General features: G+C 34.3%; 1 protein-coding gene across 1 annotated transcript; it reads left to right on the plus strand.

The window, feature by feature from the left end:
- Positions 1–13,781: 13,781 nt before the first annotated feature.
- On the plus strand, positions 13,782–34,288 carry LOC146993825 (uncharacterized). The gene is made up of 4 exons (XM_085826555.1): positions 13,782–16,381; positions 24,307–24,571; positions 26,857–27,118; positions 27,916–34,288. Exon 1 carries the CDS (start codon positions 14,075–14,077, stop codon positions 15,203–15,205), a length of 1,131 nt encoding a protein of 376 aa, XP_085682681.1. The 5' UTR covers positions 13,782–14,074; the 3' UTR covers positions 15,206–16,381; positions 24,307–24,571; positions 26,857–27,118; positions 27,916–34,288.
- Positions 34,289–68,280: the final 33,992 nt, after the last annotated feature.

Consider the following 68,280-nt stretch of genomic DNA (forward strand, 5'->3'; position numbering starts at 1 on the left):
TGACAGCTAGCTTTTCAAACCACCATTATAGGTATACTATTTTATCATTGACAATCATGGAGGCTTTTGCACAGAGCAGGTATTAAATATTGTCGTACTGTGTTCCATATCTCTGATTGTTGTTTTTTAAGAGTTTAATTTGTGGCAACATTTCCACTTAAGGAATGGTCTCATCGAAATGGATATGTCTGTTACCGAACTTGCACTTGTTTATCATTCTTCTTTCCATCTTTTCAAATATTGTTGTTTGAAATGCCACATTAAGGGAACAAATAACTGAGTGTTCTGTAACACAATAATAAATGCTGAACCTCGCAAGGTACTGTCTATTAATTCACTGTTTCACTGCAGAAGAATGAACATCATTACTGAATGCTAACAAGGTACAGAGTAGATTCCACTATGAAGATATTGAAGGAGGTTTTAGAGGCAGAATTATATCTAAAGGCTATGAGCATCGAGATGTCTACTCCTTACCAGTCCAGATTATATTTTATGGAGATGTTTAACGCAAACACGGTTGATAAAAAATACTCACACCTTAAAAAGAATTGAAAATGAACATCATTGCAGCAAGTCAGAATATAACATAGGGAAAAATTTCATTTTGTCACTAAATATATTTAGATAGCTAAATGCACTAAATTGGGACAATATATTAGCATATAATGTGGCCCACCAGCAGCCAAGTGGTAAAGTCGTTGAACACTCGTAGTTTGACCTGGGTTCGAGTCAGACAAATGGGCTGGTTGCATCAGTGTTTTTGTGGTTTTTTTCCCATTTGTCACAGGCATACAAATCAGTTTCCCTTACAAAATCCTCCACAAAGGCATACCTTCCTTTAAGCAGACAGCCTTCAAGTGCTTTGTCGTAATTAAATAATCCAGTCAACATATGATGTATACAAACAAGGTATACTTAATAAATATGGGTGCTACTTTGGTAGACGGTTGCACGGATTTTTGGCGATTTACGTTGGCCGAATTGTTGGCGCGATTTTTACAAACGTCAGCCATCTTGAAAAACGCTGTTTTTATGCATAGTAAAGTATTCGAAACTTAAAAAATAAATAAATAAATAAATATCGTTAAAAGTAATGGATTAATTTTTTGTTGAAAATGTCGTTTTTTAGATGGCAGGCAAGTGTAAATAAATGCATTTACTATGAGTATAAAATACTAAAGTAAGGTTATTATTACTTTCATATAGCAAAGAAGAGAATAAAAACACCGCTATAAAAACATTGGGCCAACGTTTAATTAGATTAAAATATTACTGAAATTGAATATCGAATTAAAAACCACCATACCAACATTTAAAAGAATTAGAATATTATTAAATTCAAATACTTTAAAATACGTTATATAGAATATAATTAACATTAAAACATATGGACAATAATTATCTCAGCAATTTCTGAAAATAGTGTATTAATTTTTTTAACAAAAATTGAAGTATACAATTATAAAATAAAAGAAAAATATGTACTTACATTTTTTTGAGTGTTTAACCTGTTCTTTACTGATAAGTACCACAATAAAAAAATCAGAATCATAATTTAGATAACATCTTTGAAGACATCTTTGAAGGAATTCGAAGATATAAATTAAATTTTAAAACGGCGCGAAAATGCACAAATTGTCAGTAACCAATCAGGAAGCTGATTACAACTCGTTAATGCAGTAAATATTCTATAACCACTCAGAGAGCTGATTACATCACGGCTAGAATTAAAATTATTTAAAAATTCATACATAATAAAATCATTTTTTAAAAAAATGCAAAATTAAATTGTATTTTAATATTTAAGAGTCATAAATAATGTTTAAAACATTAGATTAAATTTATACATATTAAAACGAATTACTTTTAAAGTAAGGTGACGTCATTGATTACATCATCCACAACATAAAATTTCATAAAATATGATAAACAATAAAATTTTTATTTCAAATAAAAATGCAAAATTAAATTGATTTTTAATATTTAAAAGCCATAAATAATATTTTAAACACGGAATTTATGCACAATAAAACGCATTGTCTTTTAAATAAAATGGCAACAAAGTATCGGTTACCATAAATAACTTATCCAGCAATGGGTTTACCATAAGTTGTATTACTCGCCAAAGGAAAATCGCCAAACCATCGCCAAAATCCGTGCAACCGTCTACCGAAGTAGCACCTAAATATGCACACATAACCATTTTTATGAAAGGTCCACTTTTAAAATGGACACTTTGTATTATAAAAAATGAACAAATTTTAAATTGTGCAACAGGTATTGCACCTGTAAAGTTGTGCAACAGGTATTGCACATGTATGAATACAAGTCTTTCGTAAAATGGTGAAACTAGTTTTGGAATGATAATTTTAAAATATAATATCAATTCCAGAAACAGAAAGTAAATCCATAACTTTTTCATAAAAATTTTTTAAATGCAATACAAAAACTCAGTACACACCATAACTAAAATGTAGATGAAAATCAGAAAAAAATAGGTCAAACTATTAATAAAATTATTTTTGTCAGGAACAAAGCAACTTGTTGATCAAGAATTAATTTTACTGTTAAATATATTACGTGAATAACTGTATCATTTTTAAATGAGTAGTATGCCTTATTTCCTAAATTTATCAGCTAGTACAAACAAAAATACTAAACTATATTGCAAAACATCTAGATGATCTTATGGAACTTATAATTAACTTAGCATTCAATGAGTAGTGATTTTTAGCCTACCATCAGTATATATATATGTATGTATGTCAAAATTAATAGTCACAACTCTTAGTTATGATAATATATTGTATAAGTTATACTTTTCATAATACAGTGTGTTATGGAAACATAAAAAGAATGCACAAATACTGCTTTAATCATGGATGTTTAACAAAAAATGTTTGACATTCGAAGAATTGTTCAAATAAACTATTTTTAACAGCAATATATGCATCATGATGATGGCATACACTTTGAAAGACGCCTAGCATGTCACATACCTCAGCAGCACCAATGCTAATTCTAATGACAGGAGAGTCGATCTACATCTCGTAGATGAGATCCATTCTCTTTGTGATGCATATTGTTACGAATTTGGTATTTAAAAAGCTAATGTTAGTTCAATTATAAATTAAATGGTTTTATTTTTCGCGCAGTGCAGCGCGTGACGAATATTAGAAGAAAGCTAAGCCGGAAAATTGAAAATACAAGAGCGCGTGTATTAAATAAATAAATATCTCTTTTTGATGTCGAGAAAGTACTAGAAAATTCTAGCGCGTGATTTTAAAATCTTATAAAAGGAGGAAAACATCTCAGTTCGTAGTAGTTGCTTAGTTTGTTATTGTTTAGAAAACTGCTCTTGTTGATTGTAGCGAATTCGCGGATTAGCTTTCTTTAGCTGTTTTAGAATTACGTTCTATTGAACATTTAAGTAGTTAGAAGATAACTACTGTGAGATATCGTAATACTGCATGATAATTTGAGGAAATTTAAGCATTTTTGTTGTGATAATTTAAGCATTTTTGTTGTGATAATAATAAATTTTTGCTCATTTTTCATCGGACTTGTGCATTCATTTCATAACGAACCCGTACGCACGCAACAATTTTTGGTGTCAGGAGTGGGGTTTGAATGCCAATAACAAGAGGGATGGAAAAACAATTGAGACAGCTCATTACTGCTTTTGCTGCGTTCCAAAAAAAGATGGAAGCTGGCCAAACATCTTTTAAAGAAGAAATTAAAAAGAAAATGGATGCTGGTCAAATATCTGTACAGGAAAAGATTGAAGCGGGACAGGAAGAAATGAAAGCGGGACAAGAATCCGTTAAGGAAGAGATGAAGGCCATTCAAGCTGGTCAATTAACTTTTAAAGAAGAAATAAAAGTTGTTAAGGAATCTGTTAAAGCAGAAATAAAAGCTGTACAAGTCAAGATTGAAGAAAGTCAATACGAAATGAAAAGAGAAATTGCCTGCATAATAGAAACCAAATTCGATGCTATGGAATGCAGAATAGATGTGGTTGAAAATAAAGTGGGACAAATTAAGGAAAATGTTTCTTCTGTTAAAGAAGAAATAGAAGGAAGAGTTTGTTCCCTTCAAAAACAAATAGAACAACAAATTGATGACCGGGTTTCTGCGGTTGCCAAAGAACTGGAAACTTTAAAGAAATTCGTAGCGAAGACTGGGAGCAAGAGTGATGATTTTAAATTCTTACCGATGCCTGCTCGTCTATCTCTGAAGCTATCCGCATATGATGGGAAGACATCCTGGCATGTGTATAAGACCCAAGTTTTTTTATCGTTGTGGATGCGAATGGATGGGACTCCCAAGCTAAGGCCTGTCATCTCGCCGCTTCTCTGAGAGCAGACGCAGCGAATATCCTGCAGACGCTTCCCGAAAATCAAAGGCTAGATTTCAAAGCTCTATCCAGCGCTTTGGAGCTGCGCTTCTGCGAGAAATGTTTAAAAGACTACAGCAGGCTCCAATTAAAATCCTGCCAACAGAAGCTCACCGAAACACTTCAGGAGCTCGCCACGGATGTTGAAAGGCTGTCACATCACGCCTTTTCGGAGTGCCCGACAGAAACAAGGGAAATACTGTCCCTGCAATATTTCATCGATGGCATCCGGGACCCTGAAATACAGAAAGCCCTGCGAATGGCAGATGTGAAGGACATAAAAAGCGCTCTGTTGTACGCCATAAAAGTCGAGGCAGCCCAGCAAGCAACTCGTAGAAATCGCTACCCATTCAGAGCTATGCGAGTCCACGAGCCAGTGGATCAATTGATGGCTCGTTTAGAGGATTTATCCAGACAAGTTGATGCTTTGATACGGAGTAGCAGTGAGAACAAAATGGCTGTAAGGTGTTGGAGATGTGGTTCTGAAGGTCACATGCGACGCCATTGCAGGACACCCCAGGGCACGGATAATAAAACGAATGAGTTGACAAGACCAGTGAATGCTTTAAGACGGAATAGTGGTGAAAAGAAACCGACCCTAAAGTGCTGGAATTGCGGTGTTGAAGGCCACCTACGAAGGAACTTCAGAACTCCCCAGAGCACGGAAAATAAGGCATACGATTTAAACAGACAATTAAATGCCACGGGAAGGAAAAGGACTGACAAGAAACCAAAGTGCTGGAACTGTGGAGCTGAAGGCCACGTACGAAAGAATTGCAGAACACCCCAGGGTACGAAAATTGAGACCAGTTCACAGCAACAACACAGATTAGTGACCATATCAAGGAACTGAGGTTGCCACGGAATGAAAAACACCCTTTTAGAGCGCTCAAGATTTCAGCAGTGAGTGGAAACAGTAATGGACTATCCATCAATGGGCATATCGACGGAGTTCCTTGCAATATGATCATTGACACAGGAGCTAATGTTACAATGATTCGGAAAGATTTAGCTCAACAATTTAAAGATAAACTGATTTGGACGCCATCCTGTGTTACCCTCCAGACTGAGTCTGGCGAAGAAATCTCCATAGCTGGGAAGTTAAACGTGAGCATCACGTTTGGAAGTGCCGTCTACCATCATACGGCGTATGTGGCGGATATTACAGATCCATACATACTCGGATTGGACTTTTTAAGGAAATACGATTTTTCCTTAGACTTCAAAAACAACAAACTGCTTTCAGCATCTGAGGACATGACTATCCATCCTCAGAAGGGATCCTCACCTGGAAACGCCTACGCCTTGTCTGAAAGACCCAGCTCAGAAAGCTGCCGAAATCATACTAGGGTCGGCGAGAAACACCAGATTACCGGCTATTCTTCATCCGAGATGCTCTTCGGTCGAGGCCTTCATCTGCCTTGTGACTGCCTGTTTGATCGACATACGGATGCGCCTTCATCGCCTGATGAACACATACAAGATATCAAGGCCCGTTTTGAAGTGATGTACCGTTCCGCACGAAAGCGAGTGAACTTGGCGACGGAGAAATTGAAGTCCAGGTACAACACGAGAGCTACTGGACATAGATCCAACAAATTAGACAAGGTGTGGTTGTGGAACCCGATTCGACGAAAAGGAGTCAGGCCTAAATTACAGTCACCTTGCGATGGTCACCACACAGTCCTAAACAGTCTGAATGACGTCGTGGTTCAGATCCGTCGGAACTCTAAACCTAAAATCGTTCATTGCGACAGGTTAGCTAATTACTATGGCTATAGTACGTAATGTAAATAATTGTAAATAGTATAAGACCATGGTCCTTTTTGTTTTTAAATGAGTATTTGATTTGTATTTTGTATTTGTTTTGTATTTAGTATTTGATTTGTTTAAGTTAGTTATTGCATTTATTGTTCATGTTGTTCGATATTGTAATGTAATGTTTATGCCTCAGTTGCATTTATGCCTCAGTTATAAGTTTGACTTCTTGTCCAGGGATTGTACTGCCCGGGACGTGCAGTCCTTGGGAAGGGAGCAGTGTTACGAATTTGGAATTTAAAAGCTAATGTTAGTTCAATTATAAATTAAATGGTTTTATTTCTCGCGCAGTGCAGCGCGTGACGAATATTAAAAGAAAGCTAAGCCGAAAAATTGAAAATACAAGAGCGCGTGCATTAAATAAATAAATATCTCTTTTTGATTTCGAGAAAGTACTAGAAAATTCTAGCGCGTGATTTTAAAATCTTATAAAAGGAGGAAAACATCTCAGTTCGTAGTAGTTACTTAGTTTGTTGTTGTTTAGAAAACTGCTCTTGTTGATTGTAGCGAATTCGCGGATTAGCTTTCTTTAGCTGTTTTAGAATTACGTTCTATTGGACATTTGAGTGGTTAGAAGATAACTACTGTGAGATATTGTAATACGCATGATAATTTGAGGAAATTTAAGCATTTTTGTTGTGATAATAATAAATTTTTGTTCATTTTTCATCGGACTTGTGCATTCATTTTATAACGAACCCGTACGCACGCAACAATATATTGCAGCAGCTGGTCATCCATCTGAACAATTGTTTTAAATATAGGACACTATTTCTTGTAAATATCTGTGTCTAAAATTACTTCTCTTTTTCATATTTTTCATGCTCATTTTGCTTTTGCTCTCTGTTAGTTTGTTGTTACTGTCTGTTTGTTGTTTATACTGTTAGTTTGGCTGACATGCTAGCTTTGATAATGGACTATGTCAACCAATATCAACCTAAAAAATAACCTTAAAAAACTCTCTCTAACAGCAATCTTACCAGGAAGATAAGTTCTCATATGTCTTGCTGTAACCATAACCAACTACCAAGAATTTCAGCCAATTTAATCAAATTAAATCATATAAAATAAAATACAGAAGAATTTTTCTTTCCACATAGTTGTTTTGTTGTTTCACACATTGTAAATTAAAATGATTTATGCTCAGAATTAATTTTCATTGAACGAACAGTAACACATAATATGAAATATTATGAAGCTTGTCTACTTAATATGATATGAGATTAATATGATTCTTTGCTGTGGTGGCTGAGAGCAGACATACCACTGGAACGGTGAAAATGCTTTGGTGGTTGAGAGTAGATATATGATTGCAAAAGGTTAAAATAACACAATGAAACTATTTTAAGTTTATTATTAAAGCATATGAGTTTGCTCAGTATATCCTGACTATCCGCCTCCCCACCAAAAAGTGCATACTCATTCCCCCAACTAGAAAGAAACGATTGGTTGAGAATGCTTGCGTTTTTTACATTCTTCTTTTCCCATATGAGACATGCAAAGCTCTTGACCATTATTTCTGTTGTCATTGATAAAGCACCAATTGTAGCATTTCCTGCATACTTAAAAGAAAGTTAAATAGCTTACCTTCAGTATCTACAAAGCTTCCATTTTTTATCCTTAATTCCTCTAAGGCCTGGATCTGCAATTTTATCGCTCCTAGAACCGCGTCCATGTTCGCAAGATAGGAAAAATCCAGCGACCCCAAATAAAAGGAGACCTGCACCCCGGAACCGGGCTCGCTCGACGGCGTCTCGGCAGACAGATGTGCAGGCGAAGATACCTTAAGGCCCCTGACAGTCACCTGAAGCGAAAGCTTTGGGGTAAATATACGGGATATCACGACCAAAACCTAAGCGAAATAAGCAATGCACAGAAACAGCTAAAAATTTGTAAGTTAATAAAATACTTACCAAGAATGGTCTAAAATTATCCACGTAAAAGCAATATAGGCAAATAAATCACCAAACCAGCAATTATAGGCATAAGACCAAGCAACCAAACCAGCAATTATAGCAATTATAGGCAAACCAGCAATTATAGGCACCAAACCAGCAATTATAGCACAATGAAACTATTTTAAGTTTATTATTAAAGCATATGAGTTTGCTCAGTATATCCTGACTATCCGCATCCCCACCAAAAAGTGCATACTCATTCCCCCAACTAGAAAGAAACGATTGGTTGAGAATGCTTGCGTTTTTTACATTCTTCTTTTCCCATATGAGACATGCAAAGCTCTTGACCATTATTTCTGTTGTCATTGATAAAGCAGGACTGGAGAGAATTTTTCACAAAGATGGCTACTCCTCCATCCTTATGGCTCAGCCGGTCACGTCTGAAAGTCCTGAAGTTTCGGATGTTTAAACTCTTATTTGGCGTAGCATGCGTCTCAGTAAGTATTGCAACATCTATCTCATGTGTAACAAGGAAGCCCGTAAGTTCTTGAAGTTTATTTTGAACGCTTCTCGCGTTCCAAGTAATGAATTTAATGGGGCCTCCGATAGCATAGTTACTCCCTCTTATTAGTAATATTTGGAGTACTGGAGTTCTGCTTTGTTTCATTGAACTGTCTGACCTGTTGTGTCATATGAAACCCAGCGCTCTTGATCACAGAAACGAGCGCTGCAAGATATCCGAATACTTTTTGGCTTCTTTTATCACGTCAGAGTAGGCCCTCGCAGATAGGACTTGTGCATAAGATTTATTTTCAATAATTCTGATGCCAAAAATCTTCTCTTCCTCTGCTTTCTTTTTAGGAAACTTCTCACACCCCCTAAAGCTGGCAGTGTGAGGTTGTCTGTAGTTCGCATAAAGAAATGTCAGGTTTGCCTTTATACGGGCAGTTTTTAGACTCGTGGTTATTGCTCCATATGACACATCTGGGGGCGTATTTACATCCTGTCTGGGTGTGGCCAAAACCCTGACATCCGAAGCATTGAAGCGGACCTTGATGCCCCTTGCATTCTTGTATCCTGACTCTCATATCACACAGGTACCTTTCGTGATAAATTTTTAAGAGGCCTCAGTTCTGGGAAGGGAAACAATGAACAGTGGGAGTTTAGTAACCTCCCCATTTCTAAGACGAGACATTTGTTTGATGTCCTCAACTTTGAAGTTTAGACTTTCTAAGTCAATCCTAATATCGTCTAAGTCAGTATGTTCTGTGAGACCCTTAATTACTGCCTTAATGTGTCTCTCTTCTGGTAATATGTAAGAGTGATGTTCGATTTCCAATTTATTTAAAATTCTGACAATCTCCTTATAAGTTACCGGATTTTCTGTATATACCTTAATGGCACCCGGAATGCGGTGCCCTATGAATTAAAGTTTGTTTTGATGGAAGTGCTTTTTAATAGCTTCCCAGTGCATTTTACTCTCTTTGAGCGTGACTGGCGGTATCTTAGATTTACGTGCATTGTCTATGCTAGTCTGATTAATATTGGTATTTACGTCAATACTGACATTATCCTGCTTATTCGTATCCATGTCATGATTATCAATGTGCGTACTGTCAATTTGCTCGGCTAATTGAGTCACAGAATTTTCAGTGTTTACTAAAAGTACTAAAAGGTAGCATTAGTTGTGTTTCATTGCTAAATTAGCAGGCATTATTTGTGTTTCATTGCTAAATTTTATTTTCTTATAATGCGTGTGTTTACTTTTTCTTCTGATAGTCTGGTCCTCATTTCTCCTAAGGGGAGACTCGTCTTCAGAACTCGTAGCCTGATCGAGTGGTATTTCTTTTTCTGTTTCACTGGCAGAAAACTCTTGTAATTTAATTGGACTGCGTCTACGTTCATTATCCTCAATCGGTGAGAATATAACATTAGACTTATTCACTGTGCCTGATTTTTGTGAAATTTCAGTCCTTTTATCAATAGTGAATTGTTCATGTACCAATTGTAGCATTTCCCGCATACTTAAAAGAAAGTTAAATAGCTTACCTTCAGTATCTACAAAGCTTCCATTTTTTATCCTTAATTCCTCTAAGGCCTGGATCTGCAATTTTATCGCTCCTAGAACCGCGTCCATGTTCGCAAGATAGGAAAAATCCAGCGACCCCAAATAAAAGGAGACCTGCACCCCGGAACCGGGCTCGCTCGACGGCGTCTCGGCAGACAGATGTGCAGGCGAAGATACCTTAAGGCCCCTGACAGTCACCTGAAGCGAAAGCTTTGGGGTAAATAAATATACGGGATATCACGACCAAAACCTAAACGAAATAAGCAACGCACAGAAACAGCTAAAAATTTGTAAATTAATAAAATACTTACCAAAAATGGTCTAAAATTATCCACGTAAAAGCAATATAGGCAAATAAATCACCAAACCAGCAATTATAGGCATAAGACAAGCAATATAAGGCGGTCGCATAAGTTATCCAGGATGGCTAGGCACGAAGCACGAGGTAGTACGAGTTAGACTCCATTCCTTCTAGTACTTCTAGCTTCCAGTACCCCTCGATGACGGACGTACTCGAAAAACCGGTTTAGAGAGCGAAGAAAACACGACCTTCACTCACCACGGCCTTCCCTCGAATCCGAATCATTTTAGCACTAGACCAAAAATTACTCATTTATAAAGCCATGCTCGTTCCAATAATTACTTATGCCTGCCCAGTCTGGGGCTATGTCTGTAATTCTACACTGATAAGTTTCCAACGATTTCAAAACATCACATTTAGGCAAATCTCCAACAGCACGTATTACATAAGAAACGAAGCCTTGCATAGTGAAACAAATCCACCTCAATTAGTTGAGACTATGATTAAAATCGCAAAATGATTCCACGCAAACATTATTAAAGTAAACAATCCAACTATTCCCTCATTACAGTATAATGTTAATGATCAGTGCAACAGAAGGAGGCCAGGGGCCTTATTGAGAAATTATCACTAATTAAAAATTTATTTAAAATAATAATAATAATAATAATAATAATGGTATTGTCATTTAACTGAATTATGTATGCATAATCATTTATAATTTTGTCACCCATATGCACCTTTTAAATTAACGCTTAAAGCAAATTTTCAAAACAAAATGAAATTTAGCGATTGCCTAAAAACTCAATTATTTTTCTAAGTCCAGCAGGTTTACTCATATTCCTACCTCTCCCCCTCATTACTATTCGGCCTTCCCTCAAAATTTGTATGGACTAAAATGAGCCTTAGCCTCTTCCACCCCCCTAGCACACATTACTATCGCACTCCAATCAACCCTCTCCTCTTGGCTAAATTCGATGCTTTCCTGACTTCAATTCATTCAGCCTCCACCTGCCGCCACTGCTGCCTGCATGCTTCTCCGTTCGTCACTCTCCGGAAGTAATCATCCTACATTACCGCTCCCATTGCCAATATTGCTTATTCTTACTATATAGAATCGACTTGCATCTCAGGACTCTCTCTACAAAAAAAAAAAAAAAAAAAAAACCTTATGCCATTCTTTAATCTTATGCTTATCACGTCAATTATTCTTCAACTCCACGTTCGCCGACAATCAGAAACAGATCCAAGTGCTAGACGGGGATAAGGGTTTCTTACCCAGGCGCCCAAAATAACCTGAACTTACTCACGCAACGGGAGTCGTATGCATATTTTGGCTTATATACATCATCAATTAAATCACTTCTTAAAACTAAATTTTTTTGGTTCTATTTCAGTGTGCTATCGTCTAAAAAATTCACCAGAGTTTGTTCTTCAGCTTCTAGTACATTTTTTACAAAAAACATTATCTTTTAAAGTGGCGTTCCTATTAAAGTTAAACGGGCTGCTAAAAATGTATTTCATGTGGTTACAAATATATGTTAGCCAAAAAGATATATTTATAAACAGAGAAATACAAATTTAATAAAGGCTATCAAAAGGCTATCAAATTTAATTTAAACGTTTTTAGCAAGAAACATTTATACACAGTAATTAATTGTATTAATGTATTAAAATATTATATTATTATTAATAAATATATCTACTTATCTGTAATATATATTAAACTTTTAATTGTTTAAAAATTGTACTTTTTTAAAAACAATTATAAAAATATGTAAAATAAATAATACTTTTTTAACTAATTCTAGACCGTCGTATATTTGTCCGCTGACAAATTGACGCCGTATATTTGTTCGCTGACACAAATACATTTCCAAGTCCAATGCTAGTGTAATTAGGTAGTGATTATTCTTAATATATTTTAGAGTATTTTATGGCACATTCAGCATTTTATTATTTTTTGCATTATTTTCTTATTACAAATACATTCTATACATTATATTACTGTAAGTGTTCTTTTAGGGGAGCGCAAAAGGTATTTTCTCCCGATCGCCAGTTATACTAGCTACGCCGCTGCTGGCCCTCTGTTTCTAAAAGAAAATAGAAAGAGTTGGGTGTTAATATTCACTTGCGCAGTGTACAGAGCAGTACATTTTGAGTTAATTACAGCCGCTTCCACAGACTTGTTTAATGGCATTTAGAAGATTTATAGCTCGCAGAGGAAGATGTACTATTGTATACTGTGACAATGGATCTAATTTTGTCGGAGCAGCCAATTCATTAAAACAACTAGATTGGAATCGTGTACGGAAACATGGAGTCGTCAATTCGATTGACTGGAAGTTTAACCCACCAACTGCCGCATGGTGGGGCGGTTGGTGGAAGCGACTAATAAGAATATTGAAAGATCTCTTAAAAAGAGTGTAGGAAAGACTCATCTCAACTATGAAGAAATGGCAACTGCTCTGGCAGACTGTGAAAGTGTAATCAACTCAAGACCTCTGACTTATATCACTGAAGCAGATGTCATAAAGCCCATTTCTCCATCGATGTTTCTGCACTACATTCATGAATGCAGTGTTCCAGATATTGATGCTGTGGAACAAAATTCTTTGTCCAAGAGACTCAAATACAGACAAATCATACTTAAAGAATTGAGGAACCGATTTCGGTCGGAAAACTTAGGTGCTCTCATTCAACGAGGGAACAATAAAAAACTAAGACACCCAGTGGCTGTGGGTGATATTGTTCTAGTGGGAGCTGATAACAAAAAGAGAATTAACTGGCTTTTAGGGCGTATTACTGAGCTTGTTTCAGGTGAAGACAGTAATGTGAAAGGTAAAGACGGTAATGGCTTGTGAAAGTGCAGACTTTACACCAAGAACTTCTGCTTCCTATTCAGAGAATATATCCTCTTGGGATAACATCTCCTACTGACTGTCCTAAGCCTATGGAATCCAATAGTTTGACCAAGATCTCAAAGCAGCCTGTTAAACAGGATAATGGTTTGTTTGACAACAAGCCAAAATTCAGTAGGACTGCTAGAAAAATTAAGCTTCCAGAAAAATTGGACTTATAATTTAAATAAGTGCTTAAGAGAAATACATTTTTATTGGTTGAAATTATTATTTCTTATACTTGAGTGTGTTTCTGTTTTTTTATTTATTTAGCATATTTAATGGTAATTTTATGGTTTGATTATGGTTTATAATCAAAAGTGGAAGGACATCATTAATGACTAACGAATTTTGTTAGTATAATTTAGCTACTTGTGTATGGCAAGAGTAGGAGATATTCAAGTTTGAGAACGAGAACCATGTAACAACGCGAGGAGTGATATTGTTTCTTTCGTGATAATAAAATTTTGTTTTCGTTGACACTGATTCTATTGTTTAAATAATCACCGCAGTTATAGTGTTTTAATGATAGAGACTATTCTTAATTCTATGATGCGAGTCTTTAATTAAAGGCTACTTCGTCCTGAAGTTTGATTTTATGATTTTAAGTGCTGAAAGCTGAAAAAGTCGGTGATACTTTTTTCTTCTAAGCTTTAACAATTTACTCAAAAATCTATTTTAAACACGCATATGCGTATTGACAAAGGTGATAAAAATTGTATGTGTGAAGTATGTAAGAAGATGTTTAGTGAAGAAGTTTATTTAAACAGGCATCTGCGTATTCACACAGAAGAGAAACCTCATGTGTGTGAAGTACGTAAGAAATCCTTTAGTCACAAATTTACTCTAAACACCCATATGCTTATTTACACAGGAGAGAAACCTCATGTGTGTGAAGTATGTATGAAGTCATTTAAGAAAAAGGGATATTTAAGCAGGCATATGCTTAGTCACACAGGAGCAAAACTTTATATTTGTGAAGTATGTAAGAAACCATTTAATCAAAAATATAATTTAAACAAGCATATGCCTATTCACACAGGAGAGAAACACACAGGACAAAAACCTTATATGTGTGAAGTATGTAAGAAGATGTTTAGTGAAAAAGCTCATTTAAACGTGCATATGCGTATTCACACAGGAGAGAAACCTTATATGTGTGAAGTATGTAAGAAATCATTTAATCAAAAAGCTCATTTAAACGTGCATATGCGTATTCACACAGGTGAGAAACCTTATATTTGTGAAGTATGTAAGAAGACGTTTAGTAAAAAAGATTATTTAAACAGGCATCTGCTTATTCACACAGGAGAGAAACCTTATATGTGTGAAGTATGTAAGAAGACGTTTAGTGATAAAGGTTATTTAAACAGGCATCTGCTTATTCACACAGGAGAGAAACCTTATATGTGTGAAATATGTAAAAAATCATTTAATGTAAAAGGTCGTTTAAGCAGGCATATGCGTATTCACACAGAAGAGAAACCTTATATGTGTGAAATATGTAAGAAGACATTTAGTATAAAGCGGCATTTAAACAAGCATATGCATATTCACACAGGAGAAAAATTGTATATGTGTGAAGTATGTAAGAAGACCTTTAATGAAAAATATAATTTAAACAAGCATCTGCTTATTCACACAGGAGAGAAATCTTATATGTGTGAAATATGTAAGAAATCATTTAATCAGAAATCTACTTTAAACAGACATATGTATATTCACACAAGTGAGAAACCTTATATGTGTGAAGTATGTAAGAAGACGTTTTGTGAAAAGTTTAGTTTAAATAAGCATCTGCTTATTCACATACATAGGTGAGAAACCTTATGTGTGTGAAGTAAGAACTAGTTTAGTGAGAAGGGTATTTTAAATAAGCTTATTCACACATGGGAGAAACCTTATATGTATAATGTATGCAAGAAATCATTTCAACAAAATGGTCTTTAAACAGCCATATGCTTATTCACACAGGAAAGAAGATGTGTTAAGTATGTAAAAAAAGCGTTTAGTGTAAAGGATATTTTAAACAAACATTTACTTATTCAAACAGGAGAGAAACCTTATATGTGTGAAATCCATTTAATCAGAAAAGTCATTTAAACATGCATAGTGGTATGTACACAGGAGAGAAACTGTATATGCTTATTCACACTGGAGAGAAAATTTGTATGCGTGTTACGTAAATATTCATTCATTTTCATAAAGAGGTTTTAAATATGGGTATAAACATAAGACAAATGTTATAAGTTGCGTGTGTAACAAGCCATTTAGAGCGATGAAGAAAATGTATGTCCTATCTACACGGAAGAGATGCCTCCAGTGTTTTGAACATATGTTAGAAATAACTTTTACTTAGTTTTGCAGTAACCGCTTGCAGCTAGAAAACCTCATTTGAGGTCATGTCTGGATTTTTCTCAGCAGTTGAGAGAATTGAGGTGCAGCAAAATTCTTAGAATTTAAATATGCAAATCTGAATAGCATAAAACATACTGGTGATGCTGTAGGAGAAATGTAAATTCTCATTTGAAGAAAATAAATTATAAACCATTTATTTGTATCCATAAATGAAATATTTTTCAAGCTATTTTTACATGATAATAAATGCTTTTATCTGCTGGATAATGAAGTCTATAAGAACTTCAAAAACTGAAATTTTAAAAGGTGGCTAAATGTTTCATCCAATATGTATGTTGTAAATTATATGTGTTTTGCTTTAAACTGTTTTTGTATTTCATAAATTACAAATAACAACTCTGCCATTACAGATAGCAATACCATTGGTGCCTCTCATGAAAACTGTATTATTTATTTCCACTTGTTATGAACAAGTACTGAAGACCATTCTTATTCAGGTCTAGTATCAAATTTGTCAGTGTATAAAATTTACAAAATCGGTGCAGTGTTCCATAACAGTGTTAGAACGACAAAATGAAATCTCCGAGATTTTCCAAGTTCGTAATAAGAAGAAATTTGGGAAACATCATTTCTCTGCAAGTAAGAAATCTATCTATGCATAATAGATATTTATTTTGAAAACTTTTATTCTTTCTTCATCTGATAGTGAAAAAAGTATAAAATAATATAATTTTATTTTCTGCTATCATATTATAAGATGAAATTATTTTCCATTTTGGGAACTGAGGAATATTTTGGCTCTAAAAAATTTAAAAAAAAAAAAATACTAAATGCTATAAAGCACATATTTAAAAAAAAAAATAAGCAATTTTATAAATACCATACTTGGTAGCTTTGTGTTAGGTGCTTTGGAAAGTACGAAATTTCGGAAGTACTGAGCGAAAGCAAAAATGTTACTGTAATTATTTTAAGATCAGTTTCATTTCTCTTCTTTAATGTTTTTTATGATAATTATATCCTGTGAAATTGTCTTAGTTTTCTCTGTAAAATTCTGTTTACACTTCTGATTTCTTTTATTTATTTATTTTGAAAATCTTGTGTCTGTCTGCTCGCAGAAAGTTTGTAGTGATGTCTTTTCGATTTTAGAAATTTCATCCTCAGTATTTAGAGGCATGTGATTCCTAAAAAATGTGACAAAATGATAAAGTCTTCTTGGTGTTAGTGTTTAATGGACACATTTTGTGAGAAATTTTGATGAATATCTTACTTTTCGGAGGATTTTTGGAAGAACATTGGAAACAAAATTAGGAACAGGTTTAGTATTGGTCCTTTTGTCGATTTTTTGATTTGGCGACAAACTTCAGTCGCCAATGTATACCCGGCTTTCAAGATTGGAAAAAAATGGCGGATTGTCAACAAATCCGATCCAGACTAAATAATAATCCTAAAAAATAAGCTCTTGATCAGAATAAACAGTCTTTCTCTAATTTTCAACATTTCTAGTACAGCTATGATAAATTCTTGAAACACTACCGTAAATGAATTTATGGCAGTGATTATGTTATGAGTAATGAAATTTACAAAAGGTTAATATTTTAAATTACAAAAATAATATTAATGTATTAAACATTAATATTTTAAGTAGTTAGTTAATATTTATATTATATTAGTACTTAGCTAATATTTTAAATTTTCAAAAGGTTAATTTTTATGTTATGAATAATGAAATTTACAAGAGGTTTATAAATGCATTTCAAACTAGTAGTATATGTTACTTTAGTTTCCCCTTAGATTCTGTTATTAAAAGACAATAAAAAAATATTTCAAAGTGAAGGAAATCAAATTAAATTTTAATGAGCAAGTTTTGTAGCAGCATTGGAAGTACTTTTCTATGATTAAATTTTGTAAATGGTAAAAATATTAAGAAGTGTGTATTGTTTAATCCCTAAATTTATTACAAGTAATTTATGTTTATAATTTAAAAGCTAAAATTAAATTATCATAATGAGTAAATTTTGTACCAATGGTAATAATACAACAGTCATCATAAATGATGATTTCTGTGAAAAATTCGAACAGTCCTTGGAATCCACTAGTGTTAGAGTGATAAGCCACTGAACAGTGGGAGTTCAGGCTGGCTATATGGGAGTTTTCGTGGTTTTTCGTACATGTAATGTGAATCTGAGCCAGTTTCTCTTAAAACGTACTTTTTGAAGGCATCCTTTCTCTGCTAGCCAGCATATATATTTATTTTCTATTCATAATTCTCTCTTATTTTCTTATTTCTTAATTCTAAATCTTACTTCTGAAGTGAAGAAGTGTTGCATCTATAGGTCGAAAAATATGGTCAGTATGTTTGCAAAATCCTGTTTAGTTTTGGACAGCATTTAAATAAAATAAATAATTTGTATATGATGCAAACAAAAATGCATTACACTATTTCATGTAGTGAATAATTAATCAGGGCACAAAGTATAATGTAACATTCTTTATTTTGTAACCAGAGTTATTTTATGCTTGGGATCGTTACTATCAATTTCCTCCATCCATTTTCCCACCAGAATCTAAATGAAGTTTTTAGTTTGTAAAACAAACCGTGTTTTTCCTTTCGAGGCCACGTTACTAGGTTGCTAGATAAGATAAGATTTGTAGTCTTCAGTCTTGCATGGTAATTGCTGATAGTTGAATTCCATGCCGGTTAACTTTTTAACCAACTTTGCATTAAATTGATTTATTTGAATTTAAATTTTACATTTGAACTTAATTGTTATCATAAGTTATCTTGCCTCAACTGGTTGACTGAGTTGTAAGCACAAAGTGTGCCTTATGTTCTGTACATCTAAACTTTATAAGAGAATAAAAGTATATCTTAACTTAATAAGAATATATCTAAACTTTATAATAATAATATTTAAAGACATTGAAATCAGTATCTAAGTGCTTGACATGTAGTCAAATTTTTATATATAAATTGTACTCTTACTTTTATTATAGAGTTTTTATTACAAAAAATTCAGATTTCTGTTAGATAAAATTTTAAGTAATGTAGAAAATTGGCATAAAATTTAAAATAAAAAGTCGACTGTTATGTCAACATACTATTAATAAAAGTAATAACACTCAGTGAAGGTTATTCATATACAGCTGTTAGGTTGTAAGATTTACAAAATTTGAGAACTGTAAATTATAAGCAATATATTCCATAATCTAAGCAACATTATATTTTTTATAGTCAGTCAAATTATAAAAATGTTATAAAAGCAATAATTTTGGTCCTGATTTGAACCTATGAATTCATGCAATTACACATCCCTATAGTTCCAATATGAGGCAAAAAAGTATTTTTAGACCATGGTAATTTTGATCTCCTTAGCAAAGGAAACACAAAGAGTTTACCTTCTGCTACTGAAAATGTGTTTTTTTTTCTTGGGGGATTGAGTTTATAATAATATGCAGAGTTGACATATGAAAAAATGTCAAGACTCATGTGATGTAATATTAAAAGCATCAGTTTTAACTATCGAATTTTAAGCTAAAGGACCGCCAGATGCATCGTGTGTCCATTACTTTTTAATTGAATATTGTTTTAGTATCCTGACCTTCAGTTTGATCACATTCTGTGTAACATAGGTGTCGGGGGGAGGCGGGAAAGCAAAATGTAAACAAACAGAGCTTATGTCTTTTTAGATTTCAACGTTCGTGTTTCTGATATCCCTTTAAAACCTTTTTGCTACTATGTGGAGTCTTTTAGGGTTACTATGTAGGGTTCTATTATGCTTGGCATTGCTTTTATCTCTTGTATTTCACTTTAAGCAAGTATAGAAAAGTTAAGTCTAAAATTTTTTGGAAGACAAAAAAAAAACTGATATAGTTAAATGTTCATAGCTGCAAATGTCACGATCTCATGCGTTCATTCATGTATAGAAGTAGTAAGCATTCTTCTTATGTTTGTTATTTGCTGCTGTTTTTATGGTTTTTGACGCTACTTTTTCTGAATTTTTTATCAAGCAATAGATGGAGTTATTTTCAAATAACAAAGCATGTTGTCGGCAACAGGAATATTTGTCTGCGGATGTAAAACTACAATAGCAGATACAAAGTAGGAAGAGTAATTAAGTAGACATGGAATGAAAGGGAATGTTTCAATGAAAATGAAAGACATTTGCCTTGAAATATGTCCAGCAAATTACTGTTCAGTGGAGATGTTGACAGTGCTGATTAAGAACCACGAAGCGGTACAAGTAGTCTAACGTGGGCATACTCATTCTTAAACAGACATGGGTAGTATTTGCATTATATCATGATAAAAATATATTTACTGATGCCCATTGGCGATTTTCTGCAGTACACGGATACCGAACAGCACATAAATCACCGCTCCACAAAACGAAAATAACAAGTCAAAGATTTGCACAAAGTCGCTATCCATGTACACATCAACCTATTTTCACAACAAAAAAATATCAGAGAATTGTACAAATTTGGCATTGCGCACTCTGATTTTAACCATGTACACATTGACGTATTTTCACTTGAAAAAAACAATAGAAAATTGCACAAACTTGCCATTGCGAATTCCCTTGACTTTGTCCATATACACATCGATCAACATATTTCGATCAATATATGACATTTTTCGCTTAAAAAGTCAAATGTTATACAGTAGAGTCAAACAAAAAATGCATAATCTCAATACACTACATTTTAAATTAAACAATAAAATAACTTAAAAAAGGAAATTCATATGAAACAACTTCATAATAATACAAGGGGCACCCTTCAATCCACAACCCATGTCATTAATCATCCCGTAAGTTTTGTTAAATCCTGCAAATAGTGCACATACCCAATCTACTTAATGTGATGGCTTCTGAAATTAAAATTACAAAAAAAATAGTGACCAGCAAAATTTAGCTCATCACCTTCAGCATGAAGTTATTTAGAATGGCCATGATCCACTGAAAATTTTTTTTAACTGTGATTAAAGAGTTCTCTCCATTAGGGTAATATGTGTCTGACAATTTCCTTAATGACACCATCCCCACATTGGAAGAAGAGGCCCTTTTCAGGTCCATACAAGATCTGATAAAAAGTAAATAATATATTGCTATATGAAAGTATGCGAGTTGTTTTAAACAGTTTTATAATAGAATTAATTCGAAATCTATTGCAGTGTTAATGCTATAAGCTAATTTTTGATTACATCTGATTAATATTGGGCTTTTCTACTAGCCTGAATTTAATAGCAATAATTGTAATTTTTGATCTCCTGACTTTTGGGTAAATTTGACTTACACATTTACTTACGTATGTGTATCATGCCTTATCTGCTAAATTAACCACATACTACTGAAACCATTGCCCTTGGTGATGAAAAAATGCATTGGTTCCAAGCAATGAGATATATGCTGGTAGAGAGCGTATCGCAACTTCCAGCCGGTTCCAACATTAGTGTCATGTGACTGCTGGTCAAATTCCGAAAGTCCGGAAATTCTTTACATTGTTTTCTATGGGACGAAAGACTGCTGCTCTGCTTGGTCACATAAAATTTAAGAAAAAAAATGGTTATTCACTGCAGTGCCTGTGGATGTAAAGAAAGGAAGGAGGACTTGTAACCTTTCATAGGTAAGTTAAAACTGCATGATTTATTATTTTATTTCCAATATTTTGTCATTTTACTATCTCTGTTGAATTGGTTGGAAAGTTTCATCCATATTGTATAAGAAAATTGCCACTGTATATGACATTTTCAGCATGTATTATTAGCATCAAAGTGTATTAATGAGGCCCACCAGCGGCCGAGCGGTAAAGTCGCTGAACACTGGTAGTTCGGTCCAAGGTTCGAATCCCGCGAACGGGCTGGCTGCATGGGCGTTTTCGTGGTTTTCCCCGTGTGTAACGTGTATACGAGCCAGTTTCCCTTAGAAAGTCCTCAACGAAGGCATCCCTTCCCTTAGGCGGATAGCCCTCGAGGCTTTGCCATAATCACACACACACAAAGTGTATTAAATACTGTGATACTATTTACTGGAATCACCGTTTACAAATAATTGATTTTATATGTTTTTTCCATGTACTCTGTTGAAATAGAAAGCTGCGCCAATTGGCGTTAACCTTTTTACGCCAAGTCGTACGCGTTTTGATTTCGTAAACAATTACTGCCTGCGATAAAAAAAAAAGAAAAATGCTATTATTAGCATTAAATTATTGAGAAAAGATTGTACGATATGTTTACTTTGTTATAAAAAAAGCTGAAAATCTTGATTCATGCAATATTGAACGTAAACAGTTAAACAGCATTATTTAAAAAATCAGATTACTTTTATAAAGCTCAGTGCTTTATCATTATTTTCTATAAAATCAATTAAAATCAAAATAATCTGAATTATAATTCTGTCTCATCTACGATGCTGTTAGAAATTTATCGTAATTGAAAAGATATGATGTGAAAAATTTACCATATTTTAAATAGTATTTAAAAAAAAAAGGAGAGTGAGAGAATTTTTAACTATAATATCATTTTGATTCTAATGATAAATAAAGTCAAAAGTTGTTAATCCGGACTCGTCGGGGCTTCGGCGATTCTGGATTATCGATTTTTCCGGATTATAGATCATCAGTTTAAATCTCGTAAGATGGCATGCAGGGATTCTAAAATTAAAAATATGAAACCTTAATTTATGAAATAAAGAACAACTATGATCTAAAGGGTATCAAAATTTACAAAAAAAAAAAAAGAAAAAAGCTTAATATTTATTTGTTTACTTTATTAAACATTTTTTTCAATGTAAGTTGTTTAAGTTGCTTCATTTTATGTGATAATACTTTCTCTTTAATTCTATAAACAGACATAATTTCTTGTTCAGTTACTTGTTCTGATAAAAAGTAAATAATATATTGCTATATGAAAGTATGCGAGTTGTTTTAAACAGTTTTATAATAGAATTAATTCGAAATCTATTGCAGTGTTAATGCTATAAGCTAATTTTTAATTACATCTGATTAATATTGGGCTTTTCTACTAACCTGAATTTAATAGCAATAATTGTAATTTTTGATCTCCTGACTTTTGGGTAAATTTGACTTACACATTTACTTACGTATGTGTATCATGCCTTATCTGCTAACTTAACCACATACTACTGAAACCATTGCCCTTGGTGATGAAAAAATGCATTGGTTCCAAGCAATGAGATATATGCTGGTAGAGAGCGTATCGCAACCTCCAACACTGTTCAAGTTCCATTGTTCAAGTCCCTTTAATTGCTGTGCCGAGAATACCGACTAACTTGTCAATCGAAATTTTTTTCGTTTTCACTAACCTCTCTGTCACATTCTTCATGTCTTTATCCATTTTTTTTCAGCAATTCCACTTTTTGTTTGTTGGACATCGAAACATACTTTCATTTTGTAGATCCTTTGGAAGTTCCAGCATCGGAAATTCTATTTGACATAATCGAAATTTCAAGTTTACTTTTATAAAATTGTTCTTACAGTCTGCAAAAAATAGTAAGCGGGATCCAATTCGAAGATTAAGGAACAACGTAATCATTAACATTAACTGAAATAGATAATTAAATAATTTTAGCTGACACCATCTGTTATTCATTAAACGCGCAGGCGAAAACGTATTCTGCACTTGCGCACACGCATATGCGCAATAGTCAAGGTCTTACGCGCACGTGTAAAATGCCTGTGCTCATCGGCAAAAAGTTTTTAGCTTTGAGGTCCGAATTAACGAGTTTTGACTGTACTGAGTTGAAGTTTGTTACCGTTTGATACATATTCAATATAAAATATTTGTTATAGTTAATAAGATGTATTGGTCCCCCCATGACATACACGTGAGTGTGGAAATCAGTAATTAAGATTGCATTATTTTGTTCCAGTAATATAATCTCAAGAAAAGGGAGGTGGTGCTCATTTTAGAAGTTTAACCTACATGCAGTGAAATATAATTGAGTTTGTTAATAGATTTTTATGAAGAAAGAATTGTTGATGGCAAAATAAAGTAACTTTGATCAACATTGCCTTGAGCACAAATTTTTTCCCATCATTAAGAATCTAATTTGAAAGTTACTCATTTTCTTTTAAATTTCACTTTACTCTCTTTTCTCCAGAAGGCACCTTTTGACCTGTAACTTGATGTATTACAAATTGTGTTTTTGAATGTACGTACTATTGTAAAATAATTTTAAGAGAACTTTGAGGTGGTCCAAAAGGACCCTTTTGATTTCCATTCCAATACAGAATCACGAAATAAGAATTCTCATGTAATAAAAGGTTAAGGGGAAAAATGCCAGCCCCCATATACAGACAATTATATGATTGTTTTGACTCTAGTTTTAGGTATATTTACATTTTTTCCAATAAAAAATTACTACACTTTTAAAATTTCATAATATTTTCCAGCATGTACTTAAAGAATTCTTAAATGATTCTGAAAAATTACCATTCTTCTGCAGTATACCTGTATGACCTGGCATACATATATGTGTGTAATTTAATACTTCATTTGCTACTTTAGTACAATTAAGTTTTTTTGTTTTGTTTTTCATTTATAGTTTCCCTAAAGATCCAGAAAGGCAAAAACAATGGGAAGTACAACTGCGGCGGGAAAACTTTAGAGTTAACCAAGTATTCAAAGTTTCAAACATTTTACATCAGACTGCTCTGATAGAACAAAGTTTGGAGGCACCTGGTTAAAGGCCACAGCAATTCCAACATTTTTTAATTTCCCTTCTCACTTACAAAAAAAATTTTACAACCGAAAGTCACCAAAAACGCCACTTCACCCCAATCAAGAAGAGTCTATGCACTATTCAGAAAGTGAGTGATGTTCTATTTTCAATTTTAGTATCATGTACTTAACATATTTATTTACGTGTGTGACAGAGAGTCAAGGAAGAAATTGTACTTTGATTAAATGTTTACTTAATTACTTTGATTAAGTCTAACATAACATGCTGTGATTTAGTAGTTTTTTCTATGAATTCTATTAATTGTATTGGTTTCAATATGTTAAATAGCATTTTTAGAGAGAAAAATAGTTTTGTAAGTAGGTGAATTTTGTTGCATTCTAGACTTATATTCAGTTTAGAATTTCCAGAATGTTTATAATTTACTTGGTACTTTTCCGTTTTGCCGGCGCAAGCGATAAAGTCGCCAATAATGGTACAACCCATGCCAAACGAAATATTCTCGCTGGTAACCTTTTACGCCTCATTTTCAAAACAAGTCGCAGCTTTTTCTTATCAGATTGATTGTTTCTTTCAATACTGGCATATCATTACATATAATTTTTATCAGATAGTTCAGTTTTATGTTTAAGGCAATTTTCGGTAATTAAGTTAATTAGGATGCAATCACAGCACTTACCCGAAGCCGAAAAATATAGAAAAGGTAAAGTCAAGGGTTAAATTCATCAATTCTAATGAGAATGCATTAGCGAAGTAAAGCACTGCAGTTTTACATAATTTCTGAGTAAGCTATTTGTACGAATTGAAATATTTCTTGCATTTAAACTTGTGTTCCAAATTAAGATTTAACTTGAAATTAATGTGGATAATTACTAAGAGCATTAGATTTTTGTAGAGTAGTTTACGTGAGATGAGATTGCTTGGGGTCACGTGATATGAACCGGCGAATCAGGATGTTGAACCATGAAAGCATAGTAAATTCTTAATGTCTTTTTACAAATTTGTTGTCTTTATTTATTGGCTTTTTATAAAATTTTAAGCGACATTAAAAGGTTTATGCCTTCTTTTTTAAAAAGAATTCTTAGAACTAACATTTTTTTAATATTTTTTACGTGTATACTGTATGTTGTCGCCAATAAAGTCTGCTTGGCGAGATTTGCGCCGGCGAAACGGAAAAGTACCATTTACTTTTAGCCTACTTTTTTATTTATGTTTCAGTTTCATTTGTAAATTAAATTTAATGAACTTAGCTTGAAAATTTCATGCAATTGCTAATTAAAGCAACTAAAAACACTTGAACTATTACACGATAAAGTAATCTGAGATTATGGAACTTTTAAAACTTAGTTTATATCTACAACATCTTTCCTGAACTCTAATATTTTTCAAGGTATTTCAGTGCTAAGGATGAGGGGGGCTGAAAGTCTCTGTGCCCTGGACCCCCAAGAGTCCCTCATTCAAGCTACTGTAAAGCCACTGAACATGGTAGTTTGCTGAAGTGTGAAAGTCCGGGGTTCTGTTCTACCGCATAGTTATCAACCACCCAGTTGGAGTTTTTCAGAGTGTTCTACAGACGTCATGTAAATAGGTACTAGAGTGTAGCAAGGAGTACAGTCCTTGTCCTGATAAAAATAAAAATCATTTTTAAGAAGTGGTGAAAGGGTTTCACATTGTACTTTTAGTCAATTCATTGCAATCATAGCAGAAGTTATCAGGATGATTTCACCTCCAGCATGACATAAAATTAAACAGTAGATGACTGATTGGTATTAATAACTTACACACACATACTACAATGCATTTTTAAAAAGTCGGAGGGAAAGAATTTGATAGTTTAACAAAATTTAAACAATTTTGAAACACAGAATCAATGCACAGAATACTGAAAGTTTGACTCTCTGATCACAAAACAGGTACTGAGGGAAGATAATGATACACAACTACAGTGATAAAAGCAATAAAATTAAAAAAGTGTCAAAGCAGAAAATTTACTGAGACAAACATGAAGCATAGGGAATATTCAGCCCTCCTTCCCTGATTGGCTTCTAGCCAAAATCATTGAGCTATATATGGTGTTTGGTTTTGTGGATGTTTGAATATGTATAAAATAAGTGAAAAGCTTGTGAAGAAAAAAAACCCATTATTTATTTTTTACTAATTTAAGGTGGCAAATTACCCTCAGAATCTCCTTGCTTGCTATAAATATTCATGTTTTATAACTTTTAATTCTGTATCCTCTCAGAAAGACATTACGCAAATAAAATAATCATTTCCTCCAGACCAATCCAATTTTTATCAGCAATAAAATTACTGAAATGCGGTTATTAAGCTCCAGCTAAGTATGATTTATAAATAATAATAATTATTAATTATGTAACACTTATATTTAATATTTCGTCTTGAAATCTGTTTTAGGTTCAAGAACATCTGTAACTCCTGAAAGAAGGAAATGGCTTCATTACTTGGGAGATTTTAATGATGAGGATGTTACATCTCCAAGTAAAGCAAAAAAAGTTTTTGAACTAGCTCAGCAGCAAAATATCAGCATAAAAGAAAAATTAAATTGTTAGATAAACAGAACAAAAGACTGAAGAAGCGTGTGGCCTCATTAGACGAGCTGCTGACTGAGTTAAAAACTCAGAATTTAATATCTGATTCAGCGTCAACAATTTTAGGGGTAAGCTTAACAACTTTTTACAACATTCAGTTTTGTATCTCTCTTACAATTATTTTATCTATCATTTCCCAGAGAAATTGTGCTGTTATCAGTTGTTTTGTTTCTTAACTATAACTTAATTTAGGGATAATCCATAAATGATGTTGCACTTTTTCATAACATTTTTTATCCTCCTTCCCTTACCAAATGTCAGGCTATTACATAAACATATACTTCTGATTTAAAGCTGGGAAATGCTGATCTAAATCATTTAGTAAGGATCAGTAGAATTTTTATTAATGTCAGGAAAGTTGTTTTAGCCCCTATGGAAAGAAATACCCTCAATTTTTGTAATTTCAAAATTTAATCGGCTGAATTAAATGCTTTTTTTAACCAAAATGTGTGTGATGTCACACTTTTTATTACTCTTCTTCCCCCTTGTGACAATTGCACAAACCCCCTCTGCCCTCAGAGCATGACATCATTTTTGGATGGCCCCTTATTATGCACCATAAGATATAATGAATACTTGCTGAGAATTTTCAAAATGTAATAATCAGAAAAATATGTCTAATCAAGTAATTCTTTGATTAAGGAAATGACATGCAGGGTGCAATGTCACAGATTGTATTTCCATTAGTGTCATGAAAATATTCCATCTGTAGGTTTTTTTTTAAATATCTTTGAGGTGACCATTACATAAAAATGTTATAAGTTAATGCTAAAACTCATCTATGTTTGTTTTATTATGTTATATTTAAAATTTTTATGTTTAATATTATATTAAAATCTTAATTTTTTTTGCTCCCTTCCTCTAGTTGTCTGGAGCTGCAGGGGATATCATAGAGAACCTTGAATGTAGTAATTCAAGATCTGAATATTCAGAAGACCTCCGAACATTTGCCATGACTTTAAATTTTTATTCAGCAAAAGCATATACTTATGTCAGACAAACGTTCAACGACAGTCTTCCCCATCCTTCTACTTTAAGAAGGTGGTATAGTAAAATGAGTGGTTCTCCTGGATTTATGAAGGAAGCCCTACAATCATTGAAAATTAAAGCAGAAGAAGCTTTAAAGATAAACAAAACCATTTATGGAGCTCTTATTGTCGATGAAATGGCAATACGATAACATATTGAATGGGATAGAACTCATTTTACTGGATATGTTGACTTAGGTACTGACATAGATGATGATGAGCTGCCTCATGCAAAAGAGGCTTTAGTTTTCATGGTGAATGCCATTAATGGAAGCTAGAAGGTTCCAGTTTCGTATTTTTTGATAAATGGGTTAAATGCTCTAGAAAGAGCCAATCTTATTAATGAGGCCCTTCATTATCTTCATGAGACTGACATTTGATGGTTACAGTTGCAATATTGCTACTTTTAGCAATGCATTAGGTGCAAATTTACAAAGCAATAATTTGATCAAATATTTTCCACACCCTGTCACCGAAGACAAAGATATAATGATCCTTGCCATAATGGATCCTTGCCATATGTTGAAGCTTGTTAGAAATTGCTTGGCATCAAAAGGATCCATTGTGTATGGTGACAGTGGCTTCATTTTGTGAGAGCATATAACCAATTTAGAAAAATTTCAAAAGGAGCAAGGCCTTCATGCTGCAACAAAGTTATGGGCATGGCACATAGAATGGTATCGTGAAAAAATGAAGGTTAAACTTGCAGCCCAGGTTCTCAGTAATAGTGTTGATGCTCTTTTATATTTAGAAAACAATTTAAAACACCCACATTCATTGGCTGTGCTCCAACCATAAAATTTTTTAAAATATTCAATAGCCTTTTTGACATCTTAAACAGCAAAAACCTATTAAGTAAAGATTTTAAATCTCCAATTAAATCCCAAAATAAAGATACTATATTAAATTTCTTAAATACAGCACAGGAATACATAAAAAACTTAAGAACGAGTAAAATTGGAGAATACATATTGCATAGCAACAGGAAAACAGGATTTTTAGTTTGCATCAATAGTATTAAATCGCTATATATTGAGCTGTGTAAAATTTCACCTCACCCATTAAACTTTTTCCTCACATACAAATTATCACAGGACCACCTTGAGTTATTTTTCAGTGCTATATGCACAAAAGGTGGTCACAACAACAACCCTACTGCAAAACAATTTAAAGCAGCATATGTTCACCATTATATAATGACATCGGGTAGTGCAAATTGCATTGTTTTAGATGGTACAAATATTTTAAATGTGAGCATCCGAAAAAGAGCCCATGAAATTTCACAGTACAAAAATTTTTATCAATTATTATTTTTACTCTTTATTTCAAAGTGTATCAAAAAGTTATTCGGTATCGAGATAGCAAATTGAGTAGAATATAAAGTTGTATTGGTTTTCGAAATTGAGATTAAATATTAAATCATATTAGCGTACCACAAAATAACCAAAACAAATGTAACTACTTCTACCCAAGAAGTATGAACAAGTTACCATAAAATTAACAAGTGCGTATTTGTATACCAGTTTTGCCCAAAAATTGTGTTTGGAGATCGGAAAATGATGCCAAAAGTTCCTGGCGCAACGGTCCTCTCTGATTGGTTAAATTTCTCCATTTCCCGGCAGGTTTTAGCCGCCCGTGGAAGAACCTGCCTCTTGAAATCCTCGGGAAGCCGAAAGTTGAACAAGCGTCTAGCCCCTCAGACGTTTCCTCCCTGAACATCTGCGCAGATTACTGTGCATGTCATCATTTCCCTGAAGCCTATTCCTCTCCTCAAAGCTGTTATTCATTCTTGCTCTGTGCACTGCTCTAATTGAGTGTGATTGCTGAAACATTTCTCTTTCATATTTTACTTTGATTATCATGTCTTCTACACAAAATCAAGGAAAACAGCCCTTTTCAGGGCCAAATACTTCTCTTTACTCAGAAAGAATTTTGTTTCCTCAGGTGTGCGATAATTTCAATTATTCTGATTCTATTGTGAATGGTATGCACGATTGTGCAAATGATATTAGTGTGGCTGAGAGAAGTATTTTACAGCCAAATACTTCTGTTTCCTCAGAAGGAATTTTTGATTTTGAATGGAATCAAAATCTGGAAAGAGTAATCGTGTGGGAGAATTCCAATTCTAGTATATGTGATAATTCTGATTCTGTTGTGACTCATATGGTTAAGTGTGAAAATGAATTTAGTGTGGCTGAGAATGATTTTGTTTGCTCTGTTTGTTTAAAAGCTTTCAAATATAAATACAATTTAAAACGCCACGTATATAAATTTCATCATAGTAATACTACATTAATTGAATCTTTAAAAAATCAAAGTTCTGTTGTGTGTCATAAGGAAAGTTCTAGTAGTATGCTTGATCGTGCAAATGATTTTAGTGTGGCAGAGAGTAATTTTGTATGTCCTGAATGCTTGAAAACTTTCAGAAATAAATACAATTTGAAATGCCATGCAAATATATTACACTCTAATAATACTAGATTAATTGATTCTTTAAAAAGTGATCGATCACTAAGCTATAAATGTGAGGACTGCCATCTGAAATTTAGTGACCTAAAAAGTTTGAAATATCATCAAAATAAAATTCATAGTTTGAAAGTCAATCAAACGGGTAATTATGTGTGACCTCTATGTTAATGTTATGCTAATTTTGAAAAGCGAGAAATAATATTTCATGTCAAGAATGTTCATGATGTTGATATGAATCATACTGAGATAGAATTTAATTCATTTAATGATTTTTTGGCATGGAAGGCAGAAATTGAAAATAATACGAAGTCAAAATTTGTTTCTTATGGGAGTAAGCATAGTAATATACATGGTGTAAAATATTATAATTTCAGATGCCACCGTTCAGGAAATTTTATATCAGAAAGTAAGGGTCTGCGTCAGTTAAAAATCCTTGGTAGCAATAAAATAAATGCATATTGCCCAGCTGCATTAAAAGTAATAGAACATACAGATGGCAAATGTGTAGTGTCATATCAGAAAATACATATTGGGCATCAGAATGATTTAGGTCACTTATTTTTAACAACAGATGAAAGAAAAAATCTTGCGTCAAAGATAGCAGCAAAAATTCCTCTGAATAATATTTTAGATGAAATTAGAAATTCTATACCAGATACTGGGCTTGAGAGGGTTCATTTACTTATGAAAAAAAAAATTACATAACATTGAAAAATCTTTCAGTTTGTCTACTAATTCTGTGAAACATGAAAATGATAGAGGTCAGTGTCAGTGTAGGTCAGTGTAGATATGTGGGTACAAGAAATGCAAAATTCTGAAAATCCATGCATTTTATTTTATAAAACCCTGGGATCAACATGTGCGCAATATTCATTCCTGAAAGAAAATGATTTTGTTTTAATAATTATGACAGAAGCACGAGGAGAGATACTGAAAAAATTTAGTTCTGATTGTTAATGTATTGATGGTACACATGGGGTGAATGGATACGGATTTGAACTCATGACTTTACTTACAATAGATGATTTGCGCCAAGGATTCCCATGTGCTTTTTTAATTTCTAATCAATGTGACTAACCTGTGCTATCAAATTTTTTTTTTTTTTTTTTTTTTTTTTTTTTTTTTTTTTTTGTGTGTGTGTGTGTATTAAAGAAAAAGTTGGGCAAATACAACCACAAATATTTATGTCTGATATGGCTGAATCTTTTTTTAATGCTTGGAAGGCTGAAATGGGTTTACCATAGAAACATCTTTTTTGTGCATGGCATATTGATAGAGCCTGAAAAAATTTTTAAAAAATCAATGGTGCTGAAAAACAGGCAAAAACACATAAAATTATTAGATCTCTCTTAGAAGAACAAGACATTCATACTTTTCATATGCTGACAGAAGCAGCAGTAAAATTACTTAAAGAAGATCCTGACACTATTGAATTTGCAAATTACTTTGAAACATATTATTTACAAAATACATCCAGCTGGGCATAGTGTTACAGACTTCACAGTGGTATTAACACAAACATGCACATCGAACGAATGCCCCGAACATTAAAATATATCTATCTACATGGGGAAAATGTTAAGAGATTGGATAAGGCTATACATAGTATTATGAGATTTATTAGAGATAAAATGATTGATCGCTTAATTACAGCAAACAAAGGTAAATTGACAAGCAAGATACGAGATTTAAGAATCGGACATAAAACAAGTGAAACACTATCTTTACAAGTAATACAAAATGAGAATGGGTGGTCTGTGTCATCTACACAGAATACAGAAATATACACTATACAGGAAAAGAACAAAACATATACATGTGCACTGAGTGCAATATATGCATTCACCAATATCTATGCAGCTGTATTGATTCTTCAGTTAGGTGGAATATGTGCAAACATATACATTACTTACATCAATCAGCACACTACAAATACTGCTATTTATACGGATACTACAACGCATAATGAATCTCCACTTATTATAAATGACGAAAAGGAACTAATTTTGCATGAAGTAGCAAAAACAAAGTCACAGACCCTTTCACTGGAACATAGAAAGAATGAACTAAAATGTGCTTAGAATTAGTAGATTCAATAAAATCTGACAAACAGTGTGATGTGTTAAGCAGGATTTTAAAATCATCACCTCCACAATTAGAAGCTGTTAATATGTTAAATGCGCAAGAAATACATTTCCCAAATGCTAATAAAGATATTCCAGCTAATAAAAATTTAATACCCCAAAGATTCTCAAATACAAAAAAAAGAAAAGGAAACTGACCAAACTTGTACAGTAACTTCACACAATGAAGACACTAATACGATTCTAAGCATTATTTTAGATCACAAAAATTTTACCTGTAGTCCCACTGAAGAATCTTGACACATCTAATGAAAAATATATATTTTAACAATAGTCATTAGTACCTATTCACAATTCTTTTTGCCCATTTTTATCATCTAAACATCTTCCTTCAACTGCCCCTGTGTTTTATATTTTATTATGTGTCTGGTGATACTTTTATTTATATAATACTCTCTCTCTCATTCTTCAAAACTTCTCTTTAATAATAAGATAATTACTAAGGTGACCAATTTTTTTACAATGAAAATGAGAACAAAAAGTTTAAGAAAAAAGTAAATCTCAAATAAATGAAACGTTTCATTAATTTAAACAAAAATACAACAATTATGTTTACATCTCTTTTAATTATTTAATAAAAGGAATATTTTTCCATTGAATGAATTTTTTTTGTCAATAGATCATTTTCTAACAAAATACAAGAAATATCGAAGCAAGAAATAGTCTTCATATTGAATTTTACGGTAGGTGCTGCAGCTAAAGTATCAACATTCAATCTTGATTTCTCACTTGTCCAAAATCATGACCAATTGAAAAAACTCTTTCAACTGCTGCATTAGTTCCAGGGCAACAAAACAAATATTCATCAAGAATAACTAAATTTTCATATAAAATGTGTTCATTTTTAAAATGGTTAAAAATTTCCACCCATCTTTTATCAATTTCAATATGTTGATTTTCCCATTGTTGTAATTTATCAGTTCTTAAATATATTTTCAATCTTCTAATTTCTTCAAACAGATGATTGTCATCGATTTATATATCAATCATTTCTTTCAATAAAAACTCAAAACAATTTTCAAATATCTGCCCAGTTGACTTGTGCTGAAGTCAAAAAGCACCATTTAAAACTGTTATTTATTGTGATGATATTTTCTGACCATTCTTAGACATATTGAAAACACATTTCATAAAACTTTTGTGCTTCTTTGGTAAACGTTTCCATTATACCCAGATTTGATTCCTCGACAATTCCCTTTTTATTGTTAAAGGAATGAATTTTTCTTCAAATCGTGATTTATATTGTAGGATAAAATCGTTCAAAATAAGGCAGACTTCTGTAGCTGAAACACTTTCACATTCAATCTTTTGAATCGTTTTGTGGAAAACACATGCCTGATTATGGACAAAATACATTAAAAACTCCGATAATTCATTATTGAAAAAAGATTCCAGAATTTTTTGAAATTTGTCTAAACTTTAAAAAAAAATATGAACAGAGAGGCTGAAGTAATTGTAAAGCACGCTCTATAACAGGTGTTAAAGCAGGCTATCTAACTTTTGAATATCCTAAAAGTTTCTTGTATTCAACATTTGAAGCTTCACAAATTTTTTAAAAAATTCACACGAACTGTAAAATGACTAAAATACAAATAAATTGTCGTTATTATTACTTCTACAACAATTGGCATGGCAGATGACACTGTGTATATTGCATTTGAGAAAATATGTGCCTTACAACCTATGCCTAGTATTTTCTTTTGGAGTGAATCTGGTAATTTTACATAGACATTATTTACTCCTTTGCTTCTTCACCCACCAAAATTTGTGTTTGTATTATCTGCTGTTAGCGCGACAACTTTTTTTTTTTTTTTTTTAATATATATTTCAAATTGTTTTCATTTATTACTCTGTATAGGTGTTTCGCCAAAATTTCACAGCGTTTTCGCCCTCAATGGACTCTAAATTTAAAATTTTTGCGTGAACGTCCTGGTTAATATTATATCATCTTACTAGTATTGGATACAATTTTGTTTCATGATGATTTGATGCATCAGATAAAACCGTTACAAATGCTGCATTTTTCAAGTCTTCTGCAAGTATATTTTCACAGTAATTTTTGAATACTGATTTAATAATAGCCTACCTTTTGTTCTGGCACATGAAAATTTAGGATTGTGAGAGTTTTTCAATAATTTCGTTGTTTAATCCAGACTACAAAAACTTTGATTATGAATTATTGTATGAAATGAAAATGTTCCCTCCATTACAGCTAACTGTTTTTCTTCTTCGGAGTAATTAGAAGTTTAAAAAAAAATTGTTACTTTACTACTAGAAGCTGATGCATCTAATGATTGCTTATGTTTGTTGGTGTTTAGTTAGGGCTGCTTTGCCTCCAACTGCAATACAAAATTCTCCTCTGCAAATATTGCAGAAAACAATGGTGTCTTTCTTTGACACGAGAAATGGAAATTCAACCTTCAACTGATTGTTGAAATGGCACTTCCTTTTCTTTAATTTTTCTGTCCTTTAAATAAAATAGCTACACGAACAACGTAAGCACATTTTAATTAAATAAAACTAAATCTTTAATAACAAAAACTATAAAACTTTACTAAGTCTATATTTAAATTTTAAATTATTTTATACCTGTGTTGAAAACAGAGTTGTATAATAAAATTATACGAAGCACATCCAGAAAGTAAGTTTCAACCTTTAAAGTAAACGTAATTAGCCGTGTCAATTGCACGTGTGTAACAAATCTATGACATATCAATCATATGCCGGCCGGACAGCTCCCGTCTCGAGCCAGTAGCGTGGTTGCAGTGGTCCGAAATGGAAGCTCATTCCTTCCCCTGCCGACTGCGAGGTTGGGTCGGTGATAAAGTTCTTGAATGCACAAAGTATTGTGCCAATTAAAATTTATCGTCAGGTCTATGGGCCAAACATCATGAGTAAAGCAGATGATGCATACTTGGTGTCGGCAGTTTTCGGAAGGTCGTCAAAGTGTCCATAATGAAGATCGCAGTCGCCGGCAGTTCCTCATGAATGATGATCTTGTTGAGCTTGTGATGAAGAACCGTCGCTTCACGGTTACGAAGCTGAGCAGCCATTTTCTGCAGATATCGCAATCCTTAATGCAAGAGATTGTCACTAAGCACCTGCTGTTCCAGGTGGATGCTGAAAAGCCCGACACCTGAACACAAAATTGAATGCTTAGAAGCAGCACTGACATTTCTGCAACGGTATCACGATGACGGCAACAAGTTCTTCGACAGGATCGTCACGGGCAATCAGACTGAGATTTTGCACTTCACCCCGGAAACCAAGCAGCAGTCAATGCATTGGCGGCACAGTGGATCTCCAGTCAGAACGAAATTCAAATAGACGCTGTCGGTATGGAAAGTGATGTGCACGGTGTTCTGGGACAGGAAGGGCATTCTGCTCATTGAGTTCCTTCCATGTGGTGAAACAGTAAACGCTGACCGTTACTGTGTAACACTGTGGAAATTGTGACGCGCCATTTGAAACAAGAGGCGTGGAATGCTTACTGCAGGTTTTGTGCTCTGTAGTGGCCCAGTTAGTGCATGAGAAATAATTATTTTTTATTTCATATATTTATTTTATAAAATTAACTTTAATATTTTGTTAATATTCATATTTATATTTCCTTTACGCTGAATGGCAATAAGTAGTTCATATTTATATTTAAATTTCTTTATGCTGAATGGCAATAAGTAGTTCATATTTATATTTAAATTTCTTTATGCTGAATGGCTTCTAGTTCTGATTTATGATTGCTAGGTTTTGGTTTCAAAACGTTGCTCGTAGCGTCGCATTTCGACAGCCGGAAAATAAAATGCAATAACTTAGCTATTTGTTTATAATTCATGCTGTTCCTAGTCAAAAATTAATTTTAAACATTAGTAGCCAAGGCTACATCGTGGTGACCCGGACACCCCTCTTGTAATGGCAAAGTTGAGCGCCTTCATCGAACATTAAAAACAGCATTAAAAGCCCACAAACATTATATCTTGGACGGACACGTTACCAACAGTACTTTTGGGTTTGCGTACTGCTATTCAAGAAGATACCAATCATTCTATCGCGCAAGTAGTTTATGGCCAGAGTCTCAGACTTCCTGGAGAGTTTTTCAGCGAACCAAGTATCCAGACAGCATCGGAGACTTTTGCTAATAAACTCCAGAAACAGATGGAAGTTGTTGGACCGAGACTAATTCGTAAAAATTCATCTGAACAGATATTTGTACATAAAGACTTAAAAACTTGTTCTCATGTGTCTCAGCGAATAGATCGCGTAAAAAAACCTCTGGAACCTCCTTATGAAGGACCATTTCCTGTTATTGATCGCAAGGACAAATATTTTACTATTAGCATAAAAGGAAATCATGTTAATGTATCCCTGGATCGCTTGAAACCAGCATATATTTTAGCTGAGGAAAATTCTCAGTTGATACAACCTGACTACACTAATTTGCAGAGACCGGACTCAAATTCGGATGTGAATCAAAAACATTCTCGCACAGGCAGAACTATACGTTTACCTGTTAGATTCAAGGACTGACTAAATTATTTTGATAGTCGTTAACACTGCAATACTAGTTACTACCTATTTCTCCATCTTCGTAGCGTAACTTAGTTACTGGTGGGGGAGTAGTGTAGTGGCCCAGTTAGTGCATTAGAAATGATTATTTTTTATTTCATATATTTAATTATTTTATAAAATTAACTTTAATATTTTGTTAATATTCATATTTATATTTAAATTTCTTTATGCTGAATGGCAACTAGTTCTAGTTCTGATTCATGATTGCTAGGTTTTGGTTTCAAAACGTTGCTCGTAGCGTCGCATTTCGACAGCCGGAAAATAAAATGCAATAACTTAGCTATTTGTTTATAATTCATGCTGTTCCTAGTCATAAATTAATTTTAAACATTAGTAGCCAAGGCTACAGCTCCTCCATGACAATGCTCGTCCACATATGGCTCAACGTACAGCAGCGGTTTTGACGGAATATCTGAATAAAGTGTTACCTTTACAGAAAAGTAACACTTCATATATGCATTCAAATAAACTACAAACAATAAATAATTATATAAACAAAACAGTGGGTGATTCATAATTAGCCATTTAAAGATTTTTTAATTCCAGGTGCCTGGGCAAATATTTCCTCCATTATATATTTAATTTTTGCTTTTTTATCTTCATCAATAGTAATGACTTCAAATTAGCTTGTTTCATTGCACTCCTTAATCTACCTTTTACAATTTTTTATTTTGAAAATTTTCTTTAACATTCATGGTTATAGATAGGGCGAGTATAAACGTATAAGCAAAAAAGACATTGGCATACACAATGCTATATAAATTATATTTCAAGAGTAATTTACATGCACACAAGAAATTGAATTTGGCTTTGGATGAATGCTCATTAATAGATAGAGCTCTTTCTGACTCGATATTAGATTCAGAATAATGATTTTCAATGGAATTTATTATTTCACATTTAATTACTAGGTCCTGATATTCGTCCTTAAGAATTTTAACCAGCTGTTACTTCTGCATAATGCCCTAATAATATAGAAAAATAGTCGAAAGTGTTCAGCGACAATGGCTAAGTTTTGGAGATCGAGAAGTTATATGTCTTCATACAACTTCCTATGCCCTTTAAACTTACTTTTCTTTTTCCATGGATTCTCTTTGGTTTTCCTTCAGTTTTTTTCACCATCATTGATTATATGACTTGAAATATTGACATTCCAAATTCAGTTCCTTCCCATGAACATTGTTATATAAAAATTCGATATTTTCTCGCATGCTGTTTTAATTTCGCTCTCATCCAAATTGCAGGTATTTTCAAAAAAACCGAAACAGTTCAAATACCTCCTTGTATTTTTTACTGCATTTTTGTGTGTTGTAAATTAGACAGACAGTCTAATTTTCGGTCAACATTGTATCCAATGTTAGTTGGTTGACATGAATGGCATCTGGGTAAAATCAACAGTGACAGAGTAATACTTAGCTTTTTGGTATTTCAGTAGTGATAGTTGCCAGGACTTCTAGAATTGCTATACTTTCTGATATGTTCATCCAAAAATGGATCAAACTTACTTAGTTCCAAAATACCTAAATATTTTCCATAATGAACATCTGAATAATAATCGATTAAATGGCGAATAAATATAATAATCGATTAAATTGCGTTATTCAATATAAAATTAAAGACAATAACTTTGCATTGTTTGATAGAGCAATTGAAATTATAGTCGGCCGATTCTTCATCGTGTCATTTGTTTCACTTTTTTGTATCTTCTAACAGGTAGCTCTTCTTTTATAGTTATAGCACAACTCAGCCTTTCTAGTTTATTATTGCAATCCGTTGCAAACAATTTTGATGCATTAAATATTAAATTGCAGTTTCTAGAACTGCTTTTAAAGAGCTTGCAGCCTCCCTAACTATATTATATGCTAGGATATAATCTAATCCTTTAGTCTGCAAATATTTCATTACTGGCTCAGTATGTTGAAATATTTTCAAATATACGTGAGCAGACAAATTATTCTAAAAGTTGATATTTATCCAGAATAGATTTTGCCATTTGTCGTATCTGTGCATTTTGAATACCATTGGAAGTTATACTTTTCAGAGAAAGTATTAATTCTACGCACATACCCTCCCTCGCAGGGCTGTCTCGCCGAGTCATCTGTGTCAATTCGATTGTTTGAATTTCTTGATCAGCCCGAAACCGCACCGGCCTTATGCACCACTGAATCTTAGACCGATGCTATTCGCACCACCGACCTCAAACTATTCGCACCAACATAAACCACGCATGCGCATTGAGTTCTCAAAGACGGGTTTCTACCATGGAGGTAGGAAAGGGAGGAGGGGCCATTCCGCGCCAGAAGTGAAGCACTGCTTTGAAGCTTGAGTCACCAGGCGGGGTGTTCTTTGTTTACATTCAGAAGCTCCCTTGAAAAGATTCTGATAGTATTTCGACACACGACAGTTCCATAGAAATCGAAAAAGGGACACTCGCATGAAAGAAACATTCATAGTGTGATGGATAATAGCAATTTGTATAGTTTACTGACATTTACGCAAAAATCACATCTTGGTTATTTTTCGATAACTAACAACAGCGATTTTGATTATGAATTTGTTTTATAAAATTCTAAGCTGTTGCACTACAAAAATACAGATTTTAAGAAAATTGCTAAAAGAGATCTGCCAAAATTTATTTTCTAGAAGATTTGAAAAGTTTGAAACTTGATGGCTAAATGTAAATATAAAATTATGTATGTTAAAATATTTGTAATTAGGTACATAGGTCAGATTAAGTTTTTATTAAATAGAGTAACGCATGCAAGGGCTATCTGCCTAAAGAGAGAGATGCCATCGTGGAGGAATTTTGAAGAAAAACTGACCTTTGAGTGGGTATTAAAAATAATACTTATAATTTTCATTCAAAATATATTCATATATATTTTTTATGTAAAACTTTCGGGTGTATGCTAAATTAGTGTAAATTACTTTACACGAAAAATATAGTGAATGCTCAGAAATTAAAGATTTGCACATGCCGGAAATGATAAATAGGAAATATGTACGGGTATTTATGCATGTGCTTGCAAAAAGCATGTATCTGCCTTTGACAAAATACTTAAATATTCATTAAATTATTTATAAATGTATTTGAAATGAAGAATTTATTCACTTATAAACAACTGTGAAAGTACTGTGAAGAAATCTAATGATTAAATGTATCTAATTTATAATGATTATAAATGTTATCTAAATATATAATAACCTTAATATTGAATTGTAAACATAAATTGAAATCCTGTTGACAAATACGTTATAAAACTATTTAAGTAAGAATTGTTCGTATTGTAGAGCAATCTGTTAAAAGGTATTGTAAAGCAAATGCTATAAGATCCGCACTTAAGAACGTAATAAAGAGTTTTGGAATATGTATTGTTGAAATGAAGGGTAAAAAAAAATCTGATAAGTATAATTAAAAGAATTATTCCCTTTACATTTTATAATAACTCAGTTACAAGTTTTAAATAGTACTTAAAAAAAAACTTATTTTATTCCCTTTCAGAAATGTTCAGAGAAAGTCAAGTACTATTTAAAGTATTTCGCTAAATCCTAATAATTCTCTAATTTAAAATAAACCGAATAGAGCATTAATTATAAATTGACTTACATTTTTCGATTTAAAAGCAGCCAAAAAATCATGTCATATTTAAGAAAGTATTTTAGGAAGAAGCTCTATAAATAGAAAAGAAATAATGCATAATTTTAATATTAATAATACAATAAACTTTGATCTTAATTTTTGTACCTTAACCGAATAAAATCGAATTACCTTAATTTTTTTTCTAATGTAATTAACGAAAACTTGTGAAAATATTTCATTCAAATTAAACCATTCTGAGAAAACTGTCCTGTGAAAAGTATAACATTTAATTCCGTTCAGAATGAAATGTTTTTTAAAAATATGTTGTTTTCACATACTTAGGACTCTGAAGTGTTGTAGAAAAAGAAATATATACATTTATATGTATATTTGCGACGTAATTACAAAATATTTACACCCGAACGCGTCAAATCCCATAGAACTCAATGGTAAATGACCCAATGTTTTGGTCACCACGTAGGGATCGCCGGTGCTTCAGAGCAGGGTACGGAGAAACTTGTTTAGGGCGACTCCATCTTACTTTCTACCTCAGTGGAACGGTGCCTTGGTACACCAGGGTACCTGGGCCGAAGGCCCTACCCCATGTAGAATATGATTAGAATTTTCGACTTGCTGCTTTTTCATTAAGTTTTTACATATTAGTCTAATTTTTTTTTGAACATTTTTATGTATATTTTGAATTTTTTGATTTTTTGATTTTTTTTTTTTTTTTTTTTGTATATTTTAGGGTTTTTTTGTATATTACCAACTAAAGATCCTATTACCTGTATTACAGGTTACCTAGTGCTAGTGCTGTAAAGGACCAGAAGGCCAGAAAGCTGTCGAGTGATGAAAAATCCTGGAAGTGAAGATGTTAAACACAAGGCAGTGCCCAAAGTGATACCAGCCCTTGGCAAATAAATATATACATACATAAATGAGAGTGCAATGACAATAATAAAATAAATATACATAAGGAAGGTGTTGCGAAAAAGACAAAATTATATAAAGCAGAAAAACATTACTATGCTATGCCATTACATAATCCATTCATTTAATATGGCCAAGGGCCTGTATTTGTTGTCCAGATTGTATGGGTCGTACTCAGGTATCTTAATGGCAGGGTTTCCAATCTCGAGCTGCCTGCTATGAAATCGTTTTGCAGTTTTGTAGTAGACAGATTTAAGAGGGCGCACGCCCAGTTCCTCATGAATTTTTTTATTCCGCACGTACCAGGGTGCATTGGCAATTTGTCTAAGAGTGCAATTTTGGGCAGTTTGTAGTTTGCCCCGATACCTGTTACATGAGTACGCCCATACAGGACATGCATAGCATAGTAATGGACGCAAAATGGATTTGTAAATTACTTTCTACCTCCATGGTTTCTACCTATTTATCCTTTTTTAAGTAGTCGGTCACAATTATGTACAGACACACGACAAAGGTGTACGGAAAAGTGTACCGTGACGTCACGGGCTTCTGGATGGGTTACAATATTTGGCTTTTTATCATATTTCGCGGTGAATTATGGCAAAGATTAACAATTTATCGTGCGATGTAAACAAACATCGAAGATTTCGTGTTAGGGTGCAAACGTTGTTGTAGTCAAAGAATATCTTAGACATTCGCTGGTTGTAGTGTTCGCTTATTAATTAATTTCTTCTGGTGATAATTCAGTTAAAATCACTGACAAAAGTTTGATAGGACACGTGAGAACTTCCATTGCAGTGTTCTTTGAATTAACATTTATTTCCTGCTAAACATATTATAAATAAAAGAACAAAACAATCTCAATTTTTAATATCTCTGTTAGCACTTCATATAATTTTTTTAGTGGTATGAAAAAAAATTGTGCATATTGATTTAAAACTATTAAAATCAGATACAAAACTGAGTTTTTTTTTTTTTTTTTTTTCTTACGAAAGCACTGAAACTGTTTAATTATAAAAATACTATTTTAATACTGAATTTTGAACGCATTTTCTCTGTTGATAATTTAGTTAATCGTAAAATGACTGTGCTTTCGCATAATTTAACATCATTTGTGAAGTGAATGACACTAAATTTCAGATGTGATAATTTTTTAAATTGTTTCTGCCTCTGAAGTAAAAATTTATTCTAATGTTGTGCGAGTTTTTAAGTGTATCAAAATGTCAATGTTCCATCGGCACTTGTGCAGAAACATGGGGAATTGACTCATCGTTTGTTGTAATTATTATGTCATTTAATGTGAGCAAAATGTTGCAATGTATTTGATTTTTTCCTTGATGAATTTGAAATTATGAAAAAATAACATATGGTGTAGATGATGACAGAAATTTTTAATGAATGAATTTAGAAACTGTAAGATGAAAAGAATTTTACCTTTGATCTGATTCACAACTGCATGTCACAAAACATACTTCATAAAGTATGCCGAAGTTTTATTCCTTGCAAAAAAACATGATATCTATTATTCCAGTTTGTGATTAAGGAATTTTTATAGAGCGATGAAAGAATATGATCTTCGTGAGGTGAGCTGTATTCTTCATAATGTAGAAAATTTGGATGAAAGTGCAAATGAACTAATAAGGACTAATCCCCTTGGTGCATTTTCTGCATCTTCTAAATACATATTTTGAAACCATGTTTCAGAAAACACATTAATAAACTGTTTTAAGCAGGATAACTTTTACTGATGGCAAAATCAGTCACTTCCCCAAACAGATCCAAGTACAAAATATGAAAAAAATATCTTTGAATATGATGATGAGAAAACTTTCTTACTTATTATTCCTCAAAACTGTCTCACCCAGTGCTCATAAACTGTGTATGAATGAAATATTTCATGACAACTGCATGCTCTCCACTATTATTGAATTTTTAGCTCTTATTTCTTAATGAAAGTCCTGTGGAAACATGCAATTTTATATTTCTATTATACATCCATTTATTTAGTTAAACTGTATTGCAATTTCCTTGGGCATATTTCTCATCATTTAATATTATGATTCAGTTTTTGCTATCAACACAGATATGGACGAATGTAATGATATGCAAAACAGTGTGTGCTTTTTTTGTAGAAAATGCAATCGAACTTTCCAAAGAGAATAACCTCTTAGTTAAATAGATTTGTCTTATGGGAGTGGTTATCTAAGGAAATATGCTATTAGTGATGTTCTATTATCAGCCATTATTTTATTTTATATCAAGTATGCTAATCATTTGCAAAGGACCTCTTCACATAAATTTTCTCTCTATTATACATGTATAAATCAACTAGTTGAATGCTTTGGCATAATCAATAAAGTATTACTACTTGCATAGTGATGTTTTGGTGAAAGTATATTTACGAATACCCATTGGTGATTTTTGGCAGCACATGGATACCGAGTTTGTGCACATTGACCTACATAAATGTGACATGAAAAATTACAAATTATGATCAGAACAAGAGAGATATAATAAAACATTGGTATAACAAATACATTTGTTAATGGAAAAAAACATCACAAAATTGCACAAACTAGGCATTGTGCACTGCCTTGACTTTATCCATGTACACGTTGACCTATTTTCACTTAAAAAATCACCAGAGAATTGCAGAAACTTGGCATTGTTCACTCCCTTGACTTAATTTACTGACTGAGTATATTTACGGATGTACAGAACATTCAACTACTCAACAATCAACATAAATGAAACAACAACTTGGCAATAAACGAAACAACATCTTCACAATAATACAAGGGGTACCCTTCAGTCTACTCTAACCGATGCTTTATATAATTGCCTGTACTTCTGATGAAATGATATTGTAGCTTTTGCTTACAATATTTTATCAATAATTATTTTCTTTTCTATTAAGAGCATGTATAGTCCTCACTGTACCTTTATTTACCTCATCTTTATGATATGCAGTGCTATGCTTAATTTGACATCTGCTTTCTATTTTAAATATTTTGCCTCCTCTTTTTTTTTTTTTTTTTTTCCAACTCCTTAAAGGATGGGTCTTTGGGAGGAAAAATTAATGTCTCCTAAAATGTCATGTGCTGTTCTCAAAGTGGGCCAATCTTTTTTTTTTCCTGCTTTTTTATTTTCAGCTTGCTTGAAGATAATCTTTTTAGCCCAAAGGGGCAATTTGCTCAGAAGGGCTATAAATTTTGTTTTGGCATTTTGCATTGATTCATTATAAATGGTGAATCACTTTTTCATTTGTTGCCACCAAATATTAGAGTATTATATTTAAAGAAGTTAAATAATGAAGAATCTGCATAAATGTATGTATGTTTCTCACATTGTGATAAAACAACTGTTTTTAGGGCCATCAAATTTTGAATAATGTATGACTCCACCAGAATATGGGCATCTGGAAGCCCTAATTTGGAATTTGTTTTATTATCTATTTCATATCTTGTAACACATTTATAAGTCTTTGATGAAGAAACTCAATGATTTCAAAGTGAGCAATAGCAACTCTGTATGGGGGGAGGGAACATTTTTATCTCCAATGTGCGAGACTGTGTACTGGGAATTCGAAAGACATGCTCTTTAAAATATTTGTGATATTGCTGTTGAATTGAATTTTATGATTTAAGTGTGAAGAACATGATATTTAATAAATAAAGATAACACAAAATGTTAAAAAAAAATACAGGGCATAATATAAAATCTGAAAGCTTTCAGTTTATTTATTTATTTATTTTCAAAAAGTAGTCAATGGTTGATCATGTTCAGATAAATGACTTGGTGGTTTCACAAAATGAAATTTGCTGTCTGGTTCCGAAACGAAAAGTAAAACAGATCTGATGAATTGGAAACGGATGAGTAATTACACGAGATGTCACTCAAAAAGTTGCACTAAATGTATTTAATATGATCCATAATTTGCTATTTTTATTTTCTTTTATATGAACTGTTGATAAATTATGATTAGTCATGTATACTTCAGATTGAAACTACTTTGTGAAATCAGGTAAGGTATGAGGATTGAATATTAAAATTATCGTACACAAACTTAAGAGCATATTTCATTTCTTAAATGAGTTGAATGAAAATTTTAAATGGGTGAATTATCTGTTTTCTTGGTACATTCACTCTGCTAAAACAGATTACAATATTTGGATTTTATTTTTGCCTTGTGATTTGGTGCAGTTTTTTTTAATCAAATCAATTAAATTACTACAAAAATTCAAGAGAGAGTCATACAGTGAGCTATAGTACAATGAAATTAATAAATACACAGATATTACATGATTTGTAAGTTTTAAAATGTTTTATTCTGTAACATATTACAGATAAAAAATGATTACTACATGAAATGAAATAAAAGTTCATCAAATTTGACATAATACCATAAAGGTCATTGTGTGTTCCTGTTGGTACAGGACACATATCCACCGGGTATCACAATTATATCCATAAACATAGTAAAATTTCTCTGCTGATGGTCACCAAAGGAGCTATAATGCAGTCTTGGAGTTTTAATATTATTAGCAATAGGAGCATATAAATATAGTCTAAAGCACATTCCAAAAGCAAAAGATTACGGAGTGTATGGTCAATGATCTCATGGTCATCTGAACAACATTGAGTCATCTTCTGATATTGATCAATCCAAAAAAAGATAGAAATTTATTATTAGGTAATGATGTACAGTCAAAAGTCGTTAATCCGGATTCGTCGGGACTTCGGCGATTCCAGATTATCGATTTTTCCGGATTATAGATCATCAGTTTAAATCTGGTAAGATGGCATGCAGAAATTACAAAATTAAAAATATGAAACCGTAATTTATGAAATAAAGAACAATTATGATCTAAAGGGTATCAAAATTTACAAAAAGAAAAAGCTTAATATTTACTTGTTTACTTTATTAAACATTTCCTTCAATGTAAGTTGCTTCGTTTCATGTGATAATACTTTCTCTTTAATTCTATTAAACAGACATAATTTCTTGTTTAGTTACAAAGTTCCGCTGTTCAAGTCCTATAATTGCTGTGTTGAGAATACCGACTAATTTGTCAATCGAAATGTTTTCGTTTTCAATAACCTCTGGGTCATTTTCTTCACTATCGGAAGCGAATTATAATGACGAGGAACTTGATTTAAATTATATCAAAGACGGAGTATATCGAGATGAAATACTACACTTAGTACGGAATTATAAACCAAATAAAATAAAAACATCTGCTCTGAAGATAAGGATAGTGCTGACAGATCAACTTCCAATCCGCAGCGTGAAATTGATAAACAGATTTCGGATTTCAAAACATACTTTCGCTTTGTAGATACAAATTACATATTAGTAAATATATATCGGAAATTCTATTTGACATAATCTTTCTAATCTATCATAATCTAATAATGACGTTTCTACCCCCCCTCTGCCGCAGAGCAGCGTGAAATTGATAAGCAGATTTCGGATTTCAAAACATACTTTCGCTTTGTAGTAAATATATATCGGAAATTCTATTTGACATAATCGAAAGTTCAAGCTTACTTTTATAAAATTGCTCTAACAGTCTGCAAAAAATAATAAGCCGGATCCAATTCGAAGATTAAGGAACAACACAATCTGCAACATTAACTGAATTAGATAACTTTAGCTTAGCGTATAACTCCGTTACACATTAAACGCGCATGCGCACAAACATATTCGCAGCTGTAAGGGTCTTATGCGCTCTCGTAAACGCCTGTGCACATGCGCAGAAAGTTTGTAGCTTTGAGGTCCGGATTATGGGTGTCCGAATTAACGACTTTTGACTGTACAACAGTCTTTCAGAGAGGAAATGTGTATTATTCTGAATCATATTTCATTTAGAGAAATAACAACAACTATAACGTATTAAAATCTGACATACTTTTTACAGTGTTTCTGTAGAAAAAAAGGTCCCATGTACCTTTATCTGTGAAATGGCATATAAAATGTTCAAGTAAATATAATTTCTATTCAGTAACAGCATGACAATTTTCCATGTCCAGTACACAAACGTACCTATCCAACAAATGCTTCACCACAAGATAGTGGAAGAATTGTCTTCCATGCATACGATTGCAAAATTTATATTGCAGCATCTGCAAATAATATGGTTTTAGTTGTAATCGACATTGCAAAATCTTCCCTATGTTTGGTTATAGAACACATATTTGCCACTAATGTAATTTGTAGATCTATCCTGTTTGTGGATTACATGCAGTGGTGAGCTATGAAAAACTTGAGAAAGAGTTTGCATTTTATTCTATATAAACAACTTATGCAATTCTAATGAACTGTTATATTTTTTACAAAAACAGAAAATACTAATAATTGTATATGAATGAGAAAAACATAATATCTTTTACCAATAAATCACAAAATATCAATTTTTAAATATTTCAATACGTTTACCATTACCAGTCTCAGGTTAATCTCATTGATTTTGGAGGGTTAATCTCATTGATTGGTGATAAAATGCATATAATGTATCAAGAAATATTTCAAAATGATTTCTTTAATGGTTTTACTTACTGAATCTTGTGATACTACTGTAAATAAGAAGCTAAGCAGTATACAGTGATAAATTACAATATTAAGAAAAATATCTAAAAGTTTGATTACAGCTACCTTTTTTCCCTTCTTAATATCACACCAGCTGTATGTGAACAAACTGCAATTAAATCTTTCTTCAAATAGTTTTAAAAAAATAGGTATGAATTATACATGCATGTGTAGATTCAGCAGCAGCATTTTCTGAGTCTAAACAAAAAGAATAAGTTGTATCTATTATAGCTTGGATATAAATTTAATAAGGGGCTAATGCAAGTTTCCTATAGCTCAGTTACTAATTTATATGTGAAACTAAATTTTTGCACTGTTTCATTGGAAATGACTGGCCATCTGGGGTTCTTGCCTTTATATAAGTAGCCAGTGTTCTTGAACTGTCAATACCATCATAGGATACTCTGCAGGCTTAGAATCATAGGATGCTTTGTGTACACTGGTGTGCAAAAATTAAGGACGAAGTCGAAAAATTAGCATATCAGCTGAACGAAGAGGCAGAGCGGACAGAAAGACTAATCAGGAGATTAAGTAAGGTGATGTATGGTAGCACATGTGCAGATATGCAGGTAGACGTAATGGAGGAGTGTCTGAGTAGTATAAAGCATGTTGTCGGTGTAAGATCAGTATTTCTGGCAAAGAGATTGCACGCCGTATAGCAGTTAAAATCTCACCGAGTTGCTGCCTCAGCGAGAAATGACGAATAATCAATCTGTTAGATGACATCTGGATGCTTTTAACCGAGGTCGAATCATTGGGAAGTTGGAGGAAGGCCGCAGTGTGACAAGTTTGGCTGCAGAGTTCGGAATTGCTCACAGCATCGTTTCACGACTTTGGAGACAATTTCAAACTACAGGAACAGCTATCCGGAGGTTTAGTAGTGGTCGTCCACGAGGAACCACACTCGCAGATGACCGGTATATTGCCTTACAGGCCAGAAGAAACAGGCGGGAGAAATCGCTAGACACAGGTGACCGGACGACCGATATCGCATTTTACCATGGCCAGAAGACTGTACGGTGGTGGTCTGTTTGCACGACGCCCTGTACGGTGTGTACCTCTAACGCCTGCCCATCGGAGAAGGTGTTCTCTGTGGTGCCGGGAACACCGGAATTGGAGAGACAATGAATGGGGACGAGTACTCTTTACAGATGAGAGCAGATTCAGTCTGAGTAGCGATTCTCATCGCATACTCATCTGGAGAGAGCGGGGAAGCCGCAATCATCCCTCGAACATCATTGAAAGGGACAGGTATGGAGGTGGCGGTGTTCTCGTTTGGGAAGGCATCATGCTTGGTAGTCGTACAGACCTTCACATCTTCGATGCAGGTTCAGTCAACGGGACCCGTTATTGTAACGAGATTCTTCTTCCATATGTGAGTCTTTTTAGAGGCGCTATGGGTCCGCAGTTCCTTTTCATGGACGACAATGCACCATGTCATCGCACAGTAGCTGCCGAACAGCTCTTAGAGAGTGAGGATATTGAACGTATGGATTGGCCGGCACGATCTCAATCCCATCGAGCATGTATGGGATTTTCTAGGCAGACGCTTGGCAGCTCGTATCTTACCACCAGTAACGATTCCGGAGCTTCGATTGGCGCTGCAAGACGAATGGGCAGCAATGCCTCAACAACTCATTGACACCCTCATTCTCAGCATGGGCAGACGCTGTGAAACCTGCCTAGCAGTCTGGGAAGATCATATCCCCTATTAAAAACCGGATGTTTGTTGCTGGACACCCATCACAGGGATGTTTCGGCCTTCAGTCGCATTGCGCTCCATGCTACTTTTTCAATAAAGCTTCTTTTTATCCCTCTGATTTCTCTTTTAGTAAGTGCTGCTTACATTACTCATGTCCTTACGTATTGGGGATCTTACGGAATTAAATGTGTTGATTTGGAAAGCTTTTGTACAAAGTTATATTGAAAAAACTGTCTCGTCCTTAATTTTTGCACACCAGTGTATATCAATCATGCTTGTCTTTGACATATGTGTTGCATAGTAAAAATTTATAATTATTTTGCTTTTACTAAAACAAAAGCTTTTCTCTACTGTAACTTCACATTTTCAAAATAGAGCATATATTTTTGCTACATATCACAAGCAAGTTTCCATGCACAAATTTTGAAGTTTAAGACTTTTTTTTTTCATTACTTGAATATCAAGAATGTATGAGTCATCGATCACATATTCTTGATTACTTACAGAATCTTACAACCTAATGAACCATTTGTATTTTCTCCCTCCTTCCAGCATGCCTTTGTGGTGTAACAGTTAGCACAGTCGGTGCATTGAAAAGTCCAGATTCGAGTCCCCGGTGAGAGCAGTGCTTATTTCTCACGTCTCCTGCTTGAAAATATCCTAATGACTCTACATTAAAACTGTACAATGATAGATAGAACTGAAAATTTCTAGATCAATAGTTCCTCCCCCCCAAAAAAAAGAGCATATGATTGATAACACTTTTCGCAGGCGTTTTAGAGACATTAGGATTTTGTTTGGAAGCAGGCAAAATGAAAAATGAGCAAACGCCTTAGCCGGGAATCGAACCGCGGACCTCTGAAATACCGGGCCAGCGTGCAGAACCACGAAGGCGGGAGAAATACCTTATATACTCCCCCCCTTTTAAAGTGCGGCTTGGGTTTTTAGGGGACAATCGTCAAATCCTGGGTATGGAGAGTCATCATCCACAACCCTTTTAGTTTGGGCGCCACTGTAGAGACAGACACTGGGATTTTTTTTTTTTTTTCGGAGGCTGGAGAAATGAAAAATTAGCAACCGTGGACCTCTGGAATACCGGCCCAGCGTGAAGAAACACTACACCACGAAGGCACGCTAGGAAGGCGGGAGAAATACCTTATAATGTAACTTAATTTTGAGATTCTACATATATGACGTGCTAGGAAGCAAGGAAGGCGGGAGAAATACCTTATAGTGTAACTTAATTTTGAGGTTCTACATATATGACGTGTAGAACTCTCTAAAGGCATTTCTTTAAGAAAAGCAGAGATATGCCTATTTTAGGCAAGAAAATCATCAATGAGTAAACGTTTTTACCTTTTATATCTTGGAGATAAAAACTTGAACAATATAAGTCATCCTGTGTTGTGCTGGGAATCATTTGATACAATAAGAAATTCACAGTGAACGAGCTATGAACAGCAGTTGACACCCACCAATGGCTGGATGGATAGGACCACCGAATACCAGTAGTTTGACCTGGTTTGGATGTTTATTATTTTCGTGTTTTCCCATGTCTCACCAGAGTCCCTTTTAAAGTCCTCTACAAAGTTAAATGTTTTGGAGAAATAGCCTCTTGTGCTTTGTCTTAATCAATTTGTAGAGACATTAGGTATTTTCTGGAGGCCTGAGAGATGAAAAATTAGCAACCGTCTCCGCTTGGAATCGAACCACGGACCTCTGGAATACCAGCCCAGCGTGCAGAACCACGAAGGCACGCTAGGAAAGCGGGAGAAATACCTTATAAATTTAACAATGATAACAGCTGAACAGCACCCTCAGAGCTTGTTGTGAGTGTGGCAATCCCAAAGTATCCTAATCCTTCAGAAGATCACCCTCTTGGTGAAATGGGATTCGCGATCCTGGAGCCCTAGTGATTTTTCTTCCTTTCTTTTTCGTCTCTGCTTTTCTGTTCTATTTTCGTTTCTTGCACCTTAGTCGGTTTCCTTTTCGGGTGTTGGGACTGAATGTGTGATTCTGTTACATCACTTTCTTTCCAGTTTCTCATGAACAGGAAACCGCTTACGCGTTTGCCGTGCCTTGTCACCCATAAAGCTGGAAAGGAAGATCCTGGACAGTTATTCTACGCTACGAGAGTCGACAGCAAGTTGTGGGCCGCCAGATGTCGCTGCTAGTAAAAAACAGGTCTGTCCGACATCCTATATTCTCTGAGTACGGAAGTTGTCGAAAGCGCGCGAAAAAGTGTTGCCGCGTCGTCAATCAGGGTTGTGCAGTTGACGCATTAAGTAGACAATGGCTTTGTATGTGTTTTCGCTGCTGATTTTTTCATATTTAAACGAAGAATACGGTCGTAGATCTCTGAATCGGTGGCGAATTTATAGAAAATATATTGATGCTTTTGCTCTGCCAAAAGATGTTTTCATTGCGTATTTCAGATTGCCAAAATTTATAGTTATTTTAATTTGCGATGAACTGAGAAAGTATTTGGAGCCACATTCAGAAAACAAGAACGCAATTTCTACTGAAAGAAAAGTTATACTATTCCAGAAATTATAGATATAAATTGTAATTGTATACTTTAAAAATGTAGAAGATAATAAGTTTATCAAGCACATAAACTTTCTTTATTTAACACAAATATAGACATCCGATAAGCTTCTACTCGATTTATGTACAGCAAGAATTACGTTTACTTTAAAATCTAACAGTTGAATACCTTACCAATAATACTGTGAACACAAAAAGGAATGTCGTTCATTATTACGCGAAATTCACACTACTGTAAAATAAAAATTAAATATATATATATATATATATATATATAAAACTATAAAATAGCTTTATAATATCTTTTTCAGTAGCTGTACTACTACTAATGTGATACTTTCAAAAATAAGTTTTAGCTCAGAGGAGCTATTAATTTCGTTTTGCCATTTTGTGGCGTTTCACTTTTCAAATCGTTGCCACCAAGTATTATCGCACTCTATTATATTTAAAGAAATTAAATAATGAGGAATCTGCAGAATGTATGAATGTTTCTCGCACAGTGATAAAACAACGCTACCTAGAGCCATGAAATTCTGAATAACGTAATCCTCCATCCTAATATAGGCATCTGGAGGCTCAAATTTGGAACTGAGAATTTGATTTATCTATTTCATATTTTGTAAAGCATTTATGAGTTTTTGATTAAGAAACCCAACGATTTCAAAGCGAGCAATGGCAACATTGTACAGAAAAAAAACATTTTCATCTCTAGCGCTTGAGACTATGTATCGGAAATTCTAAAGATATGCTTTTTTTAAATTATATGATATTGCTGTTGAATTTAATTTTATGCTTTAAGTGCGGAAAACATGATATTTAATAAATAAAGATAACACGCAAAACGTTAAATAATGGCCCTTTGGAAGTAATATAAAATCTGAAGGCTTTCAGATTTATTTATTTATTTATTTATTATTATTATTATTATTATTATTATTATTTTTTTTTTTTTTTTTTTTTTTTTTTTTTTGCGTGTAATTTTATTACGTTTTAAAACTGGTTTCTAACTGAGGACTTTCTAAGGGAAACTGGCTCGTATACAAGTTACACATGTGGAAAGCCACAAAAACGCCGGCTAGCTCGTTCCCGGGATTCAAACCTCGGACCAAACTACCTGCGTTCAGCGACTCTACCGCTCGGCGGCTGGTGGGCTTGTTAGTAGAATTATACTGCATTATTATTGTATTATGCTATAAAGTAACAATGCTATAAGACTGAAGGTTTATTCATGGAATAGTACTTTTGTAACCTATTATAGTATTAAAAAATCATTGTTTCTTTGCAAATTTAACAAAAAAAAAAAAAAAAAAAAAAAAAAAAATACTGTTTATAGCATTCTCATTTTTATATTGTAAAAGAGCTATTGATTATTATTAGTTTTCTATTTAAAATGTGTCGAAACGCTGGTTTGACAAGGACTTCAACTGCAAGAGACCTACACTGATTATTTTTACTTTAGTACTTACACTGTGAAAATATTACTATATTTTAATTATTTTCACAGAATAAAATCTTTTGAGAAGGAAGAATATTTAAACTGAGCAGTTCTTATATATATAAAAAATTCAAGTAACAGCAATGTAATATTAAAAAAAAAAGGTGTTAGTAATTGTGTGACAAAAATTGCAAAACGAATTAATCACACATACAGGATAGATTAGTTTAATTTTGGTTATATATTTTATATTGAAAAAATATTGTCTTTCATGTTAATTATAGAATAAATTATTTAAAATAAAGCATTTTGATGCGTGTGTGATAGTTGAATGCAGCAGCAATCGGCCATACGTAATAGCGAATGAATTTTATTTCTTTTCCTGAAAGAAATAATTTTCATAGTAAATGAAAATAAAAAAAAGGGAAGAAATATTAAGAAAGAAATATTTTCTTTCTAATTTATTATGTAAAGAAATATTTTTCCAATAGTAACTGTAAAATAAATTGCGGGAAAACAGTTTTAATGTAAGCATGGAAAAAAAGAAAAAAGAAAAGAAAGAAAAAAAAACTTAGTTTGCTATTAGATTGTAATGCAAATTAATCATATTATAAATTTAAATGATTAAAATTGTTTATTTCTAAAAGGATTTGAAGTAAGCTTAATTCATTTACTTTTATCTATTTACCATTGCTTTCGTGGTATCCCATATCACTCTTTATTTCTTAGCTCTAAATTCCTGAGTTAAGTTTCCCCTTAAAAAACGGAATTTTCCTTCACATAACACAGCAGCATATTCCGCTGCGTGTTGGTCATAATACTGTTTTGTGCAATTTTTTTCGAACTACAAATGCAGCGTGTGAGTTAGTGAAATAATGGGAGAATATTCCTAGAACTTCAGCCAGCGCGCGCTATAAATTTCGTCACTCGTCTGTACTGCGATTGGTCTAAAGCTCCTTGAAGCCTTGTCCCCTTTCAGTAAAGTTAAATGGACCCACCTGCCCACCAACTGAGGACCACAGAATGGCTTTCTCCGATAAGTTGTTGATAGCTGTCCATACCGGTTTCTTTGAGTCAATATTGTTCGCTTAAGTTGTAGACAGATCCAGTGATCATAGAATAGGCGTCCTGCTAGTTGAGGGGTGGGGTACTGTCCCCAACACACTACTTTGCCCTCTGCTTCAGATTAAAACAGGAGGCTTTTAGCTGTCCCCTGTAGTGTCAGTCGGTTGGTCACTAGTCCTTGGTATCAGTGGTTTCGGGTGTTTCCGCTTTTTGGAAAGTTTACTGTGGTTCTTCAGATTGCGTATAAAGTCAGTTCACCCTGTCGCAGGAATCTGCATCCCTATGTTGGACTCTGTGGTGGGCTGGGCTGCTGCCAGGGCTGAATCTTTTATTTCACTAAATATGGCTTCTAATACACAAACAAATGAACAAAATGAAAATTGTCCTATTTCTATAAAAGTTAAGACAAATGCAAATTCTGACAAGAATAAAAAAATAAACTGCAGTTTCTGATAATTAGTAATCCATCAGGGAATCTTCAGAAAGTGACACCGTTTTTACTGTGTGTGTGTGTAAGAACGCTAAGTTCTGCAGCCAACAAAGGGCACTACCTGATAGGCAGATCATCGCCTGCGTACCTGAGACAGACAAGGATAGACACTATGCGAAGGTGGAGGCTATCGACTTCCGATTTTGTTCTGATTCCGTGAGGGCAAGAAGTGACTGTATAAAAAATGAAAAATTTCCTTGTGCTTATCTAGCGCGAGGAGCCGCTAAACAACTGTTATATCTCTATTTAGTCTGTTAACTTTTATCCGTAATTAAATAAATGCTCTGTGACGTGGAAAACATTCCAATTTTCACTCAAAATTTTTTTAAGGCTAGAAGTTTTCAAGTTAGAATTGGCTCTGTTTTTTTTTTTTTTTATAACTTTGAACAAGACGAGATTTGCTCATGGGTGTGTTTTGAGTGTTATCTTAATCACGCTAAAAATAAACCGTATCTTAAAGGAACTTCCTCTTACTGTTTCAGGATAATTGTTATATTACGTAAGGCGTTACGTTCGAACAATGGCTAGCTCAGAAGGGATTCGTAAGTCATCTACCCGATGAATTAACAGCTATCTCGTCATAAATGGAGTACTTCATTTAAACTTAAGCAAAAAGATTTATTTACACATAAAGACAAGTTAAAAGAATAAAAAATATTTATCTAGCTACAATATCTATCTAGCCACATCATGCAAACATCGTTCTTAGCTAACTAAACCGGAACTGTTCGTTTCCCTCTGGCGTCCCATGACGTCAGTCTCTATCTGGCTTTTTATTCGCTGGCGTAGTGATGCCATTCCCAACATCCTCCCCCCTTTGAGTTGCTGGATAGCTACTCGAAACATTCAAGTCTATCAAGTTCAGTCTTAGTGGCATCTTAACAGTTCTACCAGCTCGTGTCTTTATAGTCTTAGAACTATCACATACATCGGAAACATCAGTTGAGTCCGGAGATCGGGGTGACCCAGAAATTTCTGAATGATGAGAGGTACTCATGTCGTCTCCACGATGAGAATCTGAAGACTTTACAGCAGATTGATGTTTTTGAGGATCACTTGGATGACATGAACCTGACAAATCATCATCTTGGATTTCTAGGGGAAACACTCGTTGTATCGGACGTACTAAATTGTTAGTTTGCGTTCTTAATCTAACTGTTCTCACTTTACCGTCCTTTCCTGGAATCAGTTCCGTAACCCTGGCTAAAGGCCAATTCAATCTCTTTTTGATATCATCTCCTATCAACACAACGTCATTCACTCGAATATTTGGAAAGTGTGAATTTTGCTGTCGTTTCTGAATAAGTAGTCCTAAATATTCCTTTCGAAAACGTACACGGAGATCTTCCATTAATTTTGCACGAAATCTGATTCTTTTCCTGAGATGATTGGTGTCTACTGTATCTATATCAGTTACATCTAAATTGGATCTGTCGGTCAGAAACATGGCAGTGTAAGTGGAACTAAGTCTTCTGTATCTTCGGATACATACGTCAGGGGTCGCGAATTTACTACCCTTTCACATTCGCACATAACTGTTTCCAGTTCTTCATAGGTAAGAACAGCTCTGCCCAATGTTCTCCTAAGGAGTTCTTTGACTCGAACAAGTCTTTCCCACCATCCGCCCCACCAGGCAGCATTGGGGGGGATGAATTTCCATTCGATCTTCTGTGTTTCTGTTTGTCGAGTTATTTTACTCTAATCAATTTCTAAAAAATTATTATAAGCTCCCCTAAAGTTTGTACCGTTGTCTGTATAAACCACTCTAGGTCTTCCTCTTCTACCAACAAAACGTCTAAATGATAACAGAAAAGCATCAGCGGAAAGCGACGTTATTAACTCTAAATGAATTGCTCTATAAAGAGCACACGTGTAGAGAACCATCCATACTTTGTGCCGTTTTACAAATAGGGGACCTGCTAAGTCAATACCAACTACTTCGAAAGCTGCAGCATTTTCCACTCTATCAGCAGGTAAGGAAACTGGTTCAGTAATGAGAGATTTAGTTTTGTATCGTCGACATTTAATACAGTCCTTCAGAACACTACGTATCGCTCTTCTTCCTCTTGTAATACAGTACTTTTCACGCAATATGCTTAGTAATATCTGGGTTCCAGCATGACAGTTTTCTCGGTGAAAATATTCAATCAGTCTTTGAGTAAAGATACATTTATCAGGAAGAAGAATAGGTGAAATGAAGAAAGGCTTATCTATGCGTTCAGTAATTCGAGTTTTAACTCTGATAATTCCGTTCACATCTTTGAAAACACAAGTTCCGAAAAGAGGTTTCATTAGGAAAAAATTGAGCTTGCACATTACGAATAAGCAGAATTTCAGCATTTTCAATCTCCTGCGTTAGAAGTTCCCCCCCCCCCGTCTAGTACCATGATGCGATCTTACATTACTGATAAATCTCAATATCCATGCAACCATTCTAACTATTGAATGGAAATTTGAGAATTTAATGGCATACCACGGGACTCTCTCTTCTGACAAATTAATATTACATAACCTAACCTTTCTCCTTTCAAGTGTTATTTCGGGTGTTTCCGTTATCAATATTTCGGTGTCAGGCCAGTTGTCTCTTGCTTGCAACAACCATGCCGTGCCTTTCCACCAGCAGGATTCTAACAATTTCTTAGGGGAACACCCTCGCGAAATCAGATCAGCGGGATTCATTTTCCCTGGCACATGTCGCCATTCATTATTAGGAAACAGATTATTTATTTCTTTTACTCTGTTCGAGACAAAAACTGTCCAATCACCACGTTCTTTTAACCAGTATAAAGCTACCCTAGAGTCGCTCCAAAATATTGTTTTAATCTCATGGGCATTTAAAGCCTGCTTCACTGAATATGCCAACCTGGCACCAATGCAGCAAGCCATTAACTCTAACCTAGGGATCGTTACTTTCTTCAAAGGTGCAACTCTGGTTTTTGCTCTAACAAAGTAAATATTTACCCCTTGAGAGGTTCTCGTTCTAAAAAAAATACAGCTGGCATATGCCTCTTTGCACGCGTCTACGAAAACATGCATCTCAGTGGAATAATTTATTTCAACATAACGTGAGATTTTGATATCTCTTAATGCATCTATTTCTCTAAACCATCTTTTAAAAGACATTTGAATACTATCTGGTAAGGGAGTATCCCACTTTAGATTTAAATTCCACGTTTCCTGCAGTAAAAGCTTAGGTGGTAAGATTGCAGGACTCAACAGACCTATTGGATCATATATTTTGTGAACTGTAGCTAAAATGATTCTCTTAGTAAAATTTTGATCTTCACTTACAAGATTAAAGTTTAAATTACACTTAAGAGTGTCCTTATCAAGATCCCACAAAATTCCCAATACTTTCGTGACACCAGTACTATTAGAAACATACTTACATTTTACATTACTCTCCCAGTTTCTTAAATTAAAGTAACCCCGTGACAAAATATCTTTTGCATTTACAATAAAATCTTCCTGCTCCTCAATATTTGCAACACCAGAAACACAATTATCTACGTTAAAAGAATGTTTCAGTTTTTGTGCTATAGCATCAAATTCAGATGGTACATTATCTAATAAATGTGTAATTGAGGCTGCTAATAAAAATGGACTCGACTTTAACCCAAATACTACTCTGCAATGTCGGTAAACAATCTGTTCACTCTCGGACGGATAAAAAAAACTGCAAGAAATCTCTATGTTGAGGGGCTATACTTAGCATCAGAAATGCTTTCTCAATATCTGAAGATAATCCTATTGGATGAATTCGAAATCTATCAAGTATCTCTGGAATTATTTCTAGTAAGTTCGGACCCTTATACAAAAGGTCATTCAAAGAGCATTTACCACTTTCTCGGGCTGACGCGTCAAAGACAGGTCTGATTTTTGTAGTGGTACTGTCCTTAATTACTGGCCGATGAGGTAAAAAATGTCCCGTCTCAGCATTATCAGTTACCTTTTCAATTATATTCAATTTTTCCCATTCCCGGAAAATCGTAGTATATTCTTCTAAAAATGCTTTATCTTGTGCTCGCTGGCACATCATTTTATGCCGCTTCCAAGTTAAATCTTTATTTGTCGGCAAATCGGCCACATCAGATTTAAAAGGTAAACAAAGTTCATATCTACCGTCTGAAAGAATTTTCACATTATTTTTAAACTCTTCCAAAACTCTAGAATGTTCTAAATTCTTTCTATTATTTTCAATGGGATCTGAAATACCTATGGATTCTAAAGACCACAAATCTTTTATCGAATAATTACTAACATACAACGAAATTGCATTCAAAACAGTATCATCATTGCTATCTCCAAATGACATGTTTCCCAGTTAACACATGTCCCAAACAAGTGTCAATCAAAAATAACCCTGACTCCAACCGAACAGATTTATTAGTAAATAAACTGCCCACAATATCTGCTCCCAAAAGCAGACCGATCTCACGATCAGAAGAACCCAAATCAGACAAACTGACGCCTCTATCTTTCAGTTCATTAAGAATTTTACTATCGTTCACTTTTGGCACTGTGCCACAAATTTTGCTCTCGGAAAGTGCTTCGATTTGAAAGGAGAAAGTTTCATCTAATGCCGAAATCAACAAATTATAAACATCGTGAATCTGCGTTCGCGTTTCTCTTCCACCGAATAACGAATGCTTCAATTTAATTTGCCTTAATGGTTTTAAATTTAAATTCTCTACTAATTTTTTACTGACATACGAATGCTGAGAACCTGTATCCAGTAATGTGCGTACTTTAAGCTCAACATTCTTAAATTTAATTTTAACTATTAGAGTCATTAAATAAACATTTTCTGTTTTACAGTTATTAGTTAATGTACTGGTTTCAGTTACGTCCCTTTTAGACTTTTCATTTGCGCCTTTTTCTTGGCGATTGGGACACATTAAAGAATGGTGATTTTTATTACAGTACATGCAAGAATTTTTTACTCGACATGTTTTAAAAGTGTGTCCAAATCTGAAACATCCAAAACAGGCCCCTTTTTTAATTAATATATTTTTCTTAGCTTCTAATGTCATATTTCTAGCAGAAAAATATTCTTTAGTTGGGTGCCGTTTTTCACAAAAGAGACAGTTAAAATTGCGCTTACCTGGGCTCTCAGAATTTGATGTACTTACTAACGCAGCTGCGGTGGCGAAATCTAAATTTTTATTTAGTGTATCCTTTTTCTTAGAAATATGATTAGAACCAAACCCAGTGCGGGCTAACACGACCATCTCTTCTCCTTTCACTTCTTGTTTCAGAAAATTCATCAAATTTTCAAGGCATCGGTCATCAGGCTGAGGTGCTTCTTTTAAATTTCTGTTTCTCTCCCAAGCAATTAATACTTCTTCGGGCAGGCAGGATTCAACTAAAGGCGTTAAGAAATCACCATACTTCTCTTGCGTTCTTCCAAGACTTTCTAAAGCTCTAATCTTGGTTTCTAAATCATCGTAAAGAGTGGGAAGATACGTCTTCACACGTCCACTGCTTGCATTACGCATAACCATGCTTAGAAGATCTCTGACGTATATCTGCACAAGTAAGTCTTCTCTTCCAAACCTCTCTCGAAGCTGGGCGATTGCTTTCGGATAATTCGAGGCCGTTGCCGGAAAGCTCTCCACTACCCGTGCGGCTTCGGACTGAGGAACAACTGCTTGCAGGAAGTACTGGAATTTATCTTAATCTGGAATCGTCGGATCTTCATGGATCTTCGAAAACTGGCTCCAAAACGTCAAAAATTCTTTTGCTTCGCCGTTGAATTTCTTTAGTTCGATCTTCGGCAGTTTAAATTTGCGCTTCTCTGGTAATTCAGTAGGTAAAGGATTCTTCGACAGCTTTTCGATTTGAGAACACAGTTCAAAATATTTATCTCTAAAAGGCTCAGACGAAATAAAATCTTCTTCATATAGCTTTTCAGCTTCTTTAGATTGTAGAATTAGTGACGTTACTTCCTTTTGGCAAATTTCAAGTCGATTAAACTTGTCTCTAAGCTGTTGTTCCAGAATCGAAAGTAGCTTCAAATCAGGAATATCTCATTTCAGTTCTGCATCAATTTTGTTTGCACATGTGGTAAAGGAAGTTCTTAGACATTTTCTTTCGGTTTTCAGCTGTGTAAGCTCCATTTTTAATTTATTTTAGCTGTTATCGCGCCCCACGTCTTGGCGCCACAATGTTATGTTACGTAAGGCGTTACGTTCGAACAATGGCTAGCTCAGAAGGGATTCGTAAGTCATCTACCCGATGAATTAACAGCTATCTCGTCATAAATGGAGTACTTCATTTAAACTTAAGCAAAAAGATTTATTTACACATAAAGACAAGTTAAAAGAATAAAAAATATTTATCTAGCTACAATATCTATCTAGCCACATCATGCAAACATCGTTCTTAGCTAACTAAACCGGAACTGTTCGTTTTCCTCAGGCGTCCCATGACGTCAGTCTCTATCTGGCTTTTTATTCGCTGGCGTAGTGATGCCATTCCCAACAATAATTGTACATTGACAATCTTCAAGTTACCAAGGGGCAGATATGAGATATGTGGAGAGGCAATTACGGATCACTATTAATAAGATCCAGATATAGTCAAAGAAAAATGGATTTGCGTCTTCAAAACGGAAGGCTGTCACAAGCACTTTTGCAGAAAGGGAAATCTGCATCCTGAGATTTAACTTGAAGGGTCAATAATTCCAACTACGCCCGAAGGGAAATTCCTAGGAGTGATTGTTCAATCGGAAACTTACTTTCCTTCCACGAATGATGTACTTGAGGAAGAAACGTTTCAGAACTCTTACCTTCTCAAAGGTCCTGGCGAACACCTTTTGGGGTGCAGAGGATGGGATCATTGTCCCGCATATATAGGCCATTCATCCGCTCTAGACTGGACTCCCGATAAAACGTGATTAGGTCTTTGTTTGTACCTTACTTCAACCCATATTATTACTCTCAACACATTTTATTATTCTAGTGTTAGCGCATTTATATACTTTGCATATAATTTTCAATCCTCATCGCTAGAATACAGTGTCTTAATCTATTTCATCTATGTTTATTATGTTTCAACTTTATTTTGCATTTTCCATATAGCAAATAACATTTTCATGTTTGTTTAACTTAGATACTGATCTAAGTCGCGCAAAAGCGTTTATCCTTCTATTTCTAGCCAAAGGCCTCAGAACACAACGCCAACTAGAGGTCAAAACTCCTAGTGGTTGATGCCTCAAGAGCCACCAGCGATGTCTAGACTGGACTATAGGCTCAGAAGTTAATGATTCGGTACAGACTTCTGTATTATTGAAACTTGATTCGATTCATCATTGAGCTCTGCGGATTTGCCCTAGAGCCTTTAGAATATCTCCTGTATAAAAACAGTACATTTATTGCAAAGAATCATCGTTTAAATTAAAACGTGAACAATTGACCCTTCATCACTAGTTTCGTATAATGTCGCAACCTAAACATCCTTGTCTGAGTACTCTTGATGACTGTTATAGCTTATTATTTGCAGCACGGCCTCTCTGCATTCCTACGTTCCCTGCAAGAGCTGAGCCTTTGATAGAAAAATATTCAGTGCTTGATGTGAATAACCGTGCCCCGAGCAGAATGACGTGATATCCTACCGTGAGATGGTCCAGAAATTCGGCTCATAGAAACTTTTACGATTATGATAACAGAAAAACGAACGAGTTAGCTTACAAATAGCTTTTCTATGAACAAGGAACGAACACTGCAATTACATTCCAATATACATTAATGGCTCAAAAACAGCAGGTCATGTGGAAGCATCATTTGCGTTTCGACGTCACGTAAAGAAAAGAAGGCTGCAATGTGCTTGCTGACTATTTAAAGCGGAAGTAACTTGAATGTATCGGTATTACAATACATTCAAGTTACTTCGTATACTTACTTTGATACTTACGTATCGGTATTACGAATTTAAATAATTCGGTGTATGACGCTGTTAAATATTCATCTAAGCCAAAAAAAGTTTATAAACTTATTTCTCCGGCCTTTCTATCATTCCTTGGTTCGAGTCCCGGCTAGAGCATTGCTCATTATTCTTGTCTCTTGCTTCGAAATCACCTAATGTCTGTACAACTTATACCGATTTGTTAAGTGCACAAAAAGCTTTTCAAAGTTTCTCTAGACCCAGAAACCGATGGTGACAGAAGTGTTATTGACTACCTTAAAACTTAATAAGCCGTGAGTACGAGATCCTTTACTGCTGGGTTCTTGGACACATACAGATAACGGGTAACGAACTGGCAGATATCACAGCAAAATCTGCCGTGGGACTGTTTAAATCAGCTTGTTACAAGGGTAAAATCCTGAGTCTAAGGCAAGGACCTGCAAGTGAATAATAAAATTAGAAGCATAATGCCTAGAATTAAATATTGGGAATCAGAGTAGGAGGAAGTCATTTGAACCTGTCTGACAAACGGTCACTTCCAAATTACGCACAATTATCTCTTAAAAGCGGATAGTGAACCAGTATATTCCAGTTGTAATATTAATCTGTCCTATATGATTGGCAGGTGGCGATTGGCCTCCCGAGGACAAATGTCCAAAACCGGCTGGAAACCACTGTAGGCGGCGTGAACCGTGCGCTTGAGATCGTCGTAGGCAGTGGCGGAAGGCAGGAGACCCGGCGTTTGATCAATGGGCGATGACTGTGGGAATGGCTTCAGGCTTGCCTGCTTGCGTCTCCCACAGCTCAGCGTCAGCCTCCTCGTGGTCCCGCTGGAAACTATACTGTGCCTTGGTCCAAGCCTTGGCTCGTATAGGCTAATGACGCTAAGCAACCAATCCCAGGGGATCGACTGGTGGGAATTTCCGGAACCGGCCATTTATGGGAGGAGATTCAGGGTTCTCCCAGACCACTGGCTGGACTTGTGTCCTGCCAACTTCGATTTGTTGGGCAAATAATCAGACTTCACAGGACTAGAACCACAGGTCCATCCTATGGTAGGCGCGGGCTTGGTAGGGACCGTATTGGTACTGTCGTATCCGTTGCCTTTGCTGTGGGGGCGCTCTCATGTAGATTTTGAGTGCTGTGCCGAGGGGGGGGGGACGGCTCCCCACGTAGCCCTCAATGTGATGGATTATGGCGATGAACATGAGAAGTCCCTGCGGGCTGTTCGGTGGGTTGGCGCCCCGCCAGCGCAGTCAACTGAGGAAGGCCTCTGTATCATGTTAAGGCGCTCTAGAAGCAGCCAGGTAATGTTCCCCGAATCGGAGTTAATGTTCTATATGAGAGATTTTGTTAGAAATGCTCACGTTTTGATAGACTTCAGGAAATACTATTTCACTTTTTCAGGTACTTCTCTCGACTTTTAATTGGAAAACCAATTGGGTCTCACGAAAATTTCCTGCCACCGCAAATATCGTTTGAGCAAATAGTTCGCGTTGACGTGTTGAATCATATTTTGTCAAACGATTTTTGGCATTTGAAAGGAAGAGACTTGCTTTAGAACACTGTATTGTGAAATTTGTAAAAAAAATATCATTATTATTATTATGTACAGGATGTCTGAAATGGAACAATCACGCTACGAGATTTAAACTATCATTTACTTCCAGTTTTATTGCAAAACGTCAGCTGTAGAATGTCACCAAATCGTGTGTATAGCTTTAGGTATGTGTGTGACTATGGCAAAGCCTCGAGGGCTATCTGCCTAAGGGGAGGAATACCTTCGTGGAGGACTTTCTAAGGAAAACTGTCTCGTAAACATGTTACACATGGGGAAGACCACAAAAACACCCATGCAGCCAGCCCGTTCGCGGGATTCGAACCTTGTATAGCTTTAGGTACTACTAATGTTTGACATTGTTAAGGTCAGTGCCGGATTTATGTATAAGGTGAACATAGCTTAGGGCCCTCCGAAATATTGTAGCATATCCCATATAAAAAAAATGACTGATATCCCTCATAAAGGGCCCCATATTTCAAATAGCTTAGGCTCTCGTCAAATCTAAATCTGGTGCTGGTGAAGGTTTGGTATCGAAATTTCAAAAACAAGCATTACGACATTCAAGAGGCAGAGCATTCGAGTCGGCCTACTGATGTTGATGAGGTCCGCCTCCGAGAGTATGTGGAAGAAGTGCAGTATGCAACCAATTGAGAGCTTGTTAATGAGTTAGTGCCATGTCCATTGGTCGCAGTATGCATCTCATACATGTAGAATTTGACTTAATTCACAGCATGAGAGCACGAAGTAATATTTAAATGGTTTATTTAATAGAAAGGAATAAAATTAATTAAGAAAAGTATATAAATATGAAGTTAACGGTATGCAGGATTAACATAATGATGCAGTCCTTTTACACAAACATTCGAGCATAGCTTTAAATAGTATGATAATCTAAAATCATCACAGCTAAAGGCATAACATCAAAAGCACAATCTAAGTTCATAAATTCTTGAAGACGCGTGAGCCGTCTGCTCACGTCTGCCCTCCGCTCTCGACCAGGTCTCAACGCTGTCTGGGATGATTCTTACTGTGCTGGGTGATGCTATACTGATGACGTCATAACGGGCAATTCTAATTCAGCATCGGGCATTGGTGAATCTCACAGCTTCGGCCAGCCTGAAGAGGCATCGTCCTCGATGTCTGTTGAATGGACATCACCATCATGTACCTGCAAAGAGAGTAAAAAAAAAAAAAAAAAAAAAAAAAAAAAAGAGATTATCAGGTCCTTAGGTTTTGAGCTGATACAAGCATTAAATCAATTTGACCATGGCTTCATATGGTCAGCCGCAGTAGATGTCAAATTTGGTCCTTCATGGCATCCTACTTTTTCGACTTCATATCTGTCATTTGGTCTTACAGCTATGATTTTATACTGTCCATGAAATTTAGGTCGTAGTTTCAAACTAGTCCCATATTGAGTTCTCTGGATGGTCGCCAATCTTGTATAGTTTCGGTTTCTTACGTTTCTTGTTGAAGTGTTTACGATTCTCTTCTTGTATCTTCAAAATGTTGTTTTTAGCATCTTCTCGCGTTTTATCACATTCTTGCATCAATTGCTTTAGATATTCTTCATTCAATATCTCACTAATTCTTAAATCTTCTTTATTCTTCATTTTTGTGCCTATGAGAAGCTCAAACGGTGAATATTTCGTACTTCTCGTTGTCGTACTGTTGATGATTCTCTGAACATCTGGAACATATTTAAACCATTTCGTTGAATCTTCATGTGATAATTTTGACAAAACAGGAATCAAAATTCTATGAATTCGCTCAATTTGTCCGTTACCTCTTGGAATGCCGGTAGTAATTTTGACATGTTCTATACCTTCTTCAGTACAATACGCTGAAAATTCTATCGATGTAAAGGCACTACCTCGATCTGAAATGATTCTGGCTGGATTTCCAAACACAGTCTGTTGTTGCTTCAATTTTGAAATAACTTCTTGCGTAGTTGGTGATTTCACTGGATAGAACCAAGTAAATTTCGTAAAAGCATCGACAACAGTTAGAATGTGTTGGTATCTCTTGTTCGTCTATGGAAGAGGTCCAATAAAGTCGATATGGTACGTACTCAAAGGAACGTTTTCTTTTGGTACAGGATGAAGAAATCCTTCAGCTTTTCCTTGCTTCTTGTTGTACAGTATACATTCTATACAGTTAGCAATTACCTTTTCAACTTTGCATTTCAGTCTGGGAATATAGAATTCTTGCTCTACGGCATTCACAGTTTTATCTACAGCAAAGTGACCTTTTTTATGTACCTTCTGTATGATTTCGTTCTGTAAGGATTCTGGCACTACTAGAAGATCTTTACCATTATCAGATTTGTACAAAATATCATTTCTCACGAACAATCCGTTTTCTTCTCCCTTCTCAACTAAATTTTTTATCAATTTCACGTGTTCTGTAAGGACTCGAATTGAATCTTTTATCACACCCCCCATATAGCCCTGACATTGCTGCTTCGGATTTCTACCTTTTTTCACATCTGCAGTTACATCTTGCTGGTGTTATCTTCCATTCTGCACAGAACGTCTGAAATGAGGGTGATGTTTTTTGGATTCTCGGCCAACAAGTTTCTATGCCGAAAAACTACCAAAACTTTGGCAGAAAATCATAGATTTGGGAAGTGATTACTGCCCGCACTAAAGGTACTGGTTTCATATTTTCTCCCTAACTTTAATGAAAACATTAACCAGATATTAATCCATTTAAGTTTTTAAGGGAGACTGGGTTTTATTCCTTAATCTGAAGTGGTTGTAAAGCGTTTTAATGTACTTTAATAATTAGAGATTTTACTTGGCTTTATATTTTATTTGATCTTGTGAATTTTATGCATCCCTTCACATCACGGTTTTACTACGAGGCGTTTCATTATTTTGTTGCTTTTATGTTGTTTTGCATTTTTCTCATTACATAATGCATTTTCAACATGTGTTAGCTGATTTTTATAATTTCATACCATTTCTAAAGGAGAGAATAGATTATCATGCTTTTGGCCCATTATAGTCATGTGCCAAAATATCCACCAACTAACCAACAGTATATAGTCATAAACAGACCTAAAATTGTATAAGCTTGGTTTTTTGAGATGAATCATAATTCTAGACGGAGCGCACCGGAGTCCTAAATAAGAACGCTCCAGCACTTCTGTGTAACTGAACAATAATTTCAGTAGAAATATGGTCTCGAAAATTTTATTTTTAGCAATAAAATTAT

Source organism: Stegodyphus dumicola, chromosome 11 (genome assembly GCF_044657685.1).
Source record: "Stegodyphus dumicola isolate Sdum_Otavi_A_Nest chromosome 11, ASM4465768v1".
NCBI lineage: Eukaryota > Metazoa > Arthropoda > Arachnida > Araneae > Eresidae > Stegodyphus > Stegodyphus dumicola.

What these genes read in the sequence shown, in the direction of transcription:
- LOC146993825 (XM_085826555.1), top strand. Translation starts at nt 14,075, where the DNA reads ATGCGTATTGACAAAGGTGATAAAAATTGTATGTGTGAAGTATGTAAG.